Source organism: Cygnus olor, chromosome 9 (genome assembly GCF_009769625.2).
Source record: "Cygnus olor isolate bCygOlo1 chromosome 9, bCygOlo1.pri.v2, whole genome shotgun sequence".
NCBI lineage: Eukaryota > Metazoa > Chordata > Aves > Anseriformes > Anatidae > Cygnus > Cygnus olor.
In genome coordinates, this window is record NC_049177.1 from 25,222 (window position 1) to 89,639 (window position 64,418).

Below are 64,418 nucleotides of genomic sequence, written 5' to 3' on the forward strand. Positions count from 1 at the left end.
AAATCATGGCTGATAGTAGTCCCAAAGATTTAGGGACTGCGCTGCATCGTGATGCCTTTTACACTAAGTTGTATCTCTAGTGCCAAATTACTGAATAAAATATATTATGTATGTTTGTTTTTTCTTTCTTTCTTCCTTTGTAGGAGATATTTTAAACCTACAGGTCTATTACCCTTGGGAGTTCCTTTCCAGCTCTCCTTGCAGAACAGTTGTTTTCCCATTAATGACATCTGGAGTTACCTACTGGGTGGTCAAGTCTTTGCAGCAGCTGAACATATGTTCAAGTTGCATCAACAGCTACACCCTTCTTGTATCACCTCGCCTTCTCTTTACAATCTTTTCTTTTGTACTTGACTATAGCGTGTATCGATTAGCTCCTTCCTGGGAAGCAGATCCATGGAAAGCGCTGGTACTTCTGGCTGGATCGTATGTCACTCTGGTATTTTACACAAGAACATTTACCAACACGCTTGAAGGACTTCTCTTTGCTCTTCTCTTGGTATTGGTTTCCTCCAACAAATCTGACAGCAGCTCAGTAAAGCCTACAAGCAGCCCTCTCATAGGTATTGTAACAACTGCTGGGTTTTTCAATAGGCCAACCTTTTTGGCATTTGCACTAATGCCCCTGCTTTACTGGGCAGGTTTAAATGTTGACTCCCAAAAGAGCATTAAAACTATCGTAAACCCCTTATTGAAGCTAATCACATGTGCATGTTTTACTGCCATTGTTTTCATAACAGCTGACACCTTATATTTTACCTCCGTGGGCTTAGACAACTTTTACAGCATTAAAAAGAGCAGCCTATTTCATGTAATAGCTCAATTGAATCACAAAATGGTAGTAACCCCTTTAAATTTTCTCAGCTATAATCTCAATCCTCATAATCTTGCGCAGCATGGAAGTCACCCACGAGTTACGCATTTTACAGTCAATGGAATAATGCTCTTTGGGATCTTACATATTCTGGCCGTTGGTGCCGGTTTAAAAATGCTAAAGAAATACATCTATCAATTACTGCGGGTCAAATCATACTACCGTGGGTCACCTAGGGTATTTGTGCATTCCGAGGGCCATCCAAAATTACTGCTGTTTTATTTTGTTCCTTTGGCATTCCTCTCCCTGTTCAGTCACCAAGAACCTCGTTTTCTCATTCCTCTCATCTTGCCATTAGTCCTGTTCAGCACATCACAGAATACAGCTATGAAGTGGAAACCTGTCATTATTATTTTCAACGTTCTTGGGGCTTTGGTGTTTGGGTGGCTACACCAGGGGGGACTGATACCATGTTTGTTTCAACTGGAACATCTCATGCATTCTCCAGGGTCCTCAAACCATACAAGACATTATACTCTACTCTTTGCTCACACCTACATGCCTCCTAGGTCTCTGCTTAATATCAAAAAAAAGGACACACATATAGAAGTAATTGATATGGCTGGATCTGAAGAAGAAACCCTCTGCCAAACAGTAGGGCAGCAAGCAAAGAATTTTACCTGCAATGACTGCCATTTTTTTGTTATAATCCCTGGAACAGTCAGAGCCACAATTACAAAGTGTGGTGTCTTGCTCAAGAACGAGACTTTGATCTTTCCACACTTATCAATGGAAGACCCACCACAAATATCCTTCCTCTTCAGTGAAAATTGGAGAAGTCAGCTAGGACTATACATCCTTCAGCTAGGCAGAGATCATCAAAGCCCTTAGATGTTAGAACAATGTGATAGTTTTTCACTGCACTTTGACTCTGCACAAATGTGCTGTCAGACCCTCCTCGTCACAGTCCCATGCTCAGTATGTGCAGTGCCCATGAGCTTCCTGATTCTCTTCATTCCATTTCTTCATGCTCGTACACTCCTCAGGATAGCCAGCTCTCGCTAGATGCGAGTCATTCAGTCCCTGTGGTGTTTCTTAAGAACTTGTGTAATTTTCCTCATGAGAGAGGGTGAACTCAGAGTCCACAAAAACTGTGATTCAAGCTTAGCTCTTTTCAGGTGAGATATTCTTTAAAAGTTCTTACAGACTCAGATAGAGGGCTTGTGGACTGTGTTACTGATAACAGACATTAACGCTGCTGCTGCTGGAGAGAGGTTACTGGACAAGGCAGAACCTCCTCACTCTCATTAGACCAGACTGCAGTCACAATATAGGCATCAGCATCATGATATTATTGTCTGAGGTGCTCTTAGGTGGTTCTGTCTTGAAAAATCCCCAGTATTGATCTAACAGAATCTGATTTAGAACTCAGAAGATGCTTCAGCATAGGCACTTATGCTAAATCCTAAAATCCAAGCATTGTTTTTGCCAGTTTCATTCCTGTGGAAATTCTGCACAAGAATTACATACAGCGATGTGAGGTCACTGGTTGATGTGACTAAGCCTGTCTGCTGCTTAGCTCCTGAAATGGGGCAGGTCCTTTTTGCATTCCAGGTGAGTGTCACAGCTTTCATTGCTCTCGGGTGGCTCTGTGCCCAGTGATGCTCGACTCAAGGAGCTGCACAGACAGAAAACTGGCACCTTGGAGGGGCTCAATTCCTTTTATGCATTTGACCAGATGCATCTCTGAACTGGCTGATGGCAAGGTTAGAGGAGCACCAGTTCTGTTGCAGGGGTGTATGCAGGTTACCAGGGAGGAGTCGCGTTCCTTGTGCCCCCCTCACCTTTCAGTACCAGCTCCCAGCTTAGTCGGAATGATGGATCACAGCCCTGGTGCCCTAATAGAGACCAGTTTCATTTTAAAGTAGGATACTGCAGCATGACTAAATATTTTAGTTCAGAACACTTAGAACTTCGAATGCAGAAACATCCTGACCTGGAGGGAGATACTAATTTGGTACATTTGTTACACCTCTCTCTATGAACTGAATCTGACACTAATTCTTTCTGCTTATAATGGCAGTAAAGTTTTTTGCAGTTCTTCATCCATACAACTTCACATAAGACCTTATTTGCCAGTTTTTCAACAGAGACAAGAATGGTTGATACCAGAGTCTAAAGGGAGGCTAAGAAAAATCCACATGAAGGATTTGCCTCTTACCTTCCAAATTAAATATTCAATCTAGATTTTTAAGGAACATCTCTCTCTCTCATAAAGCATTTTGTGTTAAAAGTCTCCCCTACATGTTCACTGTAAGATCCTTTATCCCTCATTACTGACAGGCCTGCATAGTGAAGATGCATGTTTTTTGGTGAGGTAGGGGGAGGGGTTGCATGTGTGTTTGTACAGATGTCTCATCCAGTAGTGAAGAAGTTACGAAAGCATCATGACACTTACCAGCTGTATTTTCCAAGTTAATTTCCTCTTTGCTCTTTTACACTGGGACAACAGTATTGTGCCACAGCTTGTATTCCGCATCCCATTTACTGTTTCGAGCTGTTTTTAAACAGCTTTCTTTAAAATTTGAAAATTATTTTGAAATTTACGATCTCTGGCTGTATAAGCAGGGTAGATCTTGAAACTGTTCAGAGTTGATGAAGCACCAGTTCCATAACATGACACTTCCACCGCTCCACAGGTAACCTGAGATGGAGCCAGGAGGAGACTCTGGGCTACAAACACTAATTCAGAATGACATTACACTGCTTTTGTCTCACCTGCTACTTTTATCACTTATACTACAGATTCAGGTTTTCCATCCTTACACACAAGTCTTTGTTGGCAGGAAGTTTAATTTTACCAACAGTGCAGGAAACCATGCATCTCATCTGATTTGCAAGGTTCTTTCACCTGGAGCGATACAAAGACTGGAAACCTCCCTCCCAAGTTAACTAAGCATCTAGGCAGCTGGACATAGTAAACACACTGTGTGGGACGGCTATTTTAGTCTCATGGACAGTGTTAGTAATGAGAGTAAAGCGGCCCTATGCGCTACGTAAGATGAATACATTTTTTTCTCTATTTATAGTTAGGATAGCAGTATTTGGCCTTTTTTTTTTTTTTTCCCTAAACCCTTTTTGCTACCATGAACTTGAGGTGTGCCTTTATTAGGATAGCTACCAAACTCCCGCACCCACCTGTAAAGCAGGGTACTATCCTATCCATCACCACCATCCTCATCATCAAGCACTCTCGGAGCTTTTTGTATTGAAGTTGCCATACAAATGTAGAACATTACTGTTGTACAGACAGGAACTGTTAACGAATTCCGGTGCGAAATGTGGCTTTATTTCACGTTTCTTAATCAAGCACTTAAAGTGACAATGCTGACAGTATCCTGGTTGATGTTTAACGCTGAGTCCGTCCTCTGCGTGTTGCCGAGTCCTGTGGAGAGTGCGGGCCGGCGCTGAAGTAAGTCCATGGCAGCAGCTTCGCCTCGTCACGCCGGGGCTCCTCCTGTCCGGCGGTGGCGGTCCTCTTCTCCTCCTCCTCCTCTTCCTCCTCCGGCCCGCCGGCGGCCCTCCTCCTCCTCCTCCCGCTCCGGCCCGCCGCTCACGGCTCGGCCCCGGGCCGGCCGCCGCGGCCCCTCCCGCTGCCGGGCGCCCCCGGCCATCCGCCGGGCGGCCGCAGGAAGGCGTCCCTCAAGCGGGCCAGGCCGGGGCCCAGCTCTCGCGCGGCGCGGCGGGCGCCCAGCTGGCCGCGGCTGAGGGCGCTGGCGGTGAGGCGGGCGGCGGCGCGGATGGGCGGCGCCTCGGAGAGCTTCTGCACGAGCCGCGGGTCGCTCAGCAGCGCCAGCAGCAGCCGCCGCAGCGCCATGCTCGCACCGCGCCCGTCCCGGCACCGAGCGCTCTCGCGAGAGTTGCCGCCCCCCCGCCTCCGTCCCCGCCCCGGCGGCCGCGGGTCTCGCGAGAGCCGCGCCGCGCCCCGCCGCCGGCAACATGTGCTCGGGGGGCAGCCTCAGCATCCTGCGCAGCGACTCTTACGTGGACCTTAGCCAGTACCGCGACCAGCACTTCCGGGTGGGCGGCGGGAGCGGGGCCGGGGCGCGGGGTCACCTGGCGGCCGGGCGGCGGGGTGGGCGGCCGGGCGGCGGCGTGACCCGGCGGCCGAGTGACGGGGTGGTCGGGAGGTGGGCTGACCTGGCGGCCGCCCTGCAGGGCACCCGTTATGACCAGGAGCGGCTGCTGCGGAAGAGCTGCACGCTGTATGTGGGGAACCTGTCCTTCTACACCACCGAGGAGCAGATCCACGAGCTGTTTGGCAAGAGTGGCGACATCAAGAAGATCATCATGGGGCTGGACAAAGTGAAGAAAACCGCCTGCGGGTTCTGCTTCGTGGAGTATCCTTGTGCTGGGGGCCCTGGGTGGTGGGGGAGCTGCTGAGCACAAAGTGACTGAGGTGTCCCGATGTGAGTGCCCCATCCCTGGAGGTGCTCGAGGCCAGGCTGGATGGGGCCTTGCCAGCCTGATGTAGTGGGTGGTATCCCTGCCCATGGCAGGGGGTTGGAGTTAGATGGGCTTTAAGGTCCCTTCCTACCCTGTCTATGATTCTGGGCAGCGTGGTGGGTGGAAGGCAAGGGCCCTTAGGCTCCCTTCAGCCTGGTGCTTCAGCCCGGGCTTCTGCAGGCAGTCCAGCTCTCCAGGAAGAACCTGTCCTTGGTGCCCAAGGGAAGGTGGGCTCCTGTAAGTGTGAGCACGTGTCTGAGGGTTTTTGTTGGTACATTGCATGACTGATGCATTGGCTTCGGCCCAAAGCCTCACTGAGGATCGCTCTGTTATGCTGAGGTGTTGGTGGTTGGACGTGACAGGAACATGTGGGGCTTCTCTTTCCTTGCTTGGTAACATACCTTGGTGCTTCAGAGGGAGAGTGTGGCTCCAAAAGTTGATCCAATGTATGTGCTTCTGACGTGCTTGGATTCCTGCACATTACTCTGATTTAATGTTAGTTTTCTTAGCCCCTGTAGCTTCGTAACGGCAGGCACCTTTAAAAATATCTGAGCAGGAACCTGATTCAAACAAATACTTGGTTTTGCAGCTCATGGGATATATTTGTTCTTTCCACATGCTGAAATTAGAAGCCTGTTTTTTTTTCTTTAACTTACTTATAAGATACTATGCAAGAGGAGATGCTGAAAATGCAATGCGGTACATTAATGGAACCAGACTTGATGACAGGATCATAAGGACAGACTGGGATGCAGGCTTTAAGGAGGGTAGACAGTATGGTCGTGGAAGATCGGGGGGCCAGGTAGGTTGTTGTACAGTCCAGTTTTTAAAGGACTGATGACTTTGTCAAATAATTGCTATTTGAATTAACACAGTCAGAACAACTTAAGAAACAGCAACTTCAGGTTTGTTGTTAAAGATAGTAATATGTGTTAATTCTGAAGACATTTTGTCTGTGGTGATGATATCCACTAAGAATATGTAACTTTTTTCATGTATTTATTTCACTGAAAGTACTTTTTAGAAACTTGTTGGCTGTCTGGTGTAATGAAGCCCAGAAAATATGAGACTGTCAAGAACACAAAGGAAAGCACTTAGCTTACGTAAAGTTGAACAGGTAGCAGATGCTTTTACTGCTGAAAAATGAGACTAGCCACCTTCACTTTGTCTGTCTTGATTAATTATGCCCAATTCCTTTAAAAAGGAAATATGTTTATGTGGTATTGTGGGCTTCTGCATGACGCACTTTGCCTTCTCTTTTGTCTTGTCAACTTCTTGTGGACACTTAAATACAGTGGTCTCAGTTTGACTATATAGTCTGACGGTGTAATAGTTATTGAGAAATAGATAGTCTTATGGTGCAGTAGTTTTTGAGAAAATATTTTTCTTTATATCTTTCACAGACTTACTTTTGTTTTGTTTTTTTTTCTCCTTTGTAAGGTCCGAGATGAATATCGACAAGACTATGATGCTGGAAGAGGTGGCTATGGCAAAACCGTTCAATGCCAATGAATAGTAAATGACTCATCAGCCTCGCAGGAGAACTAAATCTGCATTGTAAATGTCACGAGGCACAAAGTAGGTCTGTTGCACACAAATTTAACATAAGTAGAATTTCACAGGAATATTCAGTGTTCCTGTAATCACATAGAATGTTCAATATCTCTTCTGTTTTAATACCAGGATTCAAAGCATTGCAGAGTACATTAATACAGAGGACCTGGGAGCAAGGTTTTGAGCAATAGTATGCATGAGACTTTGGTCTCTGGAAGTTGCTGTAACTCTTTTGGAAGAAACAAAGGTTTAACAGTATGGTGCTTTTCTTTTTCCGTGGCAAAAACTTGATTATTCTATCACTGGATTTTGTTTACATTAGTATCACAGGGTGGAGAGGGGTCATAAAGGAGGATTTATGTGTGTTTCAGAGATGAGAGGAAAAGGCAGGACCTGAACAGGAAAGTGAAGTTCCAATTTCCAGGGAATACTTTAAGATTTTCTGAGGTTACTGATTAGCAGCCTTTTACACTGATGCAGTTCCTTTGTGGAGTTAGCACACGTACTTGAAGGGCCACAACAAAGCAATTCAGATTGAGCCCAGGAATCATAAAGTGAGAAGCAAGCCTAACAGGTAGGAGAAAACAGACCCTTTCAGTCTTCTACAAAGAATAATGCGATTGCATGACGTGGCATGATTCAGAACCGTTTTGCTTCATGGGATACAGGGAATAGCAAGTGCAAGAATTACACTACCAGTTATTTTCATAGTTGGAGTAGTACTATTTTGCTCTTGTCTGGTAGCTCTCTGCAGCCTTACTGTTTGAGGAACAGTATCTTTCCTGTGACTACAAGGGTGGCATGGAACCAAGCTTTTACAGTTTACCCCATCCCTGCTCCCTCCCTGCCCTGGTCAAAATGGGGTGTTTGGGGAACTGTATGTATAATGAGAAAGTTTGTTCTCAAAATAGATTTTCTATTTGAGAAAGCTGATTGCAGATAAAGGTAAGAATAAAATTTAAACAAACAAACAAAAAATGATTAATTTTGTGAGGAGCCTTACATTCTTCCAAGCATGTGGTAAGACTGGTAAAAGAATTGCAGGACTCTAAAGGTTTGTGGGTTTTTTTATCTTCTGGATCTTACTAATACTGCCAGTACATGTCATGGGATATTGTACTGTAGACATAGAAAAAAAAAATTATGATCCCAGCAGGTGTGAAATTGAACTGCTGAAATGGTAGGGTTTGAAAGAAACTGTTACAGGGTTTGGGATTTTTTTGTTTTGTCTTTAATGGACTTCTGAGTTCTTTGGAAACTGCAATACGTAAAGTTTTGTCCAAATGTAGTGTTGTCCATGACTTCGTAAACTCCTTTAAAATATCAGGTATGTAAAATTCGACCGTTACTAATTGAACATGTTGTTGGAAATCTTGATGTGTTTCTATTTTACAGTTAGTCAAAACTGTGACTGTAAATTGGAAATGCAGTGAGGTAGAATGGTAGTAAGACTCCTTTCTTAATAAGTGGGTGGGCTTTTTTTGCGCAATAGTAAAACTAGATCGCATAGATTAAAACTAGATTTTCAGAATTACTTGATGCTGGTCTGCAAACATGACTGAACAGGTTGTCTTTTTCTATATATTGCATTTGATGATGAGCTTACAGCCTGTAATCTGCTCTAGGAAATCTCTGAAGTTTATTTTTCACTGTATCAATTTTGTATGAAAATCTGTGTTAACAAAACTCTTAAGTCACTTTCAAATAAAGCTGCAACACTAAAGTGGATTGTTATTTCTTAAAATGGAGTCAGTGAAAGAAATGAGCTATATTCGGACTCTTGCCCACAACCATCATTCTACTATCTTTTAAGATGGAGGGAGGGAATATTCCTTCCCTTTGACTGGGTTTTGAGTCTTGTTCTGTTCTTAAGTGAAGATGTTTGCTTAATGCTCTTCATTCTGGTATTTTTTGGGTTACAGAACAGAAATGAGTTAATAGTATTTAAATGTATGTGAAAAATAAAAAACAGAAAATGAACCTTACTCTGCAGTGATTCACCAAGCACCACAGAATGCAAACGAGCCATGTTACCTTCCTGAGAGGACCTGCTTTTGAGATACATAAGCTTAATTGAATAAAGCATACCAGTAGGCAAGGGCTGATGCGCACCTGTTCAGTTTTAGGTGGTGCTGTGTTTAATGGTCAATGTTCGATATGGTGACTAGCAATGTGAGGTAAGTCTTAAAAAAGTTCACATCAGTTATTATTGTAACAATAATCTCAAAAACTATACAGCTTAACAAATGAAAAACCATGAGTAAGTCTCTAGAAAGAAATCTCTGTATGTGATACCGTAAGAAAGACAAATTCTTGTTTTAATCAAATTTGTTTGGATCAAGCAATATCCTTCAGGAGTTAGGTGGTGTCTAATAAAAACATCCTGTCTGTACTTCCCGCTGGCTTACTGAATACAGTAACAGTGCTATGCGGCTGTGACTAGACAGCATGCTTGAAGGGGCTGTGCTCTGTGTGTTCTGTTTGTTTGGAGTAGCAGCTGTTACATGTCTGTCTACGTTGTACTGAATAGCATTTAGAAAAGGCTTAGAACTTCTGACATTTGACTGCAGTCCTTATAAGAAAAGCTAGAGCCTGTCTTCGTTAGGGGATCCTGATTCTCTCTTGTTTTGCCTGGTAATTGGGAAGCCAGGTGGTTGGAAGTGACTTGATTTATTCCTGACCTGTTTCTAATGAGATGGTGGGGGAAGGTTATAATGAGTTAAAATGATTTTATATTGCTTTTTATTAGTAGTATGAGGCTTTCAGTTTCTTTTAATATGGAAGTAAAAAGTTTTAATGTGAGGTTTTCTATTTGGAGAGGTATCAATCAATGGGATTTAAAAGCACACGGACATACCATGTAAAGTCTTTAGTATCTCAAAAGAGGATATAGAGGAAAATGCTTGAACCTGGTTTGATTTTTGCATTCCCCAGTACAAATCAGGCATGGCTCTGCTGAAGGTAGTGTTTTATAACTGAAGTCGTAAAACTTCAGTGTGGGGCTTGGTTAGTTTTCTAACATGCAAATTCGTTGTGATTAGGTTCTCTTTTGGAAGTGCAGACTCTCTAATTTTTATATATTTTTTTTGAGAAGATAGTTCACTCTGATTATATACACTTTCACAGAAATGTAAGCTATATTAGCTTTTCTAAATACTTGTTCATCATAACTAGGTATGTTCATGGAAGTGTATCCATAAAGTAATACAGCAGCTGAGACTAGGAGCGGAAGCTTAGACACCTTGATGAAAGAGGGGATTGTTAAAAATTAAGATAGGGATGGCTTTGGCCTCTTCTCTCTTGTGAAGACTCACTGAAGGTTGATTTACATGCCTGTCTTCTGGCAGTTCCTACTTAACATTCCATCCGGTTACATTTTATTTTCTGTAGCACCTTATAGTTAAGGATTGGGCAACGTCTCTTATGTTTCATTCTAATTTCTCAGTGAATGATCTAGGTCAGGAGAATCCATAACTGTAGCATTTGTATGTTAAGGGTGTGTAACTTCCTGCACTCAGTGTTTGTACCACGAAGGTTGTGAGGATGTGTTGCATCCCTGTAAGTTGAACACGGTTACAGGAAGAAGACAGTTTGCCAAACTCCTTCTTAAACCTCATCCTGAAAGAAGGAGAAACTTGTTCTTGTGTATGTGTTCCACGGTTTATGAAGATGATCTTTCTGCCACCCAGCTTCCCAACCTACTTTCAAAGACAAAGATGCACTTTACCTAAGTGAGATAATGTTCTCCAAGATTATTTTAGATTCTAGCTAAAGACTAGGAGACAGAGGGGGAATTGTGTATCCAAACTCTTCTTTGCAGCACTTACTAATTGGTATGTTTGGATCTGACACAAATCTTTCCCTTAGCAGAGCCATGAATTTTGAATTTCAAACGTTTGACAAGCAGCAGAAGGAAAATGCCAGATGGCTCCCTCTAGTGACTACAAAATTAGTATGTGCTTATTTTCTGACATAGCCCACAATTGCCGAAAGCTGTTTTGCACAGCATGCTGCGTGTGGTACTGTCTCATGATTTTGCTTTCTTTTGTGTTGTAAAAATGGACAAAAAGCCCCACTAATTTTAATCTGTAAACCTTCTTTCAAAGTGGGAGCAACTAAAGATCAGAACTGTATCCCATTGCTATTTCTCTGATAAAGTACAACTATGGTTTTTTTTTATTATAATGTGTTTTGCTATATTCTTAAATTCAACACAAAATTGAGAAGTTGTGATTGCTTCAAGCTGGCTTTACTTCCTGTAGAACAATATTGGTCCAGTGTGGTGTGGTGTCCTGGAAAGCAGATGCCCACTTACCTCTCTAAATTCAGCCACAAAATTCCACTCCCCTGTTCAACAGACCTGTTCATAAGGGTTCAATCAAGACACCTCAGTCACCTCCTTCCCACACCCATAACCCTTGAATGTGATGTGTGAAGTTTGTATATTCTCCAACAATTAAGTTCAATAGGTTTTATGCCAGTTGATGTCCATGTAAGGACTGTGGGATTTGGTACTGGAGGAAGAGAAGACTTCCTGATCTGTGGTTTGTGATATGACTCAGTTCTATGGATTTTGGTGTGTATATTTGTTAATTACTTAATATGCAGTAGTATACTTTCTAGTTTAGTACGTCTGAAAGGCTGCAACCAGTGAGGAATTTATATGGAATACCTTCAGGGACTTTTCTTCCCCTCCCCTAGCAACCTCCTAAAATTTTGCCAAAAGCACTCCTATGATATTAAAGGGAGGTTTGACTATTAGATTCCCAATCCAAGTTTTACAACCTCCTACTTACTACACTTGTTATAACTGTGTTCCAGCAAATTCATGTGTGCCATAAATCTATTTTTCAGTCTCTAGCAGGTTATGAAATAAAGTTCTGTACTAAACATAAGGTAAATGTATGTAGCTTGTCAAGGTACCAGACAGGGTCTTACATGTCAAATTTGCTTATATGGAGTTAGAATAGTCCTTCAAGCACTTTGCAGACTTTAATGTCTTTAGAGTGTCTCTCTGGGAAAGTGTCCTTTATGTTACATACTTTTTTGATCTAAGGCATAAGAGGAGTTTTGCTGAGTGTTAGAGAAGCCTGTGCTGGTTCAGGAGTTGAACCTCTTGATCTCCTGCATACAAGACTGTCTTTCCTAACTGCACAAATGTATTTCATGACACAGTAACGTGAGTGTAAGGAGACCAAGAAAAACGTGCAGTACAGTTCTCACACATGATTTGGAAAGATGAGCAATGCTTGCAGGTTCAGTTCTTTTAACCCATTTTTACAAAATAAATGTCTTAAAAATTAAATAAGGTTCTAGCAAACTGAATTCTCTTCATGCAGAACTGGCATTACGTGCTTCATTTTAGTACCTTCCAAAGTAGTTGCAGGCATATATGGTACTGCATCTGATAGTACTGACATACCGCTGTATAGGCTGGGATCAGTTGAGTCAAGCCTGTGTTTACAACCCTCTCCTTTCACTTCCATCCCTGGAGCACCTCAGCCTGGATTTCCAGTGGCTGCTGACAATTGACAGTACTCAATGTGAACAAAAGCCCATGGAGTGGCTTTTCACATGTATCCCTCCCTCTGCAGGTTGGAGAGTCACAGTTCATTTCACCTTTTGTGTGGGGCTAAATTTGGCAGAAGCAGTAACCTAAGAGCGCACAACTGAATGTAGATTTTGTTCTTCATGTGTGGAAGCCAAATATGAGTTAGTCCTGTGTTAACGGTTTTACTCCCTTGAGTGTACCAGAGCAGACAGGTGCTTTTGAAAACCCCTTGACTGTTCAGAAAGAGCAGCAGTTCTGGTTGAATGTTTCTCAGACTCCCAGAAGCTTTCTCTTCATTCTCCATTGCTCTTTGTTGCTTACCTAAAACCTGCTTGTATTTTATTCTGTTCCCTTCTAAGAAAGTCCAGACAAAGCCAGTTGCTTCTGCCCTCGCAGGAATACCTACCACTTTCTCAGAGCCTGGATGAAGGGCTGAATCAGGATTTCAGAAGCCAAGTTGCACAGTAAGAAACTGAAATAACTATAGTCGAGAAACTGTGAGTTAAACATTAGTCAGTGACTGGGAAAATCATCTTCAGTGACTTGTGAATGAGCATGTTTTCAGATATAAGACTATCTTAAGTTACTTTGTTGTTTTTAATTTTATTTAAGTTAGAGGTATCTTTGACTTTTTTTTTTTAGGGAGGGTCATTTATTGATTCCTCTGGGATCAGTATTTTTCAATAAGGATCCCCAATTCATTTCAGCTATGATTAAAAGACACTTTTTCCTCAGCACAATTTAAAAACAAATGGGAAAAATGCTATTTTGTTATTTCTCCAATTACATGTAGCATAAATATCAACATAATTTAGCCTAGTGGTGTCATTTGTAACTAAGTTTCTGGACATTTAAATCTTTTCCCATTGGCACCAATCTTTCCCTGCAAGCCAACAATTTAAGAAGGAGATACTGATATTGTAGTTAAAATAGGTAAGAATGTATTAGGCATTAGAAAGCCATACTTGTCTTTAGATCTGTGACCCACATTTAGTTTGAATTGCATTAACTTGTGTCAGTTTTCTGACTTTCTTTTATTAGTTTAAAATAACAATCCTATTTTTTTGTGCTTTGTGTTGTTATGCTTTCTGTAGGGGAAATTTTTCTCAAATAAGTTAATTTTGCTACTCTGTTCACCTTAATTTAATTATAAATTGGTGCTTTTTGTTGTGTATTTGGTTTTCTGTAATACCACTGTTTTGCAACATTTTAAATTGCTTTTTATGAAAACAAACCAAAAACCCTGTCAGCTTGTCGTGCTACCGCAAGATGTCATGAGAAGCTGTGTCTCACTCCAAGATGCTCTGAGCCCTTGGCAGTCAGATAAGTTGAGTGGTTGTTCTGGAACGACATGTTCTGAAAGCACATCGTTTCACCATGCAGCAAATGCAATATCTTCTCATCTTGAAGAAATTCTTTTTCGTATTTGGACTGTCTCCGAAACAAGAGAGACTGGTGACTGATTTAGTGATCTTCTAAAATACCCCAAAGTAACAGAGATAAAAGTGCCTTATTGCTGAGGTGTAGCATGCCTCATACCAGTGAGCACTGTAGAACTGAAGAAGGGTTCTGCATGTCTGGTTGGGAGGGTGACACTTTGCCAACACAGATATTAAAAAGTGAAAAGATTCCTCTTCGTGATTTCAGAGTAATCTTGGAAAAGAATGGTGGGTTTAGTTTGTATCATCTTTTGTGTTTACTCTCTATGTAATCAGCATGGCTCTTCTTGTTGATAAAAGTACTGGATTCTCAGGAATATTCATGGATTTTAGCTGAGAGTATTGAATGAGGTCAGTGTAACTCCAACTGCAATAGAAAACATTTACTCTCATGAATATGAATGAACCTAAAGCATCACAAGGCTGTCCTGCTTGTTACCAAAGTCCGAGAGTTGTACACTAAAGAGCTAGCAGGAACAGATGGATAAAACACACGTTTCTTTTTTTAGGAAAATGTTCTCTGCTTGTTCTGTCTGTCAACACATGGGGCAATAGGGACATAGAAACATGTCAAATTTTTTAGTTTGCTTCTAAAAATGCTTTTTAGTTTGCTTTAGTTTGCTTCTGCCTCAGGTGTTTTAGTCATCATGGTTCAGTTTCTGGCTTCCTGAAGGCAGCAGGAGTTCTGTTGTTGATCTGGGAACAGGATGTGTATCACCTACCTGTCCGTGATAGCTTTTCCTTTGGTAAGTATCAGACATACTTCAGCCATGTTTCAGAACTTGTGCAGCTATTAATAACAGCAAAGCTGTTTAAGATGTATCTTATCTTTATGTCCATAATTTTTTCTTGTGTATGTGTAAGATGGCCCTTATCTGGACCTAGAACTCATTGAGCACAGACTCTTTGTCACACACTTATTATCTAACCAGTTCCTTTCTTGGATCCTTTTCCAGAAATCTGTTTACCTGTGTGCAGATGTTTGTGTTCTTTCATTTGTGCTCATGCTTGGACATCTGGAGCTGCAAATTTGCCACACAGGCAAATTTTGCTCTCCTACAAACTCACTCACACCTCTCTAAGTTTGACTAACATCCTAAAATCTTTTTGGGATAGAAGCAGTTGCTTTGTATGTTCATATGTATGTGACCATGGAGTCACATACGGACAAAAACAGATAGTTTTATTGCATGGGCCACCTCTGCCTGTTGATGTATGGTGAATATCCTAAAAGATGAATAAATAGATTAAGAATGTATATGCATTAGGTAACTGGTGAGTATACTTGCACCGACCTCTTTTGGTCTAGCATGTCTTCCATGAGATAATCTTTTCAAGAATCAAGAGCAATATTAGAGGGATAACACGGACTAAATAACCATTAACATGGATTATTTTAAAATTACTGCAGGCAGATGAGTGATCTGTTTTCTTTAAATTTATGACCAGATGAATGTCCGTGAGCAACCTAAGAATATTTTGGATGAGTATCATGCCAAAGGTACTTTGTGTAAATTAATTGCGTCTTTCATTTCTCCTTTTGAACTGCTTTGGCGATGCTCTTACTAGACGCAGCCAGGGTAAGGCATATTATGAACAGCCCAAGGTGAGTGCTTAGTAGCACTTAAGGGAATGAGTCTTTGGGCTACAGATACTGGAGAGTGAGAAAGTAAACCAGATGTTCAAGTAATTCTTTCAGCCTTAAATCGTTTTATGAGAAAATGGCTGCAGTTAACATGCCAGGGGAACTCTGTCAAGAGTGTGTGGGAGCAGTATTGACTCCTGAGCTATATCTCAAAGTGAGTCAGGGACGCTGAGCAAAACGACTTCACAAAACGTAATCACAGCTTTTTAGTAGGAGAGATTCAACATCCATCAGGGTAAATGTCCAAGATCAGTTGCAGGACAGTATTCTCAGAATCCAGGGCCATGAGGACCAACAAGTATTAGTCAATGTACAGAGGCTGGCAGAGAAAGGCCTTGCTTCAGAAGAATGCAGGAGGCTGGCAGGATGTGAAAAGTGAGGGGAGATTCCAGCTGTTTTGTGCTAATCCAGTATCTCAGACTCTAGACATAAAATGGTCACCAGGGCAAAACTAATGAAAGATTAAAAGAGGCCCTGTAGCCTGAATAAATATATGGCGTCCCTCAGCAGTCTCTGGATGCAATGCTGATTCTGTTTGATCATGCATTTTTCTCTACATATATTTAATTGAACTAAAACTCGTCTGGGACTGAATTCGTTAAGATTAATTCATTCCCTGTTAGAAAACAAAATCACTTTGATGTGCGTGAGTGAGTGGTTCTGTTTCATGTGCTCTGTGAATCGCCTTCCTGGTTGAGCCAAGTAGTTTGTAGATGACAGTGCTCCACGAGGAGTGCATACCACAGAAGGCATAGTGCTTTTTCTTTTTAATGGCTATGGCTGGCACCTGGTCTGTTCAGGAAGAGATTTTCTTAACAGCTTTTAAGTCTAGGAAAAATTAGTATGTTCTGTGGGTATACTGATACAGCCACGCAGATTTTAGTTTAGGTTGAAGTTAATGTGAGGGTAATGGAATCTTTCAGTTCTTGATACTTTAGTTCTTAATAATTTCAACTGAATATTTGAGTGCACTTTATAAAAAAAAAAAAGGCAAAATGCACAGAGGTCTAAATCAAGAAGTCAAGTGTAAGTATAGGGCTTTTATCAAAAGCAGTGTTTTTTTTTTAAGTTCTTAGGTGCAATGGATATTCTAATTTTAAAGTGTTGTACAAATTCAGTTTGTGCTAAGAACAATATATATATACATGTATTCTTCATTGTATCTAAACATTTTTACTGCTGAGTGTGTTGCCACAACTGTTGACTGTGACAGTATAACATAAATCAAGATATGGGAGACCGAAACCACAAAGAAATAGCGATGACAAAAGCTAGAATTGAAACATTCTCTATTCAGCTTTCCTTTTAAATGGAGGAATATGTATTCCACTTTTATGAAGACTATATCGTTGCTTTTCAGATATGATTCAAAAAGATGCATATTAAAACATATAAAACATCTGTGTCATTAGGAATTTCTAATTCCATTTGAAAAGGAAATGTTCCATTTATGAATCTTGCAGAAAGCCTTTGGATCATGAACAGTATTTCCATTTGTAGGAGAAAAACGTAAGAATAGTTTTCTGCAAGTCAGTATAAAATGATACCTTTCAAAATCAATTTCTGGTGACATTAAAATCACTGAAAAATTAACAGAAGCTATGTGAAAATAAGATAAAAAAACATGCAGTGAAATTCCAGTGGTTTTTCCAGTATTCACAGCTTAGTTTTTGAACGGAATTGCTGTTGATTTCGGTAGGCCTGAACTCCTTAGCTGAACGTACCCCAAGGAGAACCTGCTTCCTCCTTTTGCTTACCCGAAAATGGATGAAGGGTGACTTCACTGACCTCGGTGGCATCACTATGCATTCTAGAAAGTGACTGAACAAAACATCTGCTGTTGTTCATGAGTGATTTTTTTTTTTTTTTTTTTGAGAGGAGAGAATCTCAGATTCTGGATTTGAAGGTGCTATAAACCTGGACATTAGAACATTTCTACTGCATCCTTTGAACACTTGAATTTCTTAAACTTCATATATGTGAAGTTATTATCTTTATGCACTAAACAGGGGCATGGTAATACCAGTGATGAACAGGCTATTTGCATCTACTGCTGTATTTATGGTCTCATAATCTGAGAATGTTTAGCATTTGCAATGGTGGGAAGGGGACCATGCTGATAAGTGCAATTACATGTTAACAAAGTGCAATTTATATGTTAACAAAGATGCCAGTGTTGCATCACAGCATGTTTGCCTTTCAATTTGGTTTGTCATTTTTAAAATTTACTAGCATTTCTTGATTGTTCTAGCAGGTTGATTAGATTATGGATTACCGGTGGTAGGAACGGTGATGCTCTGAGCTCTATCACTTCTGGACACAAGCTGGTTGATCACTGATGTTGAGCTGTACTCTGTGGCCTCATCCATGTCAGCAGCAACATAGGGATCTGCAGGATGACAGCCATTCCTCCTGAACTATTCTTCTTTTTCTTCCTTGCAGTCTTTATTGTGATTCTTATGGCTTATTTTATCAATGTATTAAAGAGAAACATGAATATTTTATTTTTCCCCGTGAACTCAGGAAACTGGGAGTTGATTTTTATATTAAAGTAACGTGATTCATGCTTTCTTTGAGGAGGTCTGGAGTTAATCATCTTAGGCCTTCTGTTAAATGCAGAAATTAAATGCTTTCATGTATGGCAAGAAGCTGGAGTGCTTTGTTTAAAAAAGATTCGAAGGAAAAGTTTTATGTATTTTGAGATATTTCACTATCTCAGAATATATTTTCCTATTTCCCGGGGATGCAGCCCCACTCTCCAGAGCAACATTTGGCACTTTCCTCTCCTCTTGTTGTTAAAGACTGTGTATGCAGCTGTAATGCAGCTGTTAGGAGTACAGTGGGGAGCACAGAGGCAACCTGCTTCGCTGGGCCACATCTGTCCTTAGAAAAATTCAAAATGACAGGAAGCATACTGAGGCCATATGTCAGCAAAGCAGTGTTCAGAATGGGCTGAACTGCAAGCACAGGTTTAATTTCTAGCAGAGATTTTGAGGCTGTTGTGTCTGGATCATTAAGAACAAGTTTCATTCTCTGAATTACCACTGTGTGTCAGTAGCTGTTTGAGAACTTTGAGCAAACGGGGAGATATCTGCCCTGGAAGCATGTTTAACTCTGACAAAACTGTCTGGATTTACTGTACTTCATTTGGTTTTGTGTGCAGTTACCTGCTTTGTATGTTAAAGAACCAAGAATTTGTATAATGCTGCTTTTGTCAGGCCTTTGCAGCTGTGATCTGTACTGATGGGATGTTTCCTCCGTGAGTGGTCTGGTATCTGATACCACTGCTGTGAGAGCTTGTACATGGACAGTACATTGTCTTCAAAACACTTCATCGGTTCTTAGTCCCTTTTAAGTTTTGGAGCACTGAAATTAATTGACTGAATGCATTTGGCTAAAACAATAGCTTTATATGAGAAAGATGCAACTTTTTGATGTGTTTCTTAACCAAGAAAACAGAATGCTCCTTTTCTAGTTATCTATCAAAGGAGCAATATAAATCAATTAGAAGCTGTTCATCTCAATCCTTAGTTGACCTGCATCAGGTCAACATCCTGCATCCTCTCTGCACTCTCCTTTCAGGTACGTATACACGTTGATGAGATCCCCCTGAGCCTTCTGTTCTCCAGGAAGAACAGTCCCAGACCTCTCAGCCTCGTCTCATGTGACAGATGCCCCAGTCCCTCTGCCTTTAGTAAGGGGTATATGAGGGCTGAAGAGTTAATCATCTGTTGGTTTTTTTTTTCCATGACTTTTTGTCATAAACATAATTATGATTAAAAATATTCTTAGATGCTACAAAATTGCAGTGTGGACTTACTGTTCACAGTAAAGACAGCGTAAAATGTGCAGTGAAAGAAAGGTTGAAACCACAGATTGTTCGAGAGGTTGGTTCTATTTACATTTTTACATTGGTGGAATATTCACTTTCTGTACAGACTTATTTGGTTTTATGAAAACAAGAAAAAGACTCAGTCTGGAGAACACTGGAAAGTTTTCTTTAAGGTTATTGAAAAAAGGTTGCCGTTTAAAAATGTCAAAATGTACCTCCATCACCCATGTAATGCGTTTTTATTTCTTATTCTTTCTCCTGTTTATTTGTAAGAACCACTTCAAAACCAAGGAATTGCTTCTGAGGAACTCTGATGACATCTACAAAAATATATTATCCATCAGTTTTGCTTGTGGGTTTTCTATGTTTTTTGAAAGCAGTGCTGAAATTTGAAGCATTGTGACTTGTTGCTTCTGCTCTGTTTTCTTTTAGTGTCTCTGTCCTAACAGCTTACATGCTAGCAGCATGTCTTCTCTGCTTAAATTTCTCTCTGTGTATTCTTAGTTTTATGTTCCAAGCTGCATAGATTATATATGGTATAACACGTGTGATTGCTGTTCTTTTCTGCATCTCTGTAATTTGACCAGAGTTGCTAGCGAGTGCTGCAAAGAGCACGGAAATCTTACTTATCACTGCCTTGCTGTGATCTGGCTTTGTGAAGCCCAGAGCTAACAAATGAGTGCCGTATTCTGCCTTGTAGTCACAGTTTTTAAGTTAGCTGTGGTAACCCTGACACCGTTGGAGCTGCTGGGTGCAGTGACCTGCCCCTCACCTGCATTTGTAATGGTGTTTGGTTGCCTGCAATCTTCCTAAAAATGAATGGTGCTGAGCATCAGCAGTTCACTTGGTAGCCAGCAAAAGGCCTGTGATGTTTTCCAAAACAATACAATTTTAGTCAGGATAATCGCTGGTTGATTGTTAGTACTTAGTTAAAAATAGCCAAAAAAAAATTATATTCTGAATAATTTATGTTCCTGCTCTTTGTAACGTTTGGCTCTGGTCAGTATGTTCTGTTTGCATCCTGTGCTATTACTGGTAACGTTGATTATCGTTCTCCCCACTTCTGTTGCAAAACAGAATGACATGTCTCTTTACTGGTACGTGCTACTTTCACACATGGGTTCTGTTTCATCGGTGATCAAGAACAGATGGATCGGTCGTGTGCGTGAGGACTGGTTTAATCTGGCTACTGCTGGGCTAATTGGAGGGGGCTAGTGGATGTGTTTCTTTGCTGGAAATAAATATGAACGAAAGTGTTGTTTTAGATTGGACCTTGCTACCTCTGCTAATTGTGAACTCTGCACCAAACTGATCTCGGCATCTTTAACCAACGGTGTGTGGTTTATTGCTGTGCTCTGCTTAGTCTTACGCTGAGCTTGTGGCTGAGGTATCTGAGTGCCTAAAGCTAAAGAGGAGTTAGTTTTGTGCTCTGCAGTTTATGCACTTTTATTATTGTATTTTCTCTGCAAACAATTAATGGCAAGTGCTGCTTTTTGGTATTTTGCTTGTGTGGGACATAAAATCATAGGAGAGTTTTTAAAAACCTAGTCAAATAATAGCACTACTATAGACAGAGGTAGGAGGTGGTGCCCGATACACTGTGAATATCAGGGATGATGTTGTATTCTCTTCCAGGAAGTGTAAGAAAGCACAACCATGTAATTTCTTTTCAGAAATGATTCTCAGAGGCAGGTAAATGGCAAAGGCACATGTCTTTTGTCAAAACCCCGGGACTTCCCTGTGCTAGTTCACTCAGACACTAGCCTGAGAAAAAGGAAGGAGCCAAAAGGTAAGTGACATAAAGATAGTGTGTGTGCTATGATGTGTCCTGTGCTCCTCCAAGGATGAGAGCTAAAAGAGGAGAACGCTTAGCTTGTAGCCTCTGACAGGTCTGAATTTGGTGATTTTCTTGGAGAAATCTTTTCTCTATAGCATGCATTTCACGGCCTGTTTTGAGTGCATCTGTTCAGGGACCTGCCAAAAATAGTGGTAATTGCAGGAGTGCCAATGGACAGAGCAAGTCTCTGTTCAGAGCTTCTAGCAATGGCTGAAGATGGGATGGGAGATCAGGCAGGTCATGTCTTGACCTAAGGCTTTTCTCCATCTTTCTGCAACGTGGACCATATTAGCCAAGCTCCAAACAGCATTAATAAATGCCAAACACATTTTCTGCAGCTGTGTGAGAAAGCTGCCCAGAGGGGCTATTTATCACTCTTACACACTTTGAACCAATCGGGTCCCCGTTACTCGTATAGACAATTGATCAGCAGAGGCTAATTCTTCACAGCTTCTCTTGAAAGAAAGAGTTAATCATTTATCGTCAAACTTGTTCTTTATGGCTGTTTACAATTCTCCTGCTAATGACAGTAGGTACTTCCTGGGGCCCCACATATTCCAAGACTGAGAATACTGGGAGAGATGCTACTGTGGTGTGTGAGCCTTAAACACATAGTAGTGTATAGCACTGGTTGCTTTATGAAGTCTTGGTCTTTAAAACTAGTATTAATTATAGGCTTCAGCACTGAGTTCAGGTAGGACAAGCAGTGACCTCGGGTCCAAAGTAGGAGATTTCAGTGGTGGGGCAGATCCAGGGTGGGTTTTAAGACAATTCAAAGAATATAGCTAACGTCATGTTGGAAGTATGTGTTGTGAACTTTTCTTTGCTACTGTTGCCTTTAAGACAATGAAAGTTTGGATGAAAGTGTGTTTATATAAATCACCTAGCCATTTTCATTATGCTTATATAAGTATAAGCAGTCTGTATAAGTTCTAATGCACTGCCCATTTGCTCTGTGTAAAAATAATTTTAATCATTAAAGCAGCCTTCATCTTAAATTGTTTAAGCTTCTTGTGGAGAATACTAGAGTACAGACCTGAACTGGGTCATAGAATCATCTAGGTTGGAAGAGACCTCCAAGATCACCTAGTCCAACCTCTGACCTAACACTAACAAGTCCTCCACTAAACCATATCACTAAGCTCAACATCTAAATGTCTTTTAAAGACCTCCAGGGATGGTGACTGAACCACTGCCCTGGGCAGCCTATTCCAATGCCTAACAACCCTTTCGGTAAAGAAGTTCTTCCTAATATCCAACCTAAACCTCCCCTGGCACAACTTTATCCCATTCCCCCTTGTCCTGTCACCAGGCATGTGGCAGAATAGACCAACCCCCACCTCACTACAGCCTCCTTTAAGGTACCTGTAGAGAGCGATAAGGTCGCCCCTGAGCCTCCTCTTTTCCAGACTGAACAATCCCAGCTCCCTCAGCCGCTCCTCATAAGACTTGTTCTCCAGACCCCTCACCAGCTTTGTTGCCCTTCTCTGGACTCACTCAAGCACTTTGATATCCTTCTTGTAGCGAGGGGCCCAAAACTGAACACAGTACTCAAGGTGCGGCCTCACCAGAGCCGAGTACAGGGGGACAATCACTTCCCTAGCCCTGCTGGCCACACTGTTTCTTATGTAAGCCAGGATGCTGTTGGCCTTCTTGGCCACCTGAGCACACTGCTGGCTCATATTCAGCTGACTATCAACCAGTGCTCCCAGGTCCTTCTCTGCCAGGCAGCTTTCTAACCACTCATCACCCAGCCCGCAGCTCTGCTTGGGGTTGTTGTGCCCCAGGTGCAGGACCCGGCACTTGGCCTTGTTGAACTTCATACAGTTGGCCTCAGCCCATCGGTCCAGCCTATCCAGATCCTCCTGCAGAGCCTTCCTACCCTCGAGCAGATCGACACACACACCTAACTTGGTATTGTCTGCAAACTTACTGAGGGTGCGCTCGATCCCCTCATCCAGATCATCGATAAAGATATTAAAGAGGACCGGCCCCAGTACTGAGCCCTGGGGGACTCCACTAGTGACTGGCCTCCATCTGGATTTAACTCTATTCACCACAACTCTTTGGGCCCAGCTATCCAGCCAGTTTCTAACCTAACGAAGTGTACGCCAGTCCAAGCTATGAGCAGCCAGTTTCTTGAGGAGAATGCTGTGGGAAATGGTGTCAAAAGCCTTACTGAAATCAAGGTAGACCACATCCACAGCCTTTCCCTCATCCACCAAGCGTGTCACTTTGTCATAGAAGGAAATCAGGTTCGTCAAGCAGGACCTGCCTTTCATAAGCCCATGCTGACTGGGCCTGATCGCCTGGTTGCCCTGCAAGTGCCGCGTGATGACACTCAAGATAATCTGCTCCATGAGCTTCCCTGGCACTGAGGTCAAACTAACAGGCCTATAGTTTCCCGGGTCTACCCTCCGGCCCTTCTTGTAGATGGGCATTGCTTTTGCTAGCCGCCAGTCGACTGGGACCTCCCCTGATAGCCAGGACTGCTGATAAATAATGGAAAGCAGCTTGGCCAGCTCTTCCACCAGTTCTCTCAGTACCCTCGGGTGGATCCCATCCGGCCCCATCGACTTGCGTACATCTAAGTGCTGTAGCAGGTCGCCAAACATTTCCTCGTGGATTGTGAGGGCTACATCCTGCTCCCCATCCCCTTCCACCAGCTCAGGGTAATGGGTATCCAGAGTACAACGTGTCTTGCCACTAAAGACTGAGGCAAAGAAGGCATTAAGCACCTTGGCCTTTTCCTCATCTCTCGTCACTAAGTTTCCCCCTACATCCAGTAAAGGATGGAGATTCTCCTTAGTCTTCCTTTTCATGTTAATGTATTTATAAAAACTTTTTCTGTTATCTTTAACAGCAGTATCCAGACTGAGCTCCAGATGAGCTTTGGCCGTTCTAATTTTGTCCCTGCACAGCCTCGCAACATCCTTATAGTCCTCCTGAGTGGCCTGCCCTCTTTTCCAAAGATCATAAATCCGCTTTTTTTTCCTAAGTTCTAGCCACAACTCTCTGTTCAGCCAGGCTGGTCTTCTTCCACGGCTTGTCTTTGGGCACGTGGGGACAGACCACTCCTGAGCCTTTAAGATTTCCTTCTTGAGGAGTGCCCAGTCTTCCTGGACTCCTCTGCCCTTCAGGACTGCCTCCCAAGGACTCTGCCAACCAGTGTCCTGAACAGCTCAAAGTCTGCCCTCCGGAAGTCCAAGACAGTGGTTTTACTGGTCCCCCTCCTGACTTCACCAAGAATAGAGAACTCTACCATTTTGTGGTCACTCTGCCCAAGACAGCTCCTGACCACCACATCTCCCACCAGTCCTTCTCTGTTTGTGAACAGAAGGTTCAGCAGGGCACCTCCCCTGGTAGGCTCACTAACCAGCTGTGTCAGGAAGCTATCTTCCACGCTCTCCAGAAACCTCCTAGACTGCTTCCTCTGAGCTGTGTTGCATGTCCAGGATATGTCTGGGAAGTTGAAGTCCCCCATGTGGAACTCCCCTCAGGACGTGTCTGATGTCCCATATCCATCTTTACTATAAAATGCTTCATTTAACATGAGTCTTCTATGCCATGTTCATCACTGAGATGAGCAAAGGGATTTCATCTCTCTTTTCTGGTAGATCTCAGCCTTTCTTTTTAGTAATAGAAGGTAAAGTCATCTTGTTGCAAGTTTTAAATACACCACCACACTCAAAAGGTAAACTAGTCCCCTGGATTAGAGCACATGGTCACATTGACCTAACTGAGCTGCAGCAGGGAAGAATCTGGCCTGCAGGACATTTTAGAAACAAACAAACAAAAAACCAACATGGGTATTTTCACACACTGTTTAACTAAAATTTAGATTGCATCATGCTTTATTACAGAGTGGAAAATAAATTTGCTGATTGTCTCTGCTACTTGTAAGCATAATTCATCTTTCTGATTTGTAAACTACACATATTAACTCAGATGTAATGCATTTGGAGTTTTTATGGTTACCAAAACCAAGTCCTAACAGTCTTAATCTGAGGTAGGTTTTGGTCAGCTCTGTGAAGAGATTGTCAGCGTAGGCTGTATAGCTGTAGAGCATTTTAAAGCAAGTTTTAGGTTAATAAGCTTAAAATTATTTTGATATCAGTTCAGGAAGAAAGGAAGAATGTTTCAGGTTCCTGTTCCTTGTATTTTCATACCTTTTAGATGGTTTGTCTGTCATGAGTTTAAAATATTAAACTTTCAGTTCTGAAGTTTACTATACTGAACACAATAAAAGGGAGAAAGCTGGGGAGGGCTTGAGGGGAGGGAGTGTCAGAGACAGGGGAGAACAGAAGACATGGTGAAAGACATGGAAGTCATGATATTAAAGACAGAAGGATGTGCTACATTTACCAGAAGAAATTATAGGAACCTGAGTGAGAAATCCCACCTATTAGTGATGGGAGGAAATCAGGAGCTGCCACAGTCCTTGGAGGTCAGACATTAATAGCTTGCCGGTCTTCACAATCCTATTTTGTGAGAGAATTAGTATACATTCTTTGCTCTATCTGTGCAATTCCAGTGAAGCCAACATCCAATTTCATTGCCTGAGAGTGCCATTCCTTTAAAAATGTGTTTTAACAGTCAAAATATACAGGATTGGCTTATTTATGCATTTAATCCAGTCACTAGAGAAATTCTCCAAACACTGTGTTGTTAGCATTTTATTAGTGGTTAGCAATGAAATATAGCCAGGTAATTCCAAATAAAAAATAAATAAATATGGAGACAAGGTTGGTAGGGATAAGTAATTGAAAACTTGTACTTAATGATGTGGATCTCAAAAGATCAGTCAAGTACTCGGGCATGCATGCTTTACCAGCAAGGATTGTCTTTCATCCCCCCTCTCTAATTATAGCAGTTGCCTTAGTAAAATATGTAATTTATCTCACAGTTTTTTATTGACCTATGATGGAGTAAGGATACGACTCAGAGCAATAAGTAAAACAAAAATAAAAACCTATTGAAGAATGAAGGGGAAGATGTCTTTGAATAAATCCTTCTTTAATATTTTTTAGAACTTCATTCTAATACAAGTGATCAAGGACATAATTGGCAATGTATTTAACAGCAAGCAAAGTCTCCTCACAGGTTGGCTTTATCTGAGATTCAGGGAGAAGAAACCCATAATAGCCAGTGTCTCGGAGCTCAAAAGTGAAAGAGTACTTGATGCCTTGATCATAAGCCCAGTCGTCAGAGCCCCCTGCAGCAGGATCTGATAAAAAAAATAAATAAAACATAACTGAAAAAGTGGAAATATCAAGTCACAAAGCTAGAAATATAGAATAAAGTGATAAAAAGTATATTTAGTGAATTGATTAATTTCTCTTTTTCATGGCAAGACTTCTTTGATTTAGGCCATTTGTGAGCTCCATTTCAGCTGATGTGTACATGGAAATGTAAACCAGCTATCCTGTTCCCTCCTTATCAATACGGTGGGCATGCCATGGGAGGAGTGTCTGGGGAGCAGGAGAATGGCATGCTTTTTTGGGCCTGTTTAGAAAGATTTGATAGCAGAAACAAATAGTTTTTGCAAAAGAGAAATTGCTTTTGAGATTCGTACGGATCTGAAAGAACCACAGATCTGGAATATCAGTTGGATCCTTTTCTTCTGGAAGAATAGTACATTCCCATTCCAGTACTTTGGTACAGTGAAAGTGGTCTCTTTTCCTAAGGAAGGAGCTTCCAAAATTGCTAAGCATCACCAAAATAGATTTAAAGGAAAAAATGTCCATAAATCCTTTTTTTTTTTTTTTTTTTTTAAAGGGGGGTATTTTTCAAAGGTTTTTAAAGTTATTTCAGAAAAGTAAGATTAGGAAGAGATCAGTTTCTGTACTTAAGGCAATTAAGAGCTCTTAAATATTGAGGTATAAAAGTTCTAGAAATCTAGAACTGGCCTCAGACCAACTTCTGACACAGCAAAGGCCATACCCTGACAGCTGAGTTCACAAGGAGTGTAAAAGAATGGAATTACAGCTGGTATATTTCTCAGACCATAACACGAAGTCAAAGAAATAATTAATGGTGCTGGTAGAGTGGTTGAACTATTCTTTAGCATTCAAATCATTTTTCACTTTGACTTAGAGATGGTGGAAATATAGAAAAATTCAGGGTCAGATTTTATATTTAAATCTAAACTGGGCAGATTTTGGGAATTCATGCTACGCACATGAATTCCTGAACACTTTACCACATCCGTTTACCTTCCTGGAGCCGCATACTCCCTGGGATCCTTAGGGCATATATCATTCCCTATTTTAGACATGAGAGATTGCATATATACCTCTGGGAATATGCTTGTGAAGAAGGAAGCTGAGTGCTTATGAAGAGGAACAAAAGTCGCTAAAAAACTGCATTTCAGAGTCTGACTAGCACTTAGTATAGTTGGTAAGTTTAGGCCAGTACTCACAGATTGTCGTAGCTCCTGGGCCATACGTATATTTGGTATTGTACAAAGTGGCCAGCTGTTTGGCTGCAGCACTAGCAATGGAATTCTGTAGGGGAAGAAGTATAAATGCAGATTTTTAGAAGCTTTTTGAGTGAATCTAAGTAAATGCGCTGTTAAATAAGCTGAAAAGCAGTGCTTGGGAAGTTTTTATTTGTAAACTGTTGTGTACCTTTGAAAATTATTAGTTGTCAGTAGCTGCCAATGCACAGCTTGTCAGTAATGAGCTTGTTCTTCAAGCTCTAATGGTGTGTAGTCTGGAGTACAGTCCGGTTTGTGTATAGCTCCCTTGGTGTATAGCCTGCTGTATAGATTGGCTAGGTAAGGGGAAAACTGCTAACAATATCTTCTACACTGAGAAGAAACTTGTACGACATTAAAACTAAATAACTTTGCACAATAAATTGTGAACGCACAATAACCTTTCTTTTCCTTCTGTTCATGGAGCTATAAATTCAGAGTAGAGCCAGTTTACTCAGTGAAGCTGAACACTCCTGGAAATGGAAGCAGATTAAGGTCTTATAAATATTAACAGCCAGAAAAGGCATAAATTACCTTGGAACCATATGTAGTCTCATTAATTTCAATTCATTTCCTGTGCACAGAGGGACTCATTCAACTCCTACTGATTTCAGTGAGGGTTGGATCAGGCCCATCAATAGTACTATGAAGCTTTGTATATTTGCATTAAGGAAAATTACAGACTTTTCTTTGGAACGTGTGGCTTTTCCAGTTCTTCATTATACAGCATGTTGGTAATAAAACATGAAAACTATTACTAGCAGATGATAAATATGAGTGATTTTTGAAAACAGATGTGCAGTATAAGAATAAGCGATGGGTTGCCATATCTTTCTTTATAGCTTACAGCTGAACATCTTACTATTCCAGGAATTTCCTCAAGCCCTTTCTTTCTCTGTAGGTTATACTCTGGCTTACTTCCCAGTGGAAGAGAGATCATATAATATTCTCTGTTCATACTTATGCTTCAAGTGTTCCTGTGAATTAATCAAAAAGGCATGTTGGACAATGCGTTTAGAAAAATCTTAGTTCAGTGAGAGACCTTTCTTAGCTTCTACAAAACAGCATCAAAATGTGTTTGCTTTACTACTGGCTGCCTAGTCTAGCACAGGGTTGCAAGTGTTTCTCCACTCCCAGGTGCTGGATTTTGAACATCCCAGAATTGTGGGAGTTTACTATAGAAATCCGTGGTCATTTTATCACATAAAGAATACTTAAGCAAGGTAGGCCAAAGAGTATTTGAAGCTTGTCCTTCCGTCTATAAAACTGGCTGTACCTGAATGTGGGGTTTTGTTTCTGGCCTCTGTTATCAAAACGCAACCTATTGTAGAAATAATGTTGCTTTGCATTTCACAGTCTGGGATTCATAGCAACAGGGGTAGTTGAGCTCTCTCCAGTGTGGTTTTGTTGTTGTTGTTTGTATGATTTTGTTTTGTTTTGTTCTAAAGTCCCCTCAAACTGACTCTTTTTTAATTCGTAATTATTTTAACACTTGTTGAGGAAATCATAGAGGTCGGAGAGTAGTATTTTCTAGTGATATCATTTTTTTCAGGCTTCTTTTTTATTTTTATAATATGTACATTTAATCAGCAGCTGAGATTGAGTTAAATTTGCCAATAGTAATTCTTATTCTTTCCAAAAAAAGAAAAAAGAAAAAAAAAAGTGAAAACAAAATTTGGAAAGATAGTTTTATCCTATGTATGGACCTGATGGTAATTAATATTTGCTCCCTCTTTAGAAAATTGCATCATAGGGGTAACAAAAGAGCAAAGCTGCTGTAAGGAAAGAGTGGGGCATACCTTTCACTCTGTCAAATGACTACTTAAAGTCATACCAGAACAGATATGCAAAAAGTATGTCAGGAAATCTTTTTACCTGAGGGATATTTTATTAGCCAGGAAGTTGTAAAAAGAGAGATTTGTAGAATGAGCAGTTGAGATTTCCAGCTGTATGGAGACTGGAATCCAGATAAACAACTTCCTTAAATTCCCCAGGTTGGAGATCAAGGTGGTATTTTAAATGACCCTCTTCATTAACTGAAGAACATGACTGAGCATTTATGACTTCAACATGAAATGAATCTTTGTCAGAAGTTTTGATATCTGATTTTTTTTTCTGTGTTAAGTTACTCTGTCCCAATTGCTGTCCTAATAGATGTATAGTCCAAAATCTGAAGGTCAAAACAAAATTCAAGTTTATAGGAACTAAAGTCACCTCTTTCTCATGATATAAAAAACAGGAATAATAAAAATGAAGTAGATTCTCGTGGGTCTAAATATAAAATAAGAGGGAAAAAAAATAAAAAAAAAAAAAGAAAAAAGTATTCAAAACCATCTGTAAAGAGGAACTAACTCAGAGACTTATACAGAGCTATATAAATAATGGGCAACGTTTCATGCCGGTGTGTTATTTGGAACACAGCTACAAAGAGAGGCATGGCTGTCTTTTTGACCTTTGAGAATACTCTTTACTGTTGACTGATCTTCAAGATTTCTTTGCATAACTGACTTAACTCAATTGTTGTGGTTTGTTTATTTGTTTTTGACTGTCAAGAATCTCTCTGTTGCAAGGAAAATTCTGCTCAGTTATAGTAGCCGAGAAACAACTGGTGCCCAGAAGTCCTCCAAATAACTCCAGATTAATACTTTGTAGCTGCACGCAGAAAGGGCTTTTCAGCCTCTGACTTGCAGCTGAACTCAGCGGGCAGGTCACCTCAGCAGAGGTAGGATTCCCTGAACTGCCCATCCGTCTGTGTTTACACTGCAGCTACGAACATTTGGCTTAATTTTGTGTACCGAGTACACGGGCCAGTGAGATAGCAGATTAGTGTTCTCAGTTGCCATTCTCTTACTTGATTCACAACCTTTAAACCCATTTTTTTCAGTTATTAGCACTTCATGAAAGATGTTGCTTATTGGCCTCTCTCTCAGTTCTCTTTTGATCTAGCAATGTAATTTATCAGGCTCAGCATCTTCTGCCTGTTAATAGGCAATTTTTTGGAGGAGCAGCTCCCTTATTTTACTCTTCAGGACAGACTTGCTAGCAAACTGACTATTTAGAAACACCTCAGGGATGTTGACTGTGCAGCTGCTGCATGAAGACAATTCCCTTTGCCATCATAATCTGGTGGTGATCTGGAGACGCCTGTTCACTGATTGTCTGGACCTCTTGCTCTCTTCTCTCACTGGACTGCAAATTGATTTGCCTGAGGCTGAAAACTGTGTTTTCCCTTCACTTCTGTCTTGTGTGCTACTTAAGCTTCCCTTAATTTCCTTTGTAATGAGAGGCTGAAAAGGTGGTATTTGCAAAGTTAACTTCAGCCAAGTGAAGCTAAAACTTGCAAGGCTTCTTGTTTTGCCAGTAAAAACAGACTCCCCTCAAGAGTCTGTGATTGATGTGTAATTTAGTTCACTGTTCTGTTGTTGCTCATAGTTAAGCATCTCCCCTAAGAGCCTAGGAAATCCAGCCAAGTGGAGGACTTCAGTATAGTACTTCTTTTTTCTTTGCAAGCTAGTTCCTCTAAGGCAGTCTTAGACTGAGTAAGAAATCGATCCCTGGCGAGAGGGTTTCCAGTGTGACTGAGTTAAGGTGAACCTGCCCTACAACTGTAGGAGTCTTGTCTTGGAGCCAGGTTCACAAATCAGCTTCATCTGGAAGAAGCTGCTACTAAAAACATCATTTTCACAATAGACTGTCAGTACCAAGTAGTTCTGTTGTGGCAAGCTCAGTGAAAGAGCTTCCAAATTTTGCTTTTCTGCCTGCTTCCATTTTCTGTGCTTCCCAGTTTCTTTACTGAATATTTACTTGTAACAAGTAGTACAATCACAGGAGTTTGAAACAGCACAGATAGAACAACAGGAGATTTTACAACTCAAAAATTGGTATGTCTGAATCCCTCAGATGATAGGATTTTTGATGTTCAAAAATTCCTTACTACAGGTATTCATGTATCTTAAACATTTAGGAATTAAATCAGGAATTAAAAGACTTCGCTCCTAGCCATCAGGTTAAATAATCAGACTAATATTTACAAAGTCATGCAATGTATTTGAAATTCACTCTTCTTGCAGGCTTGATAGACTCTAGGCATATCTCCACCTTCTACTATGTCCTATTTTAAGGGCTCAAGAGGAAACGAAATGGTAGACCAACCCCACATGGAAGACTCATTTCAGTGATCTTAACAACAAATGTGGAAATTCCATGTCTAGAAAATTATATTCATTTGTGAATTAATATAATAGTCTGTAGCCTGCCAAAGAGTAATAATACAAATACACTAATCTAACGGAGTATGAGCTGGCTGCAGGCATGTATTTGGCCCCGAGTTTGTTGTTCGGCTAAGAGATAGAATTGAACCTGGAAAGGAAGAGAGAGCATGATGGACATTCCTCTGCTCTATTAATTCATAGTTCAGAGCCAATGCAAATACAAACAAGAACTGATAAAGCTAGATTTGTTTTTGCTGAAAATGAGGAAAGCATTATTCATTATTTATTATTTCCTATAAGGTGACCTTATAGGTAACCATGGCCAAAATCTGAACTGATTAAAATATATGGGCTGAACTTTTTATGAAAAGTGTGGTTAAATGCACAGTTTTTTATTGCAAGAGGACAAATATGTGAATAGTAAAATCAAGATAAAGAGAATCTTTTTGGGGTGGAGAGAGATGCTGGCCTTGCCAAGCACATTTTTAATTGTGAAGAGCTAATGCTTCTGTTCTCAGCAGGAGATGGATTCAAGCATGTATTCTGTGTGCAGGGTAGCTCTCTGGGGTATAGTAAAGAATGAGTCAAGTGAGGATTATGAAGCAAGCAAAATGTGATCCACCAAAACAAAGTATATATTTCTTTCAAGGAGTCATCACAGGAATATTGTGTAACTTCTGAGAAATTTCTGACCTAGATTTTCCTGTCTTGGGTGTTTGTATTTGTTCAAATATTGTTTGGATAGCGGTGAAAGTTCTGTGTAGCATCTCAGGAGGGAAAAACACAAACAAACAAATAAAACCACCCAACCCTGAATACAGGGAGAAGAATTGGGGGAAAATTCTTTTGTACTGTGGGGTTGAGGTCTTCAGAGCTCCTCTTGCCTCTGAGCAGAAGGATGTAAAGGTTTGGGAAGCAAGAGACATATGTGACTTTCATCACCTGTCTTACAGCCTAGTACTGGGGGTGGTTGAGGGATAGTCCTAATCCTCCACTCAAAGCAAGTTGCAATAAATTAGAGGTTGTTCTGATTAGCTATAGCAATGAAGGATGGAGCATAAAGGATGTCCGGGACTCACAGAGTGCCCTTTTCTACCTGAGAAACCAAAACCAGAATAGTTTTATACCTTCTGGTGGTTTCTTGAGGCAGTGAGCAGACAAAGTCTTTTAAGCCCCAAGGATATCGGACGCTGCTCAATACTCTTGCATGAAAGGAAGGTACAAGCCTTCTCTAGATCTTTCTCTTCTGTAGGCTTAGTGTTTTCAATCTCAAATTACTCAATTTTTGTGCCGTTTTGTATCTCAGACATTGGAATGCAGCACAAAGCCCAGTGTATTATGCTACTTTTAATTAAATACAATGGAACAAAATGTTATTAATTATAAGCAGACATGAAATTTTGTTTAACCATGTCAAGCTGCTCACTGAAAGAGATAAGAAATTGTAGTTTTATTTCCTATAATTTATTAGATCTGTCAGAGTAAAAATAACATTTAAGATAAGATAATGGCATTATAATTTTTGCTTCTTCATTTGAAAATTGATTTATGGTCCTCTTATTTGCCTAAATAATTTATGTGAAAGGTTGAGAATCTAATTTTCCAGATTTCCCTAAATTCCAAATCTATACAGTAAATTTAGACATGAAATAATGATTGGCATGCCACATAATGTCTCTCCTTGTAGGTGTATCATTTTAAGCAAATACAATTGTTGATTGAAAATTCTTAAATTTCTTTAGTCACAACTCAGATTAATGTGCTTTAGTTATTTGAAGTAGCCTGAAAACCTGCACTTTTGAACCTGACCCAGAGCTTGTGGAAGTCAGCATTTCTGTTTAATTCACTGGTGTTGGAGTGAATTGGGATCGTTTTGTTTAATAACCCCAACTATAGGCAAGCTTGATTGGATGATACTCTGATCTTATTCTCCAAAAGAAGGGCTTTTGGCAAGAAAAAATCTTTTTAAAGTCAAATACTACAGAAGCTGAACCTCTCTGGGACCTCACTGTCTTTTTGTTGGTATCACCAGTAAAAGAAATGTTTTCCTGTAATTAAGACATGAAAACCACTCATTGGGTCACCTTGTCATGATGGTGAAGTTCGTGATTGCTTTGTAAAGGAAAATAATGGAATGCCCTCTGGGATCATTGGGCTCAATATAAAATATAAGATAAAGTGACATTGAAAAGACTAACTTATGAAATGAAATCAAATGGTTGAAGAGAAATATACAGTTTGCATTCTTAAGTATTTACTTTTTATGCTGAATAGTAATAGTAGACTCATTCTCTATGGCAGGAAGAGAATTGTTACTGATTAAAAACTGCAGAACGATAGGGTGATTCATTAAATCATATATTGGAATAGAGCATTGATAATACAAAATTATAATTTGATAAAAGAATGTGAAAATGTAGAAAAATCACATAAGTTCTTATTGTTAAGGGTTGTTTTAATGGATAGGATTTACTATATTTTTTTAATAATGGGCTGTTGATGTAAACTTTTTGGATTTAATACTGTGAGAAACATGCTGTGCTTTTAGTTATGTTTCATCACATTTGCTCTTGATTCAAAAAGTTGGGCAGAATGTCATACAATTTTTTAACACATGGGAACTTTGTGATCTTGACAATGAAGCAGCTCAAGGGTTTTATGTTGTTTATTACTTGAGACTGAACTGCAACGTGTGAAATGTGAAGCTTTTGTAAAAACTGAAGACAAGAAGTTACTATAGTTCCCTGGAATAATTACAATTAAAACCTTCTGCAAAATAAATTGAGGAGGCAAAATTTTCATCTAGATTTCATCCTCTCTTTTTAGGCTGTAAAAAAATGCAACAAGAAACTTCACTGTTGGCCCCAGCTTTCATTTGTGCTTTGGAATTATGACATCTACTTGGGAGCACTCATAAATCTGTCAAGCCTCCACAGCAGACCGGCACACTTAATGTTGTTGTCTTGGACTGTTGGCAGCATCCCGAAAAGAGGGGGAATCAAGATTTGTTTGTTTTGTTTTGCTATGCTGCTTTCCCTGCCAACAGCTCCTAGCTGCTATTATGCCAAAGAACTGAAGTAATTTTATTATTCCTGATTGTTGATTCTTGGCCTTATAAAATGTTTACAACTTTTATACAGATTTAATATTTTTAACCTCCCTCTTTTTTTTTCTTTTTTTTTTTTTTCCTAGATTATACTCCAGACTGTTTTATCTTATTTAAATGGTGTTAGGGTGTGTCCTTAATCTTGGATAGATAAAAGAGTTGTTGTAATTTAAAACACAATATTGATCCTCTCTTCTTCCACATAAAAAGTGTTTGAGTTGAGACCTGTTTAGAAAGGCTTCAGAACTGATTTTTTTTTCACCTGTTTTGTGTGTAACTGTTTTTAATTACAACTTTGACAAAAACTGCCTCATTTTTCCCAAGCTATATCATTCTCTTTACTAGGAGTTTCATCTAGTTCTTCAGTGAGAACTAGGGTTTAGTAGGAAGTGTTAGAAAGAGCTCCTTATTTGCTGCTGCTGCTACCAATTCAGTCATGTCTGTGTAGTTAGCACAATCGAGCAAGCTGTTGGCTTTGCTTACAGAGCATAATGTTTCTGTATAATGTTCTGCAACAACATACACAGCAACCTCTTGCATTAGAAAGAAGCAGTGCTGCATGACATAGTGAATTTCTGTACAGCATGGCTGGAAGGCAACCCTGACCTTGTGGCAAATTCATTGGAATTTATGTGGAAATTAAGTAAGGCTCGAGTTTATCCCATGCTTGAACTATGTGGAAGCCATTATGGTTTCTCTTGTTCTTGCTGTGAAGGACTGAAGTATTCTCAAAAACTGGTAATATATAGAATCACAGAATCACACAATCATCTAGGTTGGAAGACACCTCCAAGATCACTGAGTCCAAACTCTGACCTAACACTAACAAGTCCTCCACTAAACCATATCACTAAGCTCAACATCTAAATGTCTTTTAAAGACCTCCAGGGATGGTGACTGAACCACTGCCCTGGGCAGCCTATTCCAATGCCTAACAACCCTTTCGGTAAAGAAGTTCTTCTTAATATCCAACCTAAACCTCCCCTGGCACAACTTTATCCCATTCCCCCTTGTCCTGTCACCAGGCATGTGGCAGAATAGACCAACCCCCACCTCACTACAGCCTCCTTTAAGGTACCTGTAGAGAGCGATAAGGTCGCCCCTGAGCCTCCTCTTCTCCAGACTGAACAATCCCAGCTCCCTCAGCCGCTCCTCATAAGACTTGTTCTCCAGACCCCTCACCAGCTTTGTTGCCCTTCTCTGGACTCACTCAAGCACTTCGATATCCTTCTTGTAGCGAGGGGCCCAAAACTGAACACAGTACTCAAGGTGCGGCCTCACCAGAGCCGAGTACAGGGGGACAATCACTTCCCTAGCCCTGCTGGCCACACTGTTTCTTATGTAAGCCAGGATGCTGTTGGCCTTCTTGGCCACCTGAGCACACTGCTGGCTCATATTCAGCCGACTATCAACCAGTGCTCCCAGGTCCTTCTCTGCCAGGCAGCTTTCTAACCACTCATCACCCAGCCCGCAGCTCTGCTTGGGGTTGTTGTGCCCCAGGTGCAGGACCCGGCACTTGGCCTTGTTGAACTTCATACAGTTGGCCTCAGCCCATCGGTCCAGCCTATCCAGATCCTCCTGCAGAGCCTTCCTACCCTCGAGCAGATCGACACACACACCTAACTTGGTATTGTCTGCAAACTTACTGAGGGTGCACTTGATCCCCTCATCCAGATCATCGATAAAGATATTAAAGAGAATTGACGCTAGTACTGAGCCCTCCCTGGGGGACTCCACTAGTGACCGGCCTCCATCTGGATTTAACTCTATTCACCACAACTCTTTGGGCCCAGCTATCCAGCCAGTTTCTAACCCAACGAAGTGTACGCCAGTCCAAGCCAAGAGCAGCCAACTGCCTGAAGTCACACAGACCTAAACAGCAAGTGATTTTTTCTTATTCTTTTCATTATATCAAAATGACAAAGAGCTTCTACTTACCAGTTCCTCATAATTCTCTGGGTATTTGTAAGTATACGAATAAGGAAACAGTAGCATCTGGGAATAGGAGTGAATAGTCAGATATGCCTTGATTGTAGAAAGATGTTCACGAATAAAATCAGCCAAAGCCTTGGTCTCCTTTTCAGACTCAGGTGCAGAGCCACAGTAAGTGGAATCGCAGGGTCTTCCTGAGGCCCCCATACCTGGGAAGAACAGTAAATTTAATGAATATTTAACAAAAAAAAAGTTGGTTGTTAGGAAAGTGATTCTACTACACTTTCGTAAATATGACTTGGAAATCCTACTGACATATCAATCCTACACACATATCAGAAGAGAGAATTTCTTCTTGCATAGTTAAGACACTGGGCAACATGACACAGCATTAAGTAAATATGCCCTGTAGTATCTACCATGTGTATATCGGAAAAGACGTGAGTATTGATGCAAAGCCCTATATTATCTAAATGATTTAGTATATCATTTGCTACAGTACTTAATCTTTTCCTTGCATATCTCCCTCAGCTCTAAGATGCTTCCAGGAGCCAGTGAGGTGAGAACCACTCAAAAGGCACCCCTCTCCACTGAGTGAAACCAATCAAAATAAAACTATTCTTGCTTCTGTTCTGAACTCTTCTGTTCATAGAAGTAGCCATACTGATGACACTAGTAACCAAGGACTGTTTTTTTTTTCCCCAAATTGCCCCCATATTTAACACAAGATATTCCACAGTGCTATATTGGTGATCTTGACTCAAAAGTGAGATGGACCAACATGTAGGGGAAAACCTATAATTAAATATCTTGGCTATTGTATTCCTGTATGATTGCTGCAGCAACTGTTAGGAGACACTTACTGCACCAGCCAGCATCAAAATTCCTGTTGGGATCAGTACCAATGCAAAAGCTGCCAGAATTTTTAGAGCGTGTCTTTCTCCACATACGGTCCTAAAATAGAATGGTGAAATGCAGATCAAAAGTAAGAACAAGTTTTAACCATTGGCTTAGCCAGACAGATTTTTTTGTTGTTGTTTTTGAGAGAGAGAAGAACATACTTACATTTGTCCAAGTGTAAACGTAACCATCAATATTAAGAACAGGCAAAACATAGAAGTCCAGGTTGTTGAGAAGTCTGGTCATGACATTATCTTTTCCATAGGTCTCAACTGCCTAGTTGGAGAGAGTTAGAAAGAATTGATGATGTCTTTATGGAAAGAAAACATCTCCTGTATGCATTTAAATGCCTGGGTCTAGATCAGGAATTAATGTGGTAGGCAAAGTCATCCAGGTCACTCCACCACGTAAAGTGGCAGCTCTGATGTTACATATACCTAGATGATTTACACTTACTCAAACCACACTGCTGTTGGAGAGCCATCTTATTTTGGTGAATAAGTTATATGCTAAAGCAGTGTTGAATTTGAACAGGATAATAAATCCCTGGAGAGAGATTACCATCTACTAGTTTCTTGTTTAAAGAAAAAACAGAGTGCCAGTCCATATATCTTCACTACATCTTGTCAACTTAAAGGTTGTTTTTTAGTTTATTTATTTTTAAATCATTTCCTGTTTTCGGTATCTGTTGTATAGACAAATTTCAGAAATAACAAGAATTATGAAGCATATTTCAGAGAACATCCTTACACATTTCCAGTCATAACGTCACAGTTACATGTATTATTAGGGAGGCAGATTTTTCCCTGCACTTTTCCAGTCACATACATTGAATAATGTACATAAGAACGCTGTATCCTTATGGCTCATGACCTAGCACTTTGTATGCTTGTTCACAGATTTAGGTCAGTGTCAAGTTAGTGTCCAGTAATCATGGAGATTTGCTCTTAAGAGGCTTGGTGCACCCATGATTCCTTTACTCTGTACAGATGTAAAGGACAACACAAGGAGCAATGCAATGGAGAATGGCATCTATTTTCCTGTAACTAGCAAGCAGACAAGTTGGATGGAAAAGCGATATTAGATCACTAGAATTTATTTTTTCCCTTTTTTTTTTTTGGTTGTTATTTGTTTAGTCTATTGTTTTTTGCATTTTCTTTTCTTTTAGATACATATAATAATCTACCTTGCTCATGTTTTTTCTGTAGTTTTTGACTTATGTCTAGAAGCAATCCCAGGTGAACCACTGATGGTTCTCAGAGGACTGTGCTTTTAAAGTGTTTCTACCTATCTACATTTGAATCCACTGTGCAGAGCCTCTGCTGGTGTCAGGTACATCCATGAATTAAGTGATCAGCAGGTAAAAATGACAGCTGTAGTGTTGTGAATTGCTGAGAGAAAAATGGTAGCACATAAGGCTGTCTGCAGCCTTATTGGGAGATAATGAAATAACATTCCCATTGACTCCACTGACATGTCATTTTCAATTTCCACTGCTCCTTACACAAAACTGCATGGCTGTCTGAGAAGATGGAGATTATACTTGCCACCAATGCCTCTGCCAGCATGGCTTACTCAAGTACTTTGACTTTCAAATCCCAGCTACTGCTTCTGTTTGTTTGGTTTGGTTTTAAATCTTCAAGCAGAAATTGTTACAAAATTTGGGATTCGATCAGTAAGTTGTTCTGCTAAGATGATTGATTCCCCAGCCTCCCCCTCCCCACCCGAAGATGAATGTACCTATTCTCTTTACAGAAGACTGTGCAGTGTTTGATAACTCCCACCTGCTTTATATTGGTGATGGTGAGAAGGAAAAGAGATATGAGGTAATTTTTTTCATTTGTGGCCTGAAGTGTCCCAGCCTGAAGTGAAGCCAGTTGCACCTGTGAGGCTTTCTTGAATATGTTTTAATGTTTTAGAAGCCATTCTGTGCAACTTGAAGTGACAGCTCAAAGAGAAATATACACATTCCTAAGTGGAGTTCAAGGAGCTTCAACTATAATCTTCCTCCTCTTGAATGCATTCCTCAGTGCATTCTGACTGTGCTTAGCTGAGGGTAGGTTTCCATCATTCCTGTTGTCCTACTGAGAAAGACTGCTTGCAGGGAATACAGCGCCTGGTGCTGGAGAAGGCAGCTGTTCTGACACATTTGGATGCCTTCTGACATGTCCTTGAACTTTCCTTTTTCCCTGTTCTTTATGACTATGTAAAGAACATGACTACATGACTATAGTGTTACTAGACTTGTTTACTTGTCTCTCACCTTCCTCTGACTACAGGTACAAAGATGAATTTACAGACTGTAAGTAACCCTTTTAGTTGTGAGTACCTCTTACACATGCTCAGGTAGTCTTAAGCCGCTCAAAGATTACAGGGCCAGACATTCAGATCTAATTTAAGTAGATAAAACAAAAATAGTTGCATTTTGTAAAACACATTTTGATCGTTAAGCTTACTGACTTCTTTCACAAACCACTGGCAGAAAGCAGGGGAGATCCACTCTCTTGCATGGAAACCACAATCCATAAAGATGGCCTTCTTATTTGTACCACTTTTTCCCAACTATGGATAAAAAACAAAACAAAACAGGTTCCAAATGAGATAATTTGTATGCAGAATAAGTCAGACAGCATGTTGACCTAAAGAATGTGAAACTTTATATAAATGTAGCATTCCTTGATTAAATGAAAATCTATGGAGTGTTCTCAACTGTAGCTGACTGCGATATTCAAGCTAACACCATACAATCATAATGATTTTATCTGTATTAATGTAGATAAGCCTTCTCTCCCACAATTATTTGATTATTCTGCACTTACATTTCCTGTGGTATCTCTAGTAGGTGGTCTTGTTTGGTTGGATAAGAGATGCTTATGCAATTTTGGGCAAGTAATCTTAATTCTCTCATCCTTATTTAATTCATGGTATCTTATTTTTTCATAACAGTTATTCCAAAAAATTGTAACTGATGAAGATACAAACAAATTTGTTGTTGCTAGAGAGACCAACATTTATAGATCCTGTTAGGGCAAATGGATTTGCAAATGACAGATGGAGAGATTATAGAGGTAGACCATTCACGTGGCTCACAGGAGTGTTGCTAAATTTATAGTATAAGTAGTGCACAAAATATATTTGATTTCCTGAAAAATGTATATTAACATATCTTAGTGTCAGTGGGGATTTAATAGACATTATAGAGGCTAAGAGGGGAAAACAGTCTGGCACAGAGAAATCAGAGCACTTACTTTGAGAAGGTACATTGGCCGTCCTTCGTATGTTTCCCCAATTACACTGCGAGAAACAAGGTCTGGGTTCTGAGCAGTAATATCCTCAGTCCAAGCAGCTATCTGTTTAATAAGGAGAATAAATTTATTGATGTCTCTGTCCTCAGGTCCAGAGTAACGAATTCATAGATTTCAAGCCAGAAGAGTTTATAGATTTCTAAGAATTAATTCCTACTTATACTACAGCTATATATCTCATCTTTTTTTTTTTCTTTTTTTTTTTTCTTTCCCCAGTGATAGTGGTTCATTGCAGACCTCTCAAGCTATTGCAATGACTGCCTGAATTAATATTTTCTGGTGTGAATTTATCTAGCACTTCCTGTCGTTGGAGAGTGGCTGGTGGATTACAAAACCTTTTGAATGCTGACCCTACATAGGACTTAGAGATTATGGTCTTGTCATCCCTTAAACTCTCTTAACAAAAGAAAAATTTTTTTTTTCTTGTTATACTAGGTAGATTGAATGCCTTAGATCTTCTACATGTTGTCATGTTTTTCACTTTCATGGCTCTTCTATTTATTATCATTCTTGAATTGTTGACAGAAGCACTGGACAGGGATTTGCGAGAACAGTCCACCGAAGTCAAATATAAAAGAAAGAAAATGTCCTTCAAACTATTCATTATTTAAGGGAAAGAACTAGTCTTTATTATTTTAATATTTGAGCAGATTCCCTTTGTACCAGGTTCAGATGCTCACAAAAAAAGTCATCACATCCATACAAAAAAGCATTTTCTGCCCAAAGAGTCACAAACTAAGACAGGAGACAGCAGATGGATCTAGACAGACTGGCAAGGGAACATTAGAAATAATGGTTGACACTATGGATGATAGTATTTTATAACCTTAGCAGAGTCAGAGGAGCTTTTGTTCTTATTTTTAGATAGCCTTATAGAAGCAGGATTTAATTAATTAATTATTTTTATGAGAGTTCTGGAGGAGGAAAATTAATTAGTTCTGTACGTTTAGTTCTATATAAATCTATAAATATCACCTGGTGAGGAAGCACAAATTTTATTGTTTGAAAATGGAACAGGTAGGCCAAAGATCATCACAGAAATGAAAGATTTTTTCAAGGAAAGACAGGAAAGAGATATTCTCATACTTGTATGAGAGTATGAGTGTATACTCATATGTATGTGTGTACACATAAGTAGTGTATACTCATGAGTGTATACTCAAGTATACAAGTGCATACTTGTATGAGTATGCAAGTATGTGAGAATAATATGAGAATAATGTGAGAATTGCAGGTTGCATACTTGCAACTGTGATGCAATGGATGTAAGGAGCCACTGCAAAGATGTAAAGTGGGGGATGACATGGTCAAGACTATGTGTCAGGAAAAATCAGCGTGGCTGTGAAGAAAGGAGGGAGCAGGGGAGAGCTTAAGGTGGAAGATGAAGATCTACAGTTGCGTCAGGGGATAGAATCAAGTTGTTGCTGAAAAACTTTTTAGCAGAAGAGATGGGAGAAAGAGGGAAAAGGGGAGTAAATTGGTAGTGAAGCATGTCAGCCTGGCCATTGGATTTCTGACAGAGTTTCCCACAGCACTGGGAGCAGTGGAGAAAATATGTGTAGGTGGATGGGTTGTGCAGATTAGCTGTGTAATGAGCAAAGGAGGAGAGAGAGAGTTTGGAGAAGGAGTTACCATGTTAATGGATGGAACAGAAGAGAAAAAGGGAAGAAGGCTGGAAGAATATCAGAAGCCATTCTGACTACAGAGGCCAAGTTACCAAGCTGATGAACTTCTAGACTTTACCTTTTCCCAGGTGTTGTACTTTTCATAGCTGTGACTGGTGCTACGAGCTTTGCTGTCAAACTGAGCATCCAGTGCAGTCTTCAGGTTGTTGATCAGAACTCTGCAATAAGCCACCATGAAAAGTGGAAAGAGAGACATACACTTTACTAGCAGGAAAGCAAGAACCAGTTAGATACTTAAGAATCTCCCCAGAATTAAGGCCATGTTGAATGTGAAGTGAAATATGGGGGCCTGATTTATGCATTTGAAAATAACAGTAGGTTCAAGTTTCAACCTACTTCCTGTCTCATCCTTGCTGACGTTTGTGGAGCAATAGCTTCATCCTAACTATTACCTGCCTTCTTACTGCCACCCCAGCAAACCTCCAGGGTGGCAACAGTTTGATTTAGGAAGAATGCTGAAACAGTAGAATGTAGAAAACTAGCTCTGTATCTGAAATCAGCTCTCTTTCCTTCGGAGTGACCTCATGTTACCAGATTGCCTCTGCCTTGAGAGGAAAAGGACTCTTTCTTGAATTGCTGGCACTGAAAGACAGACTGCAGCACCATCCTGCAGCAATGCTGAGATGTTTGCCTGATTAAATTATTTGTCAAACCAAGCTTCCAAAGTTTAGGTGGAGCTTGCAGGTGGCATGATCCATCCTCCAAACTACTTTACTGCTTGTGAGGTGGGCTGTTAAAGTAGCAACACACCACAGTAAGAAAAATGCAGTATCCTACTGCATTGGCTGAATTTCTCCTGTTCCTCTTTCCCTGGGGCTTATACAAAGGCATACCTCATCACCGAGCGTAGTCTTGAGAACCTTTTGCTAATATCTCAACCTTGGCTATCAAGGAAAAGAACTTTTCTAATGTTTCCAATGCTTGTTTTAATATTCTTACAAATTTTTACTCGTTCAGGATATGTCCTTGATCATCTGTGATTTGTATGGAAGAGCAAGAGGCCAGTTTGTGAGGCACCACCAGCCTTCAGAACAAACAGTGCAAATGACTACATTGACATTGCCACGGCACTGCAGCTGCACTTCAAAAGAAGTGTAACTGCTTGGATTGTCACAAGGACACTCCACTGAAGTTTGTCAGGGACACCTTCCAGACATTATGGCCTTTGTTGCAATCAAAAGATTTGTACATGGACCTGAGGGAGTTCAATAATGTCACACGAAAAAGTAGCATATGTACAGTAGTTCCTCCTTTGGGTAATACTTCTGGGTATTACATTTTGAAATATTTAAGCTTAATTGCTCTCTCTTTGGAGAAATCACTGCCATGGATCTGCTATGTGACTTGTGTCCTGTTCTCTTCACTCCCTGGGCCCTTCACCGGCAGCTGTCTTCTTTTTGTCACCAGTTGTTGTTTTTTTTGTCCCTCTAGCTATTGTTTTCCAGCTTAGACAACTCAGTGGGGAGGCTCTCATGACTGCCCTTGGGACTCACCATTTTCTGGCTTCAATTCACTCATAGTATCATGCAAACCCTTCTGGTGCGCTTTCTGGCTCTTTCTAGACCTTTGCTGCATTTTGTCTTTAATGGTAAGCCCTTTTTGTCCCCAGTGCACTGCAGTGAGCTTTCACCTTGGGGAAATGCCTGGTAGTAAGTCCTCGCTTCTGGTCTCCTACCCCTATCAATATTTCACCTTATCCCTTTAATGCAGAGCAGGTACAGTCTGTTTGAACTGTCACAGGAAATCTGAACACAGTAGAGGCATCCACAGGAGGCAGGAAGTTTGTGACAGGAAGATGAGTTGACCAATAATGAAAAGATTAAACACATTTTACCCAGTATTTAATCTCCTCCTATTCAAAATACAGTAGTGGGAACAAACTTACCTATACTCCACTTTGTTTTCCTTCAAAAGATATTCAACCTCAAAAACCTTGTCAGCTTCAACTCGGAAATCAACTTGCATTTTTGGCTTTACCAGCGTGATATAGTCTGGCTGCCAAAAGTCAACCTGAAAGAAGGCCAAACAAATATGGGAACTAATAAATACATACATATGGCTGTGAGTTTTAGGTAAGTGTATGTGTGATAGTTATGTTGATTGTGATTAGTACAACAAATTTAATTCCTGTATTACACTGAATTGGTCTTGCTTGCCAGAAATATCGACCTAAGTTTTAAACATAACTTGATTAACAAGATTTTATTTGATCCTCCAATTTATATGGCAGATTTCTGGAAACGGTGGTGACAATTTCACAAATACCAAGTATTAACTTGATTTTTGGGTATATTCCATTTTTTACTTTTTAGATTACTTAATAGGGACTGCACTGATCTTGCACAGTGCTAAACATCAGTGCTTAGTTTTCCAGCTTCGGATGCTCACACCTATAAAATCCACCTCCTTGGCTTCATTGTAAAGATAATCTTTATATTGCTAGTAGATGTGGCATCTAAATTCACAGAAGACCCCAGTCGGAGACTGAACAGAGCAGTGTTAGTGTTATGCAGATATTGAGCTCCACCTATGAGCAGTTACTAGCTGCAAGTGCATACATTTGTACAGAGTATATGTTTGTACCTAACATGTTTGTACATGCTTGACTCTAAACAGTATACTTTGCTGGAGTAAAGGTTGCTAATCCGAATAAGGGTATTTAAATATACCCTCTCCTTGGTGTCTGAACAAAATGTTATTACCTTAGAATTAAAATAATATAAGCAGAGAGCAAAATCTTCTAAATGTTACAATATATTGGTAATCCCAGTTTAAGACAACTAGAATTTTCTGATAATGGATATAATTTACTCCATTTTATTTTTGTTATTGCCTTCTTTTGTTTAATACTCTTTAATGCTTTGATCATACTAAGTACCTTACCATTCCTTACTTTTGGCTTATTAGGGCAGTTGTAATCTGTTATTTCCTTAAAGGTGTTTTTTTAAGGTGCCTTAAAGGTGTTTTTCTTTTCAAACTTGAAACAGAAGAAAACAAGTATCATTGTAAATCAAATGGAAGGTAGCTCTGATATCCATAAGAATATTCTGAACTTCATTTGAAAGAATCTAATGCAAAGGAGAATGGAATTTTAGAACATATGGAACATTGTCTGCTCTGAGTATCCTGAACAGTCTTTTTCTATTACTACATCATCTGAACACATACGGATTTCTGAATGCTGTGCAAAATTTATGGTTATCTTTATGACTTTTTTCATTCTTTGTACACATTCCATTTGAGGTATTTGTACATAAGCATTAGACAGAAATGGCCTCCCAACTATAGTAGAGGGAGACTATGTCTGTTTACGTACTTTACATATATCAGCTGGGAAAGACTGTTGCCTGTATAAGTATTTTCAAGACTCATTTCACTGAAGTTTGTATGAGGAGTTTGCCTTTGGAAGATGTTGTTTAGTTCAGAATGGATAAATGACAGTGCTATCACTATTTCAGATATTATTTCAAAATCTCTAGATTAGAGACCTATTAAAAGCCAAAAAAAACAAAGCTGTTTTGCCATCCTAGTGCCTTTTCAGCCTTTCATCTCCTAAAAGTAAATGAAATTGGGGCTGGTGGGCATATTCAGAAACCATGCAACTTCAAGTGAGATGACTATTCCAGTATATACTGCTACATCAGTCCTAACTGATTGCTTTGTACAATAATGGTAGTTCAGGAATCTTTTCTTTGGTTAAAAGAAAACAAACAACCCTTTTACCCTACAGACTTGGAAGCAAGCATGGTATATTAATTTTCTTAATACTGGCAGCAACTTACCAGTAGTATGTTCTTCTGTAGAGTACTGGTTCAGCATGCTATACTAGCCTGCTGTTGATAGTTCTCCACATCTGCACTGCATGAAAAATACCATCCTTTCATCCTACAGATAATGGTGTCTTTTTCTCCAACAGCTATTTTACAACATCAAAGCTGAAGAGAAATATTGAAAACACATTTGCTGTCTTTATTGTTTTTTCTCATGTCATTATGTCATCATATATCTACATCAAGGTCAGTATGAAAAAATGCAGTGTGGTTGGAGAGAAAGAAAGCGTTAAAGCAAAGTCAGTGAAGAAAAGATGACAGGAGAGTCTAGAGGCCAAAGAAAAGTTCAATTTGCTGGGACCATGGATTTTTAGATTATTTTCATGAACAAAACATTTTGCCTATAATGCTAAAAATTCTTATACTTGGAAGTTCTATGTTTAATCTAATACATTCTTGAAAGAATCCCACAAGGAATATATAATTTCAAATTAACTTATTTAATTAATAAATCCTGGTGGGCACTTTGATGTTCAAGTGGGGTTAACCAGACTTTCTAGGAAGGCATTGGAATGTATTTATGTAACTAGCCTTACCATCTTCTCTGTTCCTTCTGAAGAAACAGTCCTAATGAGATGAATGGATTAGGCCTTTATTTCAGTAGCATGTTGTGTTTTGTGTTTTTTTTTAATATTCATTAATTGAGGAAAACAAGAAACGTTCTTTATGCATGCAATAGAGCTCTTTCCCCAAGTTCTTTACCTGCATTTTGCTGGCAAGGGAATTGATGATTTCCACCTGGCCCTCATTCTGTAGAATCACACGAAACACCTTATGGCTGAAAGGAGAAAGAAAAGTGGATTTTAAAAAGGTAAGTCAATTGAAAGGCTTTTGCTTACGGAGAATAAGGTCTGCAAATATAAACTCTGTGTCTTTACATACCCATCAAAAGCAAGATTGTGCGGATAAGCAGACACAGCTGCAGCACCCAGGAGAACCAAGAAGGCCCACATTATTTCAAAGACAAAAACCACATTTTCAGTTCTTCTAGACTGCTTTTATAATTTGTTTTGTCCTCCTTTTTATCAAAAATACACCAGAACAACCCACTGATCAGCTGACGGATTATTCCTTTGGCTATGTTTTATTTGCATACTATTTTTAATGTTTGTTTTAATTCACACCTGTAAAAACAGCTGAAACTCTCAAAGGTGTGGGGGGAGAGTGCTAAGGAATCTCGCTACTTGAGCTGAATAAACTTATGATTTGAAAAACTGAATTTAATTTTGTTCTTTTCTGTTATTTGTGGAAATTTTATTTTTTATTTATTTATTTATTTTTGTTCAACATTTGGTTGCTGGATTACAACCTTTACTATATTATACTATATTATCACCTCATGTAATGGCAGACATCTATAAGATGTTGTTGCAGTGTGATCAGTCATCTTAATCACACAGCACTGTCTCTTTTCCCGAATGGACTGGGGCTGACTCTGACAGAGGAAGAGGAAATACAGTTTGGATGTATGAATTATCCTTTTTTTCCCAACAGAGAGGAAAGGTACTGAACTTGTTCACTGCTCAATTGCCTCTCTCCAAGAAAATCAGATGTCTGCAGAACTGAAGGTGTAGAAATTTCTATTCACAGTGGAGTTGTACACATACTCCACATAATATATTCACTGATTCTCGCATGTTCTCTAATTTAGTCATGTGAGAATCAGAGGTAAACATCTTTTAAATTAACTCTACAGTGGGAATTACCTGTAGGCCAAGAAGATAAAATGAAATGTTGTCACACAAAAACATTTTTATCTTTTCCTTTCATGTTGTGCTTAGAATATCTGAGAATAGTGGATTTGTATCATGCTAAGCGCTTGCATCTGCTTAATTTTCATTAACTTGTACTTGGCATTAAATGTTAATTGTCTGCTGGTGCTGTGACCTGAGGTGACTGATGTTTTTGAAAGGCAGCCCCTAAATGAATCGGTATATAAACACGTAAAGAATGAAATTTGAGCTCAGTTCTGTTACACCTAAGGAACCTGACAGATTCCAGGGTTTCAGACACAGACAATCTTGAAGATGTTCTTTGACACTATGTCTGCTATTTTGCAGGAATCTGCATATATGCATTTCATATAATGTGTGAAAATGGAATATATTAGTCTCAGAATAAAAGATATAGCGACAGTTTCAAAGTGCAGAAAGTTGTATTGTTGATGACCATTTTAAGGATGACTGTGGTATCAGACACTGCACTTTTTAAAGAAGATTCTCTGGAGTCAGCTCAATAAAGCTGCAGCAGCCTAATATGCAGAATATCCAATAAATACACTTTAAAAATCAATGTACCAAAAATGCAGCAGTTTATACTTAACAATATGACCCATGATAAATATGTTCTTAAAAGGAGATTCCAAAACTACTGAACCTGCTTATTCAAAAGCTGTGTTTGCCAAATCATACAGTTTGAACTTACTTTACAATTAATGACCTAATTTGTAGCACTGTAGGCTCTTGCCCTGCAATAATCTTACTTAGTCAAGTCTCTAAGAAGGATGACAGCAGGAGTTATTCTGACAGAATGCCAAAACAATACTGCAAAGTCTTCAGAAGTTTCAGTTTAAAGTTGATGAGATCTATGGAATTGGATAAAATGGTCTGGTCCCATGAACACTGCAACAACAATAATGTGAAGATGATCAAGCCCAGATCTTGCGATGAATAAATGATCATAAGAAGTAATCAAACAAATTGCAGATGTCATCATTCCCTGTTGAGCACTGAGAAACATCTTGGAAATAGAAGACTGCCAGATTTCAATTCCTGAGTTTGCTTTTAAGATATATATTTTTTTCATGCAGTTGGAGATATATATATATATATATGTTTCCTTTTTCCAGTCACTGACACAGCATTAGTGCCATCAGCTACTGAGCTGGCAAGAATTTCTGAGTATTATAATTTCTGATGGCAGTCTTTTCTGTTTCCATCACAGACTAGGTCAAAAAGGAATCAACCAAACAATGACCTGGAATATTATTTAATTTTTTTCATTTTACATCTCAGGATTGATGGTTAAGTGTTAGATTAGCTCATAAACTAGCTCTAAACACTTTTTTTTTTCCAACTGTATAATATAACTGTTCAATATTTGTATGATAAAGAGGCAGCATAAGGATGAATAAAATAGCAAATTAAATTTGGTTAAGCCATCTGTTCTTTTTATTGTCTGATTACAAGCCAACAACACATCAGTTGGCAATGTCTGAGTAAACCTTGGCCTTTAGGGCACAGACGTACTACCTGTATCTTTGAAAACTTTCAGGAGGATTTAATTTTTTTTTAAAACAAGAAAGAAATGAACCCAGCTGATTTCCAAGGGAAAAGCATGTAGGAATTTCCTTCAGCACATGTATTTTTTCTAATACTTGGGTCAGCTATTACAGTGTCTGTCAGCTATCTCAATTTTGTTTTGGTTGTTCACTTCTTTGATGATTAAAATTAAAGTCTTCTATGACACAGTCACTTGTAAGGAGTATTCACTGTGGTTAGTGACGTGGGCTGTGAGAAAGTTTTCATACTAACAACTGGCTATATTTCACCTGAAATTTATTTTTGAAGTGATTTCTTCAGTTTTAGGAATAAAAATACTCTGGTACTCCACTTTGAAAATCTTATGAAGGTTAAGTGCAAACTGATAAAAGGAAAAAATATGTATCAGGGTTACCATTTCAGAAGCATCCTTTATCCTATTAAAGCCTTTCACCCCATTTGTTGTCAAACTGAGTCCAAAAGTCTGAGGCTAAATAATACCTCTTTTTCTAGGAATTCTCAATATTTATAGATATCATGAATCAGATATTTTGTTGACCTATTAAAAAACTCTACTATCTTTTAGTCACAAAATATTGCCAGTTTTTATAATCTCTGACTGACAAATTTGCCTTCTTAATACTGTTTGATATTTATTAATTTCCAAAACATCAGTGAGAAACTTCTCGACGCCCAAATCATAACCCTGTTTATGTATGTCTTCACAGAATCACAGAATCATCTAGGTCTTGAAATCATGCAGCAAAATCCTAGCATATGCTCCAGACCAGCCACACGTGTTTGAATTATGGGGACCCTCTCACCACCATTATTTAGTAATATGTGTGTTATGGCTAATATTAGTTTTGAAGAGTGACATTATTGAATATATTCTGAAGACCTCTGAGAGTACTTTGAAGTTGCTGGGATCAGCAGAATCACTACTCCAAGCTTTGCTGTTATTTTCTTTGTATTTATATATTATTAATATTGCATCCTGTAATTCATCAAAGGGTTTTTCAACTTTTGTGCCCTGGGACATGCTTATAGCCTACTGTTTTGGTAGCTATGTGTAGGTATCTTCCCCCTCACCCCAATTATAGGTGCAGTTTAACATATGAACAGGAACTGGGAGAGGGAAGAGTGAGAGTGATGAGATCTAGGCTAGGGACCACAGAGGTAGGTCTCATGACTTTGGAGTGTGTTTCTACTTCTGCTATTGACTCATCAGGTGAGAAACAAAATGTGTAATTGTCGTTTTGTAGAGTCAGTGGATTCTTGCAGAGTATCTCCTGTGGGATTTTTTTTACCATTGTTTAGGATTAAGAGTGAATGTATTCCAGCTTCATCATATGACCACTAAATGAATGGCTTAGTGTTCAGAAAATATTTTATATCCTTAGCTAGAGGATGTTGTGCATATTTGAATTCCTACGTGCTTGAAAAGAGTGTGAAACATACTGAAATATAAGCAGTGAATAAAGGTATTGGCAGTGCCAGAATTCCCTGAAGCCAAGCACTGAGAATCTAACTGTTTAGTGCCAAGCAGAAAAAAGACATTTAACGAAGCAATTAGGACTGACCTCACACTCATTTGTTATGGACGTCTTCTGTTTAATTAGCTGGTCCTTGGGATGCCATGTACAAGACTGTGGTGGATTCTCATACTCAAGCATACTCTGGCATCTCTAAGGCTGGCTGGGTCATGGCAGGACTCAGCAACAGCTCAAAGATCCAAAAAACATAAGGTCCCTCCCCTTAAAATTCTTAAGGCATTGAAATCAGCATGTGGTGTGTAGTGAGACATCATGCCTGCACTGAACAGATCATAATCTAAAAAAGTACAAGAGTAACCAGACACTCAGCACCCTTACTGATAGGAGCCAGGTCTTTCAACTTCTTGCTGTATCTGACAAGTGTAAGAGTTTCTCTTCTGGTGTGGACCAGCACACCATTTACACCTATATAATGTCTCCATCAATGCCAGAACCAGATGCTGCTGAGGCGGATGCTAGAGCTATACTGTAAGGAGATACAAGAGTATCTGCCCACTGCTGACGTCTCTCCAGGATATCTAATATGGGTTGTTAGCACATTGTCTTTCTCAGTATTCCTCAGTTCCTATTCCGGGCTCCACAGGGGGCTGAGGGTAAATCAGGCTGTCAGTGTGCAATCATCCACTTCCAGTTTTAACATACGGATTTAGACAGACAGATGAATCTCCATTTCATCTTGTTAAATGTGATCCAGATAGTGATGCTATATGGAGCTAACACAGCACAGCAGGGTGACCATGAGTGGGAGTAAAGACAGATGAAACGTAACGGGAGAGTCCAGGCTGCATCAAAAACACCAGCAAGATAGGTTCAAGGAAGAGAGTGGACTGAGTGCAGTGGCTCTATTCCACATTGAGGCTTAACTGAAATTTATTTTTACAGCTTGCTGAGTAATTTACTGTTCTGTTTTGCTTTCTGTGTGTATTGGCCTTCATGGATGAGGTAAGTCATGAACATTCTTCTCCTGTATAGCTTGTTTGTGATCTGTAGACTTGATAATGTTTGAAGCTCAGCGCTTAGATACATTACCTTCAGCTCTGAATGTTTTTGAAATCTGGTGCTCTTTGCTGAAGGGCAGGTTGTATCAACCACTACTAGACCTGGGCAAAGGTCAGGGAGTTCTACCATTTTAGAAAAACAACACTCTTTAGAAATGAACAAATTTTCTCAGTCTGCATTTAGTGAAGAAAGATAAATTCACAAGCTGCAGAAGAAAGTGGAACTCCACTGAAAGCAGGGAGGCTTCAGCTAATTCTCTGTCTTCAGTAAAATAAGTTCCCTCTTCTTTTTTACCACCAGAGTTTGGAGATAATTTGGTGGTGTCACACTGTTAACAAACAGACTAACAAAGAAAAAACTATGAAACCAAAAAGATAGATCAAGTGTTACAAATTAGGTATTCTGTACATATTTGCTCATTTAACAATATGCTCCCTTTCAAACTTCTCATGGTTCTTAGTTGATAAGAAATATTCATAAAACTCTTCCCAAAGCAACTCATTTGACTGATAATATATACTTGGATATCATTATTAAAACACGCTAGTTGCAAAAATCATAGTGATAGCTCGTTCATTATAAGTGTACGGAGTAGTAAGTTAATCCGAACAAATTAATCTTGGCACTGTTTGTTCTTCTGTGAATATGTAAGTAAACAAAGCTCAAATTGAGAGGAGAACCTGTCTGATTTAGGCATTTTTGTTAGCTATTTGTGAGATAGGAAAAAATATTGAAATCAAATTCATTCTACTGAAGTGCGTGGAACCAAATCTGGATGTAGGACTAGAAGGTGTTTTGAGCAAATTTGCCGATGACACCAAACTTGGAGGAGTTGTGGACTCGGATGAGGGTGGAAAGGCCTTGCAGAGAGATCTGGACAGATTGGAGAGCTGGGCGATCACCAACCACATGAAGTTTAACAAAAGCAAGTGCCGGGTCCTGCACCTGGGACGGGGCAACCCTGGCTATACGTACAGACTGGGCGACAAAACGCTGGAGAGCAGCCCCGCAGAGAGGGATCTGGGGGTTGTGGTTGACAGCAAGTTGAATATGAGCCAGCAGTGTGCCCTGGCAGCCAGGAGGGCCAACCGTATCCTGGGGTGCATCAAGCACGGCGTTGCTAGTTGGTCGAGGGAAGTGATTGTCCCGCTCTACTCTGCGCTGGTGCGGCCTCATCTCGAGTACTGTGTGCAGTTCTGGGCAGCGCAGTACAAGAAGGACATTAAACTGTTGGAGAGTGTCCAGAGGAGGGCGACGAAGATGGTGAAGGGCCTAGAGGGGAAGACATATGAGGAACGGTTGAGGTCACTGGGCCTGTTCAGCCTGGAAAAGAGGAGGCTGAGGGGGGACCTCATCACAGTCTACAACTTCCTCGCGAGGGGGAGTGGAGAGGCAGGTGACCTATTCTCCTTAATCACCAGTGATAGGACCCACGAGAACAGTGTTAAGCTAAGGCAGGGGAAGTTTAGGCTGGACATCAAGAAGAGATTCTTCACTGAGAGGGTGGTCGCACACTGGAACAGGCTCCCCAGTGAAGTAGTCACTGCACCAAGCCTGTCTGAATTTAAGAAGCGATTGGACTGTGCACTTAGTCACATGGTCTAAACTTTTGGGTAGACCAGTGCGGTGCCAAGAGTTGGACTTGATGATCCTTATGGGTCCCTTCCAACTCGGGATATTCTATGATTCTATGAAATCTGATTGAGGCATGGATTTTTGTCTAGATGAAAAGTTCCTTTTATTCACAGAAATAAGTCAATGGCTAAAGATAAAACTGGGCTTCTCAGGAATGAATAATTTACTATTTTTCAGTAACTGGTAGACTTCACAGTATAAAGAAAAAAACATATGGAGTGCAAACAATTTTCTCATGTAGACATAGTGTAATCTCATTTTCATGAATTTGTCTGGAAATTAATTCAGCTGGACGCAATTCTGCTAAACTTGTATGAAAGTGGTCTTGTCAAGGAAAAGAAGCAAGCTGTGGAACATAAAACAGCAATGTTCTTGGGAAATCCGTTGGTCTATACATGCAGAAATGTTTAGGCATTAGAGATAATAAGATAGTGGCTTTAAATTCAGTGCCCAGATTCTGCTGTATTATGCTCATGCAAGTCTGTATCTTTAAATTGAATTGTTCTCCCCCTCCCCCCCCCCCCCTTTTTTTTAATGGTAGAGTATAATTGAAACAATATTATTTTTACCAACTTGATTAGAAGCAGTTTGTAAAACTCTACATTGTAATACAGCTATCTCAAACACTGGGACCATGCAGGTCCAGTTTCAGACAGAGGTTTTTTGCTACTAATTTATCGCTGCTTCTTACTTGTGTTTCTCTGCACTTCTCACTCTCCAACCCTAAAATCACATCTGCTGGGAAGGGGTGAGGGAGGAGAGAGAGAGACCATGCTTTGATCTGCTACCTCCTGAAACATCACAGCTACCTGAAATCCTTATATTTTCTGTGAATTATTTAAACTTTTTCTCGAAAAAGATACATTTTGATGTGGAAATGTTGCTGTAGTGCTTCATGGAAGTAGTACAGAAGGTATCCCAAGGCCCTGTGCTCTATTCTCCAGCCAGTATGTCACAGCCATCATGCTCTGTGACGAAGGGCTCCAGCCATGCAGTGCAGCAGCTCAGCTGCTGGTTTGGTGCACGTGTCATCAGAAGGGGCGTGATCTGGTCAAGGAGCATGGCCAGATATAAAATATACAAATATACACGGTTATGTATAAATATGGAATACATATGCATATATATGTATTAAGAAATAAGTTATAAAGAGGAAGTTCCTTCCCTGATATGGTTAGCTGTTTTTTGTCTATTCAGCAGCAGAGTGCTGATAGGAAGGTTTAGGAATTCTTTCCCCCTCTTTTGCTGCCAATTTTTTTTCCTGCCATGTAAAATTTGTTTTGTTGTTGTCATTGTTTTTAAATCTAATTAATTGATTGACTAATATCTACAGTTCTAGAAGTGATATATAGGCAAAGGCAGTTACGTACTTAGTGGCAGTGTAAGTTGTAGGTGAGGGAGTTGACTAAAAACACTTCTGGAAGATTACCTAGGTCCAAGGGGACAATAAGATCTGCTTTTCCTTATTCTACTGTTGTGCTCTGATTTCCATTTTGAATGGAAAAATCCTATAAAGATTCATTGGTCCTGCCGTGCAGAGCTTCATGATATTTCATAGAAGAGTGGATTTATAGGCTTTCTAAGACTTTTTACAGATGGAAAGTTCGCACTTGTCTTCAACGTGAGTTACAGTTCATACTTTTCTCCTTGTAGAATATGTAGGGGCCTGTTGGGATGGTGACATTTCCAAACCCATATAATACCTCTGCACTAATAAATGGAGCATGGAGCTGCAACGCCTAATATTTCAGGCTTTTGAGCTCATGAGGCTATGTGGCATGGGGCAAAGCACTGCAATTTTGCCAGTTTAAGTCCTGATGCAAACTTGCTGTAGGGTTTTCTGCAGATTCAGAGTAAATTAATATGCCTGCTGAAACTGGTATATTAAAGGTTGCTGTAATATGCTCAGCATTTCCATTATATGGTCTGGTAGAAATGAGACAATTACTTCGGCTTAAAGCTTTCCTGTCAGCAAAATGAGGATATCTGGGCTGGAAATATATATATATGTGTGTGTGTATGTATACATATATGAAACAACATCTTATGTAAGATTTGGCATCAATGTAGTTCAAATTGGGTGGCAAAGCAGTTGGCTGCAACATGTGGACCAGAAAAGCTAGGAATAGTCTTTAAAAACTGAAGCTGCTTGAGTTTCAGCTGTTTTTTCTTGATCACCTGGCTGATCAGATGTAAAACACAGATAAGAAATTCAGAAGGTATAGTAAGAAGTAGGAATCCAGGCTGAGAATAAGAACTGAGAGACTGAGATGAGGACAGTCTCATCCTGCATTTTCTACTTTATCAGCAAATTTTCAGTTCATTAGGGGATGCAGTTCTGTCTAAAAAAAATGTGGTTGTCATTAGTTAGGGATTTGTATTTGCATGCTCAGATACCCTGCAAGTTGTACGTGCTCACATTTACTTGCTGTGTAAGTATTATTTAAATAAATACTCCCTGTTGCCAGAACATAGTAAAAGCAGGAAAAAAATGTAATTTACAGACACAGGATGTTCTATGTACACAAAAATTTGGCCTTGTATCTATTTCCCCTGATGTTCTGGATTAACATATGCCTCAAAAGCAGGAGCTGTGTAATGCAGTTCCCCAGCTGGAACAGGGTCTCTGTGCTTTCAAACCAGCCTTGTTCCTTGCTTTCTCAAGCATCACACTGTGTTATCCTTTTTACAAACATATCAAGTGCCACCTTAAGTCTGTTTAGCTTGTTGCTCCCTTTACTCCCATAAGAAAACTTCCTGATCATCCCTCTTCTGATGTTTGGAAACTGCGTTTTAATTAATAATCTGAATTTGTTTCTGATAAGCTGATACTCAATTATTCATGTACCAGCATTATCCCTTAGCTTAAGAAGGACTTCATTTTCCTTTCTGTGATGTATTTATGAGGAATAATCCTATCATCTTAGATTTTATTTTGCTAGACTCAACAAACTAAAGTATTTGATGGATTAAACAAGCCTTTTTTTTTCTTTTTTTCTTTTTTTCTTTTGTAAAACAGGCACGCACTCTGTTCCTTACTGTCTTGCTCTGTGTTGTTTCAGTCTCAACTTTTCTTCTAAGCACGGCTTACCAGACAAGCGTTTTGGAGAACGAATCACTAGAGACTTTGCTAATAGCATCAGTACTTTCCTAAATCCTGACAACTCTTCATGTCACACATTGTAGCACTGCAGTGGCTTTCCCATAATGGCATTGCATCAGAAGTTTATGATCAGCTTGTGTTTGACCACAACTGAAACAAGCATGTTTCTGCAGACCAACAGCATCTTGAGCATCTGATAGAGAATGTGTAGAGCTAAGTGTTTTAGTCAATCTTTGCTTTTTTTTTTTTTTTCCCTCCTAGTCAGCTGACACTTTGAATAGCTCATTATTTCAAAAATGCCACTGGTCACTTTGTAACTTCCATTTTAAAATCACATGGACAAACACAAAAGATTCCATAGATGTTGGACTTAGGCTTGAGAATTTAAATGCAAACCCACCAAAACATTCAAAATTATCAGTGCCAAATGACAGCAACAGGTCTGCAGTATTTCTTTTCTCAAATACTTATGTAAAAGCATTCATATATTTCTATTCTTTATGGAAGGGGAAAAATATAAAGTATTTGTAGGGAATTTATTAGTTTTTTTTTTTCAGTTTACATTCTAAGCTTCAAAGTTGCATGAAAGACACAATTAGTTTAGTTTACTGGCACATGAGGTTTGTAAAATTTAGCAAGCAGAAATCTGAAGAATGAAAAGTATCTATTACTAAAGACAAGAGCCTTGGTTTCTGCACTGTAGCAAATGTGGAAATACTTCTGGATAAACTTAATAACTTTATGTAGAACAAAAGACGAATGATTTTTTCCCATCAACTCTTTCTCCTTCATTACATTCTAGAGTGCCATCCTAACATCCAAAATAATTAAAACTGAAATCTTTTTAACTGTCCTATTACACCAAATTCTGTAGCACTAACTCTGAATATCATTTTTGTCGTTTCATAACTGCGAAAGAAAAGAAAAGAAAAGAAAAGAAATACCAGCTTGCTCGTTCCTCTCACTCACCTACTAAGTAACCAAATTCTGGTTTAGTCATTGCATGCTGCTGCAGACACACGGGAATGTGAGGGTGAAGCTCTTCACTTAAATGGCTGTTTTACTGCTGCTTCATCTCTGGGACCAAAGAACCATAGAAAATATTGGGAAGATAGGTCTGGGATACCTCTGACTTCCAATCTACTAACAGCAGCAAAATGAAAACTGGAGATGTTGAATGATAATAAAACAACTGAGTTGGTAAAAACTCGACCGATGGAGCTCATGTGGAACATATTGTGTCTACAATGTTACAGGTCATTTCCTTCGCCTTTCTCTATAAACATGTTTTTCAAATTGGTTTCAAGTTCGTCCAGCTGCTTCAAGCACAATATATTGAAAGCATATTAATATGACAGATAACTAGCGGCTGTTGTTGGAAAATGGACAAAGCAAAGGGTAGATGTTGCTTTGGAGGATGAACTTGTGCTTTCAGACACAACATCTTCCTCAGTATTTTGCTTCTCTATGAATTTTTCTTTGCAAAGGCTGGGCCAGTGACACAGAGGCCACATTCTTTACAGATATAACTCTAGCAAATGTAGCCATGCCTTATAAGAAACAGATATACTGAGGGACTTATCAAGGCAATGAATGAGAGAAAGAAATGTTCTTGATTTCTGCAATTGCTCCCTCTATTAAAACTATTGAAGATTTGTATTGAAGATTTGGAGATAGTGTATATAGCAATACAAATGCTCCTGACTGAATTTGTTCCAGAGGTGATCTAATCAATTTAATCATATACTATTGTCTATCTCTTCAATTCAGGTTTTTATTTTTTTTTAAATATAGTTTGGTTAAAACATGGGAAAGCAATACTTTCCTGTAACTTTTCTGTCTAGAAAGAAATACATTTTTTTCTCTCTAACCATTATTCCTTCTTGTCTAAAACCCTGTATGCATGGCCTGAGAAGGAGAGAAAAAAAAATTAACTGGCAACATTACTTTCTTATTTTGTATTTAAATCTATTGGGACACATACTGCTTCAAGTTTATTGCTGTTATGGTCCTGCAAGTTTCACACAATTCACACTGCCTGTAGATGTCAAATACTGTACAGCTTACTTAATAATAGAGAATAAACACGTGTGCTTTGATCTACTTCATGGCTTCAAAGTTTAAAATGCACTCTGAGAGGTTTCCATGGGATTTCAAAAAAGAGTTATTGAGAAGAGTAATTATGAAAGTAGTTATTTTCTCACTGATGTTATTTTTCTGTAATTGAGATCTAGCAGGTAAGAGAGTTATGTTTCTTTATTATTACTTTTTCCACAGTGTAATCTACAAGGACTTTTAATTTATATAATTTTTCTTTTGTAATTCATTCTTCCTGGAGGAACCACAGTCAAGAAGAAGGCTAGGAGACTGCAAGAACACAAACTATGTAAGCATGTATAAGCAACCTGACAAGCACAAAGCATTAAAAAATAAAAACAAAAACAGAAATCTGCATTTCAAATGGGCTTGCATCAGGAGTTCTTGAGATTGTTTCTGGAATAGGCCACATGGTTAGAGAAAGATTGCCTGTTGCACCCATTCACAAATTGTGCTGACCTTCATTCCTTTAATGATTTTCTAACATTACAGCAGCAATTACTTACATGGAAAAGTGTTTAATGTATGTTGTACTTCTTCTAATGCAGTCTAGCATCTGGAAACTTAGAGGAACAGTCTGCTTCCTAGGGACAGCATTTTGAGAACTGCTGACTTAGGCCACAATCCCATGCAGTCACAAGGATGCAGAGATCTTGGCGGATCACTACAGAGGGCTATAGAATATTACAAGTTCATTTTTTTAAGCTGCTTTAGAACTATTTCAGGTACTTATTTTTTTTTTTTCCCGCTTGTCCCAAATTGCACATTAATAAAGCAGTTGTTTAACGTTTATGCCCTTTTAGTAAAAATGTAATTAGGTTGCTGTGAAGTAGCTGAGAAAGGTTTGTTTAAAAAGAAAATTTGACATTCTGTAAATAACAGAAGAGAAACCTTTCATTTGTTTATTTTGCCATGGCTCCTATGAAGTTTTGTTTCAATATCATTCAGAACTCAGCTCCATTCCTCTTCTTTTAGATTGTTGCTTTTACTCCAGAATTGACCCCAAAAGGAGTCACTTCTGATTTGTTTGCAAGCTAGACCAAGTTTTTGAGACTTGGGGAGAGGAGGGAGTTACAATTTACATGTAAGGACAATTAACTGATAGATTTTGTAATCTAAGAACCTTCTGCATTGCAGAATACACAAGGTTTGCAAAGCTTGAAGACTTTTACACTAACATTAATGTTTTTAAGGTTTTATAAGCTCTGCAGAGAAAATGATGAACCTTGCAATGCATGTGTTCACAACACAAAGGGTTCATCATAAACATAAGCCACTGGGACTCATGCCTCTTTCAGACCTTACTAACAAACAACATAAAACAAAGAAAGACTTTCCTGCCTTCTTTGAACTATATACACTGCCATCAGAATTTGCAAGCTGTTTTTTGAGAGAGGCCGCAAGTTCTAAAAGAGTCAAAATTAGTTCAAGAATGTTGATCTTAATGTTTTCCTGTGAAACAACATCTATTAGAGGAATACCATCCCAAGGAAAAAGGCAAAAAACACCCCAAGTTGTGCTGAGGCCAACACTGTTTCTAATATACAGCAGTTAAGTTAGTCTGCTATTATGAACTTCTACAAGAGTTGAGAAATCCAAAGCTGATGTCTTCTAAGTGAATTATTCCATCAGTTAACCCTCTGCCTCAGAAGAAGCCTTCTAAACCAACAGAAAGTTCCTCACAGGTTTGCTAGTCCATCACTTTGATTCCCAAATGGAAAATCTCTGTCATTCCTGATAGCTGGCCGAGCTACCTGTTCATAAAAATTTCCAGTACTAGAGATGCTACATTTTGCTTTCACAGGTGCTATAAAAAGAAATGATAACCTCTTAAAAAAAAAAAAAAAAAAAAAGAGCTGTTTATGAATGGATAAAGTAGGTTGATCTTTGAAATATGGAAACCAAGCCTGGTTACTAGTCTAAACAGGCAAACAGGAAATGGCTAAGGAATGTAGCTATAAATATCCCATTTGACTTGCTTGCTCAAGAGTTTCATCACTAGGCCAAAGCCAGACCGTGCTGCCCATCTCTTTCCTGCGTGGCTTTTTAATGCACCATAGAGGTTTGGGAGAAGCCTTTGGTTTATCTTAAATCACCTTAAATCTCCAACTAAACTCAAGCCCAGGTGAGATCAAGTCTTAAAAAGCAGCTAGATGTTAAAACATGACTGAAATTTTTCTATCAATCCCAACCAAAGCAGGGCCTTTTTTTGAATTCCGAGGTGTGATTTAGGTGTTCATGTGGGATGCAACCCTGGTGCTAGCTAAGTTTGTGTGGAAAACATCTATATCCTAGTCTCCTCCATGGTCAACTTCTGGCTCCCAAGACCACTACCCAAGTAATTTCAGATTTGACAGCATATTTCTTTCAGGGTCAGGCCTAATGAGGGGCAGCAGGGTCAAACATAGGCCATCAGTCTGTGGGTCAGGTCTGAACACAGGGGGCCCATGCTCACGAAGGACTGCAAAACAGTATCCTTCATTTTGGCCTAGATTAGGACAGGTGGCCCCAGGCTGGACTGAAATGTGGTGCCAGGTGGGACTGGTCTTGTTAAGGCCCATAAGCGCCCTCAGGGCACTGAAGCTGCTCCCTTAGGAGCGAGGCAGTTCCTTCAGAGTTCACCTAAGGGAGAAGTCCTGTCAAGAGCAGTATTGGGAGGCTACAGTGCCTAGCTCCTCTCTTTCCTCTGTGATGGGGTACCTCTTTTGGGGCTGGGTCTCCCCCAACCCTGATTTGAAAGGAAAACAAGATATTTAGGCAGTAGGGAGGGAAAGACTTGTGTAACTGCCTTCCCCTTTGGCCAGCAGCTTGTACCAGGCTCCAGGACTAATGCCGCAGCTGTGCCAGCCATTGGCACACAACATTGAGACTCTGCTGCTGGTTTAGGTAAGCTGTTAATTTGGTGAATTTTAATGTGACAGAATTAAAAAGATCTCCTTGCCCTTTGTGCTAGCTGAAAAATGAAGTAAATGTTTTACTGGTTGATGTCCTAATGAGAGTGCAAATCTGACATCTGTGAGTTGTGTTTGGTGCTGGGAACGTGAGCTCTGCCAGCAGTGAAGTTACACTGTGGCTCAGTTTATCTGTGCATCTGTAAGAATTTATATTGCGAGGATTATGTTGGTTTGGTTGGGAAAGAAAGCACACGGCCAAATTCTGATCTCAGTTGCACGTGTGCAACTCCCAAGGCAGCAGGGCTGCATCCTGGCTCAGCACATGGCCTAATGAGGTCTTGCATGATTGCGAATAACGTGGATGGCACACTGGAGGGCCAGCAAACAACTGTTCTCTGTTTTGTTTTTGCTCCCTGCACTGCAGCATCTGTTTTGCTTCATCATTTTTGAAAAGAAAACCACAAATATTTTGCACTAGGGAGCTGATAAATAACAGTGCTTATGTTTTTTTTGTTTGTTTCATTTTGTTTTTTTTGAGGGGGTGTGGGGGGAATAGTCATTCTTCTGGGGTCTAAAGTCCTTGTGTTTGGAGTTGAGCATTAATTTACAGATTGTCTCTCATTGTTTTGCTCTCAGCTCGGGAAATCCTATGGGCTATTCTCCCTCAGGAAATCACATGGAATGATGTCTTATTGTGATTTATTTTTGTTTGTGCATCTAACTTTGCATAGTATCATCTTTCACAGCAGTATTTGTATTTCTTGGAAAATTTGGCAAACAGGGGAGTGTTTAACAATTTGTCAATGAAAATTTAAATGGTTGAGACTTTGTGGATGCACTTGATACTGACGTGAGGGGTGTGATGTAATAAACAATCTTAAAGGGCTGTGGTCAAAAGATTATGTTATGTTGTTTCCATCTTAAAACAGCTGCCTGAGTGAAAATGTTTTCTAGCAAATAGAATACTGCGTGCATAAATGGGGCAGGGTTAGCCTGAGTCTAGTCTTACTATTTCTTTAGTGCTTTGTGTAGCTGTAGTATTTTCCTTGCATTCATCCCTTGCTTCTTGCCTGTTTCATTTGATAGATGACAGTGCTTGTAAAGAAGTTTTAGTTAGCCCTTCTGTCTCTCACTGTCTCTCATATTCTTGAGGTTACATGTAAAGGTTTAAAAATTATCTATCAAAAAGCGTATTTAAACTGGTGATGTTTATGTAAAGAGAAATCTTCAAAGGTACATGTTATGATCTCAAGGTTATGGCTGGGTAGGTTCTCAGGTAAGTTCAGATACTTTTGTAATAAGAAATTCTTTTTTACATATAGTTTTCTAACAGCTCAGTGGTTTTAATATATCTGAAGCACAATATGGTTAGGATGTGATGTCTTGTTTCTGGGTTTCTCAATACAGTAAACTGGCATTTATTTATTGTTTATCCAGCATCACAAACGTAAAAATTAACTCACTGAGTAAGTTCATGGACTCTTTCTGCAAAACACTGCATTTTTAAATTGGGCATAACAAGAAGTTGAACAACAAAGCAAAGGAAGTGGGTGCAAATGTGATTTGGAGGAGTACTGGGAATTTGTAGATTAGATAAAAGTGATTGCTTGAGTTTCTTAGAGAGAAAAAAAAAAAAAAGGAGAGATTGTTTGCCTGGGATGCAACCTTGACTAAATGTCCAAGTTCTGAACTGAACAAATCCTGGCAGTCAAGTTGAGGAGAAGTTCATGAGATTGGCCTCATGTTAGTGGAAGATCAGCATACCACCAGCAATAAGCCTAGCCAATAGTATTGAGAACAGGGCATTCCTGAGAGCAGGGGCTGTATTGTATGGAGGACAGCTGGCTCTGTAACAACCTTGACTGGCACCAGGTGTGCCCTAACACAGGATCTCTCTGCTTTGGTGCATCTCCCTTACAACTCCATGCTCTCACTTGGAAGACCAGAACAGGAAAATCCTGCTGCTTTGTACAAATCAGTGGCAGAAGCACAGGTTGAAGAAGGTTGCCTCTTCTGGCCAGAGAAAGCAGCCTGCAATGCTTACCTGTATGACAGATGGCTCTGCTTGGGTGGCATGGGAACTGCTGCATTTCTGCCTGGCTTTATGGTTATGTGTGTTACGTGTTAATGGTGGGCTTGGAAGTGGTGTTTGGAGTAAGCTGTTGTCTGTCTAAAGCTTTGAGCCACTTCCAGATGGATTAGGGTTATGACTGAAGCCTTCAAGATTTAGTGAACTGATGTGATGAAAT

General features: G+C 39.7%; 3 protein-coding genes across 3 annotated transcripts in view; 2 read left to right on the forward strand and 1 right to left on the reverse strand.

Annotated features, from left to right (window-relative positions):
- The window catches only part of PIGZ (phosphatidylinositol glycan anchor biosynthesis class Z), a 4,968-nt gene extending 526 nt beyond the window's left edge, over positions 1–4,442 (forward strand). Inside the window, exon 2 of the mRNA XM_040566960.1 lies at positions 144–4,442. Coding sequence (XP_040422894.1) covers positions 144–1,705 — 1,562 coding nt within the window. The 3' untranslated portion in view covers positions 1,706–4,442. The remainder of the gene's footprint in view (positions 1–143) is intronic.
- Positions 4,443–4,723: 281 nt separating this feature from the next.
- Positions 4,724–8,593, forward strand: NCBP2 (nuclear cap binding protein subunit 2). Its single transcript, XM_040566962.1, has 4 exons — positions 4,724–4,894; positions 5,033–5,214; positions 5,984–6,122; positions 6,761–8,593. Exons 1-4 carry the CDS (start codon positions 4,814–4,816, stop codon positions 6,830–6,832), a joined length of 474 nt encoding a protein of 157 aa, XP_040422896.1. The 5' UTR covers positions 4,724–4,813; the 3' UTR covers positions 6,833–8,593.
- A 17,489-nt stretch (positions 8,594–26,082) lies between these two features.
- CPB1 (carboxypeptidase B1) lies at positions 26,083–47,663 on the reverse strand. The gene is made up of 11 exons (XM_040566963.1): positions 47,508–47,663; positions 47,328–47,403; positions 44,681–44,805; positions 42,854–42,953; positions 41,054–41,155; positions 40,266–40,367; positions 37,971–38,081; positions 37,769–37,859; positions 36,912–37,114; positions 27,600–27,684; positions 26,083–26,405 (listed from the first exon to the last, which is right to left on the reverse strand). Exons 1-11 carry the CDS (start codon positions 47,576–47,578, stop codon positions 26,218–26,220), a joined length of 1,254 nt encoding a protein of 417 aa, XP_040422897.1. The 5' UTR covers positions 47,579–47,663; the 3' UTR covers positions 26,083–26,217.
- Positions 47,664–64,418: the final 16,755 nt, after the last annotated feature.

Excerpts from the sequence above, each read along its gene's own strand:
- NCBP2 (XM_040566962.1), top strand. The coding sequence starts at position 4,814 with ATGTGCTCGGGGGGCAGCCTCAGCATCCTGCGCAGCGACTCTTACGTG. Across the intron at positions 4,895-5,032 it reads ACCGCGACCAGCACTTCCGG|GGCACCCGTTATGACCAGGA; the intron begins GTGGGCGGCGGG and ends GCCGCCCTGCAG. Across the intron at positions 5,215-5,983 it reads TGCGGGTTCTGCTTCGTGGA|ATACTATGCAAGAGGAGATG; the intron begins GTATCCTTGTGC and ends CTTACTTATAAG.
- CPB1 (XM_040566963.1), bottom strand. The coding sequence starts at position 47,578 with ATGTGGGCCTTCTTGGTTCTCCTGGGTGCTGCAGCTGTGTCTGCTTAT. Across the intron at positions 47,404-47,507 it reads CACAATCTTGCTTTTGATGG|CCATAAGGTGTTTCGTGTGA; the intron begins GTATGTAAAGAC and ends TTCTCCTTTCAG. Across the intron at positions 37,860-37,970 it reads ACGTTTACACTTGGACAAAT|GACCGTATGTGGAGAAAGAC; the intron begins GTAAGTATGTTC and ends ATTCTATTTTAG.